The following is a 72,089-nucleotide window of genomic DNA, read 5'->3' on the forward strand; positions in this document are numbered from 1 at the left end:
AAGGCGTTCGATACAGTTCCGCACTGTCGCCTGATAAACAAAGTAAGAGCCTACGGAATATCAGACCAGCTGTGTGGCTGGATTGAAGAGTTTTTAGCAAACAGAACACAGCATGTTGTTATCAATGGAGAGACGTCTACCGACGTTAAAGTAACCTCTGGCGTGCCACAGGGGAGTGTTATGGGACCATTGCTTTTCACAATATATATAAATGACCTAGTAGATATTGTCGGAAGTTCCATGCGGTTTTTCGTGGATGATGCTGTAATATACAGAGAAGTTGCAGCATTAGAAAATTGTAGCGAAATGCAGGAAGATCTGCAGCGGATAGGCACTTGGTGCAGGGAGTGGCAACTGACCCTTAAAATAGACAAATGTAATGTATTGCGAATACATAGAAAGAAGGATCCTTTATTGTATGATTATATGATAGCGGAACAAACACTGGTAGCAGTTACATCTGTAAAATATCTGGGAGTATGCGTGCGGAACGATTTGAAGTGGAATGATCATATAAAATTAATTGTTGGTAAGGCTGGTACCAGGTTGAGATTCATTGGGAGAGTCCTTAGAAAATGTAGTCCATCAACAAAGGAGGTGGCTTACAAAACACTCGTTCGACCTATACTTGAGTATTGCTCATCAGTGTGGGATCCGTACCAGATCGGGTTGACGGAGGAGATAGAGAAGATCCAAAGGAGAGCGGCGCGTTTCGTCACAGGGTTATTTGGTAACCGTGATAGCGTTACGGAGATGTTTAACAAACTTAAGTGGCAGACTCTGCAAGAGAGGCGCTCTGCATCGCGGTGTAGCTTGCTTGCCAGGTTTCGAGAGGGTGCGTTTCTGGATGAGGTATCGAATATATTGCTTCCCCCTACTTATACCTCCCGAGGAGATCACGAATGTAAAATTAGAGAGATTAGAGCGCGCACGGAGGCTTTCAGACAGTCGTTTTTCCCGCGAACCATACGCGACTGGAACAGGAAAGGGAGGTAATGACAGTGGCACGTAAAGTGCCCTCCGCTACACACCGCTGGGTGGCTTGCGGAGTATAAATGTAGATGTAGATCTAGAAGTAGGTTACAGTACACTTGTTCGCCCACTGCTTGAATATCGCTCACCAATGTGGGGTCCGTACGAGATATGGTTGATAGAAGAGATAGAGAAGATCCAACGGAGAGCACTTCGCTTCGTTAAAGGATCATTTAGTAAGCGCGGAAGCGTTACGAAGATGATAGATAAACTCCAGTGGAAGACTCTTTAGGAGAGACGCTCATTAGCTCGGTTCGGGCTTTTGTTGAAGTTTCGAGAACATACCTTCACCGAGGAGTCAAGCAGTATATTGCTCCCTCCAACGTATATCTCGCGAAGAGACCATGAGGATAAAATCAGAGAGATTAGAGCCCACACAGAGGCATTCCGACAATATTTCTTTCTACAAACAATACGCAACTGGAATAGAAGGGAATACCGATAGAGGTACTCAAAGTACCCTCCGCCACACACCGTCAGGTGGCTTGTGGACTATGGATGTAGATGTAGAGATGCACACTGTACTGCAGTCTTAAATCGATCTGTCGCCTCATTACGATAAAAGGGTCATTTGTGATGACAGGATTGACACTCGCCTATACTCACACAACTTAGAGAGAGAGAGAGAGAGAGAGAGACAGAGAGAGAGAGAGAGAGAGAGAGAGAGAGAGAGAGAGAGTGGGAGAGGGAGAGAGAGAGAGAGAGAGAGAGAGAGAGAGGTAGAGGTATAGAGAGAGGTGGGGAGAGAGAGAGGGGGGAGAGGGAGGGGCAGAGAGAGGGGGGAGAGAGAGAGAGAGAGAGAGAGAAAGAGAGAAAGAGAGAGAGAGGGGGCAGAGGGGGAGAGGGGGGAGAGAGAGAGAGAGAGAGAGAGAGAGAGAGAGGGAGGGAGGAAGGGAGGAAGAAAGAGAGAGAAGGAGAGAGAGGGAGAGTGTGGGGGAAAGAGAGGGAGAGAGAGGAGAGAGAGGAGAGAAAGAGGGGGGAGAGAGAGGGAGACAGAGAGGGAGGTAGGGGAAGGGGAAGAGAGAGAGATGGTTGGGGAGGGAGATAGGGTTGGGGAGAGAGAGGGAGAGGGGAGATGGAGGGGGTGAGAGGGAGAGAGAGAGGGACGGAGAAAGAGAGAGGGAGAGGGAGGGGTAGAGAGGGGGGTGGAAGAGGGAGGGAGAGAGAGATAGAGAGAAGGAGAGAGAGAGACAGAGAGAGAGGGAGAGAGTGGCAGTGAGATAGAGAGGAGGGAGAGAGAGGGAGAGTGGGAGAGAGAGAGGTAGGGAGAGGGGGAGAGAGAGGGATGGGGGTAGAGAGAGGGAGGGGGAGATAGGGAGGGGGAGAGAGAGAGGGAGTGGGAAAGAGAGAGGGGGGATAGAGAGGGGAGGGGGGAGAGAGGGGGAGAGAGAGAGAGCGGGAGGAAAAAAAGAAAAAAATACGTTACCCTACATTACTGTTCTTATTTATAAAAAACACTCATCATTATATTTTTGCTAAAATATATCTGTGAGCATTCTGCAGTTGCATCTGCATTGCATGCGTGGTTACATGACATAGCGACTTTAACACAAACATTTTCAGAGGCTTCCCTGCAAGCACTGGTAGCGCTACTCCTCCGGTGACAGCGCTCAAAGGCTGTGGTAAGTGAGTCAGACAGTTCCAGTGGAATGCATGTACAGATGGAGGCAGGTATAGTATCAAGGATAAACTTACTTGCTAAGAACGTAGATTTCAAAAACAAAAATGTGTACAAGGATTGTTAGAGAAGAAAAATTATTCATTTCTCATCCAACTTAAAAGTAATTTTTTATTTTCATAATCAGATACAACAGCACTTTTTTTATACATGCTCTTGAGTCGTGGATACAGGGACAGCCACATGATTTTCTCCGTGCCTTTGACGTAAATAATTGTGTCTTTGCGGTCGAATTTCGAAGCGCTGTCACCAAGTCTTTATAGTGTATACCACGATCATCCCAGTTGATGCCACGATAGACACGTGTTAGCCACTTCACACTCATCCGTGTTTTATTGCACTTCACCTCTTTGAAAGGTCTCGGCGACACAACGCTGGCCGAAAATGTTTACGCTGAAAGTTCTGTGTGCGCTACAAACGCAACATCTTTAAATATGAACTGTCTACGCTCACCATCATAGAAACTCAGAAGTAAAGGAATAGGTCATTGAAGAAGTAACAGCATCTTGTAACCTTCCTGTATAAAAAAGTTTCCAGTACAAAATTGACTGAGAATTGAAACTGATAAATTTTGGACTTAAGCAGCGCTACGTCATGGCCCTGTAAAACCAACCTGAATAAACTGAAGAATTCTTACCTCATAATGGTGTCGCTGGAGAACGCTGTCTATGTATCTGCTCCTAAATGCCACAGTTGAGTGTAATACTGGCCTATCTACTACTACTGAACATTTGTCTGAGATATGGATTATTAGGAAAAAACTGACTTTCCTTGTTGACACAGCTGCATAGCTGGTTCTCTGATTATTAAACAACACATGGCTGTGATCTGGAAAAATTTATAAAATATTTACATTTAAGGAAGTGACCGGTAAAAAATTATGTTCTGAAAATCCCTATTATTCACAAAAATTCTGCAAACCATTACATCGAAAAATTGAACATTACAAGTCTGACTTAAGCAGTGCTGACAAATCACAAAATGATTGAAACAAATGTACATTATCATCTCAGACAACAAATTTAAGTACGCGCATGACGATGAAGAATAATAAAGTTTACCTTACACTAAATGGCAATGAACTGCGCTGCACCAGTGGCGACTGCTATTGCTCTTACATGGCTGGCAACTGTACTGTAGCGGTGAGCTCCTACGACTTCTCCGTAGCAGCGAGCTATTGCGACTGCTCCATAACAGCGGACTATTGCGACTGCTCCGTAGGAGCGAGCGATTATTACTGCTGCCGACAGTGCTCTGACCTGCGATTCTATTGCAGCAGAGATGTTTTACATAGCAGGCAGCGCGTGAGCAATACATCGGAATGACATTTGCTCCAGTAGGGTAGTGAACAGTAAATCTCTAACATAATGGACCCCTTACAATCTTACTGGCTGCAGAACATTATTATTACGGTACCAATCTGACCACGCTGGACTTGTCGGTGCCGGTCTGTGAGCACTGCCTGTGTCCAGATGGTTGTGGAATTTTTCCTGTAGCTACAGCTACGTATTTGTTTGTCGATGTCGGACGCTAACAATTATTTTAGAATTGCTGTTAGCGTGAAAGTATAGTTCAACGATTTCAAAGACATCATGATTTTTTGACGGTACATTTAGTAATTTCGCTGCTGTTACTAATTGCCTCTGTTTGAATGAATTCGAACCAAAGTAACTGTCTAGTTCTTTAAGTTCCTTACGTCAGCTAAATAATACTTAATATCTGCTATCCACCCATCCACATTCTGCTTCATAGTCACACCTCCCTCTTTTTATGAAAAAAATTAACCGCTACGCAACTCAGAAAACAGAGAATGACGTAACTGTAAAGCTTAAACTAAAGTGACATAAGGGACGCTGATGGCGGCCCATCAGTGTGGCATCGCACATTCGAGTCACAGCGCTTAAAGCGTGGCTCATACTTTGACAAACGTCAGGTGCAAGTGAAATATATATCACACAGTAATGGTACAAGTTGTGTAGGGAACATGTAATAATCAAAAGCGTTCACGTGGCGACGACTCTTTATCAGTTTCATATAAGTATCCAAGAGCACGTTACATGCATTTCTTGATTTCACCAGTTCAAACATGCTGTAAGCAGTAACCATTCTCTTTCCCCCTGAATCCGTAGTTCTCATTAAGAGAAGCAGAGTCACGCAGTCACTATCCCCCTTTAATAGTGATAACTAAAGCATGACCATACTTTCCACACTACACTCACTACCGCTCATCAGAACTACGGCATTATCTTATTCACGGACATCTAGGACACACTTGAAGTTGAATAACTGAATGACGATAGGATCACAGTGATTATTCAGTTAGATAAAGCTAGAGCACTGAAAGAGACAATCACAAGTCTATTGCACGCTTGTAATAAAGCATTATTTGCATTCGCATCTATAGGAGGTTTCTACATAAAATGATTTTCCTTTTTGAAAATTCAGCTCCCACACACACACACACACACACACACACACACACACACACACACACACACACTTTAAAGGATCTAAACAGGGCTGTATCAGCATTTTTCGAACTTGTAATAAACAAAGTATTTGTATGACGTTCTAACAGGCTGTTTTGTTTTTCGTAATAAACTCAATTTTTACCGGTTGAAACAACATTTCCGCCCCTTGGTGATCCTACTCCTGCTCCATAGCGTTAAATAGGTACGGTGCCTTGCAACATGAACTTAAAAATGCGCTTAGACTAAAACAGATTTGCCGTTTCTCCACCACCTGCTCCGCCGGTGAAAATTAACTCAGAATGAACGTACTATAGTGTATTTTGCACTCACAATGATTTCTTAGTCAGTGGGGAAATTGTGTGTGTGTGTGTGTGTGTGTGTGGTGGAAGCTACGCATGGAACGCACTGACATAAACCTCGACTTGGTTGACTGAATATATAAAAACGCCACTGTGTGGTGGCTGGATTTATAAGTATCGAAAATACCAAAAGGCTACGTGGAAGTGGTGAAATCGATAAACCGAAAATACTCTAGAGCTTTTTTAAATTGTAATGTCATCCTTTATTCATCGAAAAATACGTAATGGCGGGAGGCTCTTTTGCTGTGCAAAATCGACGCCTGCTGGTGCAAGTGTGGACGTATCATAAATTTTGTTATACACTTATAACTGATCGTCAGAAATGTTATGCTGCTGCTTGAACGTGAAGGTAAAGTGGCTTATGTTCCGACATACGTTTGTGGGAAGTAATAAAACTACTATTCACGTAAAAACAAAAAAAAGATTTCGTATGGCTACTTGTAATGGAAGGATTGATTGGACATGGTGAATTGTGATTTCAACGTACTGACAAGGGAACCTCCCCATCGCACCCCGCTCAGATTTAGTTATAAGTTGGCACAGTGGATAGGTCTTGAAAAACTGAACACAGATCAATCGAGAAAACAGGAAGAAGTTGTGTGGAATTATGAAAAAAATAAGCAAAATTTACAAACTGAGTAGTCCATGCATAAGATAAGCAACGTCAAGGAGAGAGAGAGCTCAGCAGCGCCGTGGTCCCGTGGTTAGCGTGAGCAGTTGCGGACCGATAGGTCCTTGGTTCAAGCCTTCCCGCGAGTGAAAATTTAGTCTTTTTATTTTTAGACAATTATTATCTGTCCGTCCGTCCGTCCGATGCGATCACTTTTTTGGGAGTGATTATCACATCTACAAGACAACCTAAATCGGGCAAGGTAGAAGAATCTATTTACCCTTCGCCGAGTGTACAAGTTTGGTGGGTCGACAACATATTCCTGTCATGTGACGCACATGCCGTCACCAGAATATATCAGACGTGTTTTCCTGTGGAGGAATCGGTTGACCTATGACCTTGCGATAAATGTTTTCGGTTCCCATTGGAGAGGCACGTCCTTTCGTCTACTAATCGCACAGTTTTGCGGTGCGGTCGCAAAACACAGACACTAAACTTATTGCAGTGAACAGAGACGTCAATGAACGAACGGGCAGATCATAACTTTGCGAAAATAAAGAAGGTAAGATTTTCACTCGCGGTAAGATTTGAACCAAGGGCTTCTCGTTCTGCAGCTGCCCATGGTAACCACGGAACCGCGGCGCTGCTGAGCTCTCATTATCCTTGATGTTACCTATCTTGCACAGGACTACTCAGTTTGTATATTTTGCTTATTTTTTTCGTAGTTCCACACAACTTTTTCCTGTTTTCTCGATTGATCTGTGTTCAGTATTTCAAGGTCTATCTACTGTGCCAACTTTATCTAAATCTGAGGGGGGTGCGATGGGGAGGTTCCCTTGTGAGAAGTATATCCGAACATAAGTGGTGATAGATTCATTTCGTAAACAGCAGCACAATATAGCAATGTAAGTGTTCAACTGGATCTGCTATAATGTAGAAACAGGACGGGGAGTACGGCTGTAACAATACGCCCTCTCATCGGCACCCCTAAGAGCACCCTAGCATTTTCCTTGCTGTTCTAATGATAGTAATGTTGATTACAGTACACCAACTCGCGTCGGTGATGCCTTTCCAAGCATTATGGCCGCGGGTGTGGTATTCATTATCTGAACACAGTCCCGGACGTCTGTCCTTCAGAAAACGTATTTGAGGGAATCTTGGCAACACCTTCCAGAAGCGCTGATTCTACGACTTTGTCAGATAATTCCCTAGGACTGAGGAGAATCGAGACTTATAGCATGTGTGAATTTATGTATACCATAATTTTTTCGGGCGCTGAACAGATATAAAAGATAACTGCACTGTTTATGTAAAATGTGTATATATCACCGTGTAATGTTACTGTGGCTTATGTTGTGGCATGACAGGAGAAAAGTAGTGTGTGTCCTATCGTGAGGGGTGTAAAGTTTAAGGACATAGATAACTGTGAGAGATTTTTTACGTGGAAAATAATGTGCGATGTAGATACTGAGATTCGTTCCAGAGGAAACATTACTTGTACATCGAACGGTGTCAGACAGGAGCAGCAATCGTAATATTTCGTTGTAGTTAGACTGTTAAATATTCTTGTCACTCTTGTATCTATTTAATGATCTATAGACAACTTTTGCGGGGTTTAACTGTCAGTGCAATGTAGAAATCTGCGCAAAATAACTCTGCCTCTGAAAGTCTTGTCTGCGGATAACAGTGGCGGATGGTGCTCCCAGATCGGTAGTTTTACGGGTAAATTCACTGACGGACAGGTTGTTCCCGCTAGGAATGTCCCCTGGGAAGCATTGTGAAGTCTCTAGGCTGTCGCAGCTATGCGTCATCGCACCAGCAACGGTACTTAGGTGTACACGTATTCCGATGGGAATTTCTCAAGTGCAAAGTATGAAAGAGATGTCGTCGCCTCATCCTTGCAAAGCCCATACTGTCGCGTCGCAGTTTCACTGGGATCGCTAGTGCATCCAGATTCCTGCATCAGCGTCGGGCGTCGAGTGGTGGGATGTGTTTTGTATTATTAGCGATCTTTTGTTTAAACTATTTTCCATCTACATCTACAAATATACTCTGCTAGCCACCAAGCGCTGTGTGGTGGAGGGCACTATTTGCACCAAAGTTATATTTCCCTCCTTCTGTTCCACTCGCGGTTCAAGCGAGTGAAAAACGATTGTCTGAACGCCTCAGTATGAGCTCCAGTTTCACTTATCTTTGAATGGTGACCATTGCGTGATAAGAAAGTTGGTGGTAATAATATATGCTCTACATCCCTGGCGAAGACAGGATTTTGGGATGCCGCTTCCGTTTAGCGCATCGTCTATCTGCAAGTGTGTCGCACTTCAAACTTTCCATGAGGTTTGTAATGCTCCTGCCAAGGTTAAATGTACCAGTCACGAATCTGCCGTTCTTCTTTGGACCTTCTCAATCTCTCGTATCAGACCCAACTGGTAAGCCCCCCCCCCCCATCCTCCATACAGACGAATAGTACTGTATGACAAATACGATGCCTCGAATCCAAAACATAACTATCCAGTACATGTGAAGAATATCGTTTTAATTAATTTGCATAAATTTTCTATATCAACGTAGTGTTAGGGGTACAATAGTGAAGGGGAGGCTGTGTGTGAGTGGGTGACATGGAGCAGAACAGCAGGTTAACCCTAAGTTAATTTGAATAATTTTTTATGTAATACAAGTACAATAGTATAAGGGTGTGGGTGATAAAGAAGAATGCGCCAGAAATGGTGTTCAAAAGCATGTGAAATTCGAAAAGAGTAACAGAAAATGGTGGGAGGATATAAGTTATTACACAATTTCGTATCAAATTGTAGTGACATGGAAAACCACTTAACAGAACAATAGGTTAAGTGCCAACGAAAGGCCAAACTTTAGGTTAAGACACCCAGAGTACAGTGTCGAACATTAGGTTGTATTCCATAGAAAGCAATCGATTTACCTCCAAATGACTGATGAACTGAGTCTTTTTCCCGCCATTTTCTGGGTGGGAAAAGAGGGTGGGAGGGGAGGGGGTTTACCAAAGGGGAGGGGAGGTTAATTAATTGACCAATTTAATAAAGTACTCAGTCAGCTGATAGTAGTGATAGGGTGTATTCCAATAACTCAGACATGAAAATGTACCTCTAGTAGTGAGGGGCGGAGGGTGATTTGGGGGCAGGGGGAGGAGGCAAGGGATCAATAGGTTAAGAGAGGTGATATGGAAAACCACTTAACAGGACAATAGGTTAAGTACCTGTGAATCAAAGGAGAACAATAGGTTCATCCCTGAGTGCATACCTGCCCCTGATGTAGGCAACCCACACTAACAAAATGTCCCAGCTCTCCCTTCCTGAAGGGGGAGGGGAGTGGATGGAGTGGGGGGAGGGACTACAGGTTAAGTACAGTGACATGGAAAACCACTTAACAGAATAATAGGCTAAGGACCCGCCACTCAAAGGAGAACAATAGTTTAAGTACGTGTCAATCAAAGGAGAACGTTAGGTTTGCCCCTGAGTACATACCTGCCTCTGATGTAGGCAACCCACACTAACAAAATGGCCCACAATTGGCCTTGTCCTCCTTCTACCATTATCTTCCACACATACTGCATTATGACAGTCTGCATTGTCACACTGATGGAATCACTGTCTCCAAACCATTCTTATATTGTATGCTCTACACAATACGATACTGTGTTCATATCCTTTCACGTTTATTATATTCTGAAGCACAGTAAGGTGACGACATTCCAACCACAGAATGCATCCCCATATGGTAATACCTGGCAGTTAACAATATACCGGCATTCGCCAATCCCAAACTTTTGAATCGGATGTGGTACAGTCTGTTCCATCAGTCCAAATCACTCCTTTCCAGTGTTTCACTGTCCTGTGCCATTACTCTTAAAGCACCTCAAGCGTCGCTTAGCATTAACTACAGAAATGTGTAACATATGAAGAACTGCTCGCTCACTACATCCTATTATTTTTAACTCCCCACGCACCTTCAATCTGCTAGCTCACTGTTGGTAGCACTTTGGCATTCACGAATGATTCATTCCACGGATTTAACGCGATGTTTTTACTAGTATCCTTCGCGGTGCTCACCACATGAAGTCGGCTTAGTCTTATTGCAGCTGTGGTTGTAGCTTCTTTTCTACGTCACAGTCACGTCATCAACAGTCTACTTGGGCAGCATCAGTATGGGCCCAGTGACTACTCCACGTTTGCAGTCACTGAGCTCTCCTGACGACGCTTTCTGCTGTTACCTCTTGTCTGCTAACATAATACTCCCACCTCCTTTCATACTGGCAGATATGCCTCTCGTGACACCTAGTGGTCAGTTCCGCATTACATGGAGCGTCCAGATACTTTTGCTCAGATAGTGTGAAGTTCAAGCACAGTCAGAAAGTGAGAATGGCGCAGTTATTCTCCAATTGTTCTTTCCAAGTACGCTCCTGATTTTTCTATTTTGTGTTAGGTGAAAACCTAAAGCTTACCAATCACACTCTCTGAGCAAGAGATCGGAGCATGGTAAGCAGATCGGGACCTGCCTTCTTGCTCTCATGCAAGGGTGGAGATAGCGCTTGTGTCGTCCATGAAACACCCTGCAGAAATTCTCAAAGGCGTTGCTTGCTGTAACACGTTGTACGTAACTTGCCTTCCCAGTCATGTGGTTTTTTTTGTTGTTGTTGGATGCATTCTAATCTCTGTGTTCCCCTACAATTTTTAAACTCTACAGCTCCCTGTAGAATGAAAAAAGGTATTCCCTGATGTCTTAACTGAGGTCCAATCATGTTGTCCCTTCTTTTTGTCAGTGTTTTGCATATATTCCAGTCTTGCCGATTCTGTGAAGAACCACCTCATTCCTTACCTTATCACTCCATCTAATTATCAACATTCCTCTGTAGTACCACTTTTTAAACTGATCGATTCTTTTCTGTTCCGATTTTTCCGTAGTGTATGACTTGCTACCATACAATGCTGTATTCCAAACGCAGATACTCTGAAATGTCTTCCTCAAATTAAGGCCTATGTTTGACACCAGTAGAATCTGCTAGGACAGGAATGCTCTCTTTTCCTATGCTAGTTTGCTTTTTATGTTCTCCTTGGTTCGACCTTCAGGGGTTACTTTTCTTTCAAGGCAACTGAATTCCTTAACTTCCTCTACTTCGTAATCACCAGTTCTGATGTCAAGTTTCTTGATTTTCTCGTTCCTGCTACTTCTCATTACTTTTCTCTTTTTTCGATTTATTTTCAGTCCATTCTGTGCTCATTAGACAGTCCATCCCGTTCAACAGGTAATACTTCTCACTGTCAGTGAGGATGACAATGTCATTAGCGAATCTTATTATTGAAATCCTTTCACATCGAATTTTAATCCCACACATGTAGCTTTCTTTTATTTCTGCCATTGATTCTTCCATGTATGGATCGAACTGTAGTGGTGAAAGAATACATCTCTGTCTTACAGTCTTTTTAACCCTAGGACGCCTATGGGGGGGGGGGGGGAGGGTTCGTTGAACCCACAATTTTTTTATGTCCCCTTCTTTTGCCCAAATAACTTTCATACTACATATTCCCTTTGAGTTATTGTTTATGGCTATTTTATGAAACGTTAGCGTCAATATATTTTATAGAAAATTCCTGCTTTGAAAGAAAAAATAAATAAACTTATTATGGGTCCAACAACCCCCCCCCCCCCCTCCTTAGGCTTCCATGCTATAGAAAATTTCCCTTACTAGGATTTCGTTATTCTCATCTCTACAACAATGCAAGTTAGTTTCTTGTTGGTTGGTATTCTTGATATTCACAACAATCGGTTTACTTTCAGAGGAAGTGATTGTTGATGTCAGTCAGCTGTTATTTAACTTGTAAACTTGCAGTGAGTTAGTGCTGTTCCCTACTGTTCACACTCAGAAATGACTAAAAGAATACGTGACTCGTCTTTAGAAAGAGTTCTGAATGAAATCTTAGATGAAGATTCTGACTCGGGGAGTGAAAGTGAATATGAGGATGGTGTTATGGAGTATGATTCAGATCGGGAAAGTGATGTGGATGTCAGAGAAGATGATGATAGCGCAGCTTCAGGCAGTGACCATCAGGATGTTATTGTGGCCAAGTCTGGAAGAAGGTACGTAACCACACAGCCTAGAATTCCTCGGAGGTCTGTCGTTAATATAGTAAGAGAGCAGGCAGGAGTAACTCCAGCTGGTGTTTGCCATTCACCTGGAGAAGCCTTGAAGTTACTTCTTACGCCTGACATCATGGATGTTATAGTAAAACATTCAAATGAAGAGGCAGTTAGGCGAAATGTTACTTTGACTAATGAGAAAGAATTGTATGCCTTTATAGGAATCCTGATACTTATGGGGGCAAATAAGGACAGTTCCGTCAGTGAACACGATCTTTGGTCAGACCTAATGGGTCGGCCAGTTTACAAGGGTATTATGGAAAGAGAACGTCTCAAGGAACTTTTTGCAATCATAAGGTTTGATGACAAAAGTACTCGACAGCTAAGAAGGGAAGCAGACAAGTTCACAGCAATCCGTGATGTTTGCAACAAAGTGGATGATAGGTTTCCACTACTGTATAAACCAGGGGTCCATCTCACCATTGATGAGATGCTCAGCTTGGTTAGAGGGCGCTGCCCCTTCAAAGTATTTATGAAGGATAAACCAGGCAAGTATGGCATCCTTATACGCATGATGTCCGGTGCAGTTGACAGATACGTCCTGAATACGGAAGCGTATGCAGGTAATGTTCAGAATTTGTCGAAAGAAGAACGAGGTTCAGCAGCTGGCGTCAAACGTCTGGTAGCACCTGTGAAAAATACTGGTCGAAATATTACTACAGACCGATACTACACATCGGTGGATTTGGCGGAAGAGTTATACCAAGACTACAAAGTTACTACAGTAGGAACTCTCCATTCAAACAGGAAGCATATACCAGACATAATGAAGAACACGTCAAATCGAGAGCTATATTCATCAATGTTCTTGTTCACAGACCCATCAACATGTAGGCCTCCAGTAACTTTGGTGTCCTACACAGCAAAAACGAAACCAAGTAAAAACTTACTGATGTTATCAACAATGCACCAAGACAAATGCACTGTTGGAGGAGAGAAGAATAAAACCGAGATAAATGCATATTATAATTCCACTAAAGGTGCAATTGATACCATTGATCAAATGGCGCATATGTACACCTGCAATAGGGAAACAAAGAGATGGTCTCTATCTGTATTTTACTCTCTCATCGATATTTGTGCTATCAATGCAACCACCATATTCATCCAGCAACATACAAGATGAAATGAAAAGAAACACAACAAACGGAAACCTTATCTTCTGCAAGCTGGGATGGAAATAGTCAAATTTCAGGTAGAAGAAACAAGTGCCAATGCAAGAGGCTTATCTAACCAAATTGTTCAATCAATGGAGACTATTCTACCAAAGAAAATCAAAGAAGTGACAACAGAATCACGTCAGCCTCCTGCAAGGAAAGGTCGGTGCCATATTTGTGTAAGAGAAGTTAAAACAAATAAGCATAAGTGCAACAATCTAAGTAAACCAAAACAGTATTGTGGACAGTGTCATAAATATGTGTGTAACACACATTCAGAAAAAATTGTGACGTATGTCTCTTGCCTTGAAGTTGAGGACTCGGAATAGTCTATTGTATATGAACACATCTGTATTTTGTATTGTGATATGTCAATTTTTTATTCACTCAATCCAATATTTATAACAATTAACAACATTTATAAACCGATGCCTTAGTTAAAATACATAACCATTTTGAAAGTTGTAATTTTCCGTCAGTAAACTTATTTAATACCTGTGGGCTCACCAACCCCCCCCCCCCCCCCCCCCCTTTGGCATCCAAGTTAAAAAATAAGGCTTGGGCGTCCTAGGGTTAATTCGAACACTTCGTTCTTGGTCTCCCAATCTTATTGTTTACTCTTGATACTTGTACATACTGTACATTACCCGCATTTTTCTATACCTTACTCATATATTTCTCATTATTTCAAACATCTTACATCATTCTACATTTTCCAATGCTTTTTCTAGGTCGAAAAATCCTGTTAGCTTTTTTTGATTTTCCTTCACTGTTGCTTCCGTCGTCAAGCGCAGCGTCAGAATTGCCTGTCTGATGCCTTTAAAGGAAAGGAAAGGAAAGCCTGAGATCAGGCCCTGAAGACCACGCGATAAGCGACCGTCATCCTGGGTAGCTTCAACTTTCCTAAAACCAAACTGATCGTCATCTAACAGATTCTCAATTTTCTTTTACATTCTCCTGTATGTTATCCACGTCAGCAGCTTGGATGCATGACCTGTTAATCTGATCGAGCAATAGTTATCACTATTACTATTTTCGGAATTGTGTGGATCATGTTTTTTCCGAAAATCTGCTGGTACATTGCCAGTCTCGTAGTTTCTACCCACCAGCTTCAGTAATCATTTGATTTCCAAATCCCCTACTGATTTTAAAAATTCCAGTGGAATACTGTTAACCTATTCTCCCGTATTTGATTTGAAGTCTTCCGGAGCTCTTTCAAATTCTGACTCTAATGCTGTTCTACATATCTTCCATATACACTAAAATTTCTTCTCTATCGCGACATTGGACAAGTCTTTCCCCTCAAGAGGCCTTCAATGTACTCTTTCTCCTATCTGCTCTCTCCTATGCGTTTAGCAGTGAAATTACCATTGCATTCTTATGTTACCAGCCTTGCTGTTAATTTCACTGACGGTTGTTTTCACTTTTCTGTGAGCTGAGTCAGTCCTCCTGACGATAATTTCTGTTTCGATTTCTTCCATTTTTCCTTCCACCACTTCCTATGTAATCGTTTTCTGAGTGGTTCATATTGATGTATTCCTCTTTCCCTGAACATTTTTATACTTCTTCCTTTCGTCGATCAGTTGAAGTATTTCTTCTGTTACCAAAGGTTTCTTCGGTGTTACTCTCATTGTGCCTATGTTTAACTGTCCAGCATCAATGATTTCCCTTTTTAAAGATGTCCACCTCTCTTCAAGTGATTTCACTATTGAGATATATCATTATCGCAGTACCCACATTCTTAGCGAACTTCAAACACGGTTCACCATTCCTCAGTACTTCAGTACCCCACTTCCTTTCTCACTAATTCTTCCGCATGATTCACTTAAACTCCAGTCTATCATTCATCATACTAAATAGTGATCTGTGTCTATTTCTGCACCTGGGTGCGGATTAGAATCGAATGTCTCATTTCGGAATCTCTGTCTGACCATGATGTAATCCAACCGGGACCTTTCCCAGTTTACCTCCTCCTCTTGTGACTCTTGAACGAGTGCTGTTATCTCCTGAAATTAATTGCAGAACTCATTTAGGCTTATTCCTCTCTCGCTCATGCTATCAAGCCCATATTCTCTCGTGAGCCTATTTTCTATTCCTTCGCTACAATCGAGTTCCAATCCGACATGATTATTACATTTACATCTCCCCTAAAATACTATATTAGCTGTTCAGTGTTCTGATATACATTCTCTATCTTCTCGGCTTGTGATGTCAGCATTTGTACCTAAACCATCGTTCTTAGCGTTGGTTTACTATCGACTCTGATGAGAGCAACCCTGACACTGGTCGGTACGCAGTAGTTCACGCTCTGCCCTAACATAGGCCTACTATACATAATGAATCACACAGCCGTACACCATTTTCTGCTGCTGTTGACGTTGCACTATATTCCTCTGAACAGAAATCAGTACCTTCTTTCCATTTTACTTCACTGGCCTCCACTATATCTAGATTGAGCCTTTGCATTTACCTTTTAAGATTTTCTGGCTTTTCTACTATGTTCAAACATCTGACATTCCAAGCTCTGACTCGTAGATGTTATCGCGTCGTTGGTTATTCCATATTTTTCTCTTGGTCACCTTGCTCTTGGCAGTGCACTCACGGAGGTCCAACTGGGGGACTAATTCTGATCTTTCGCCAATGGTAAGAGCAGCATGACACTCTTTCAATTACAGGGCACAAGCCCTGTGGATACACGTTGCATCTGTTAAATGCAGTGGTTTCCGTTGCTTTCTGCCGTTGATCATTGCTGTTTCTTCCGCCTTTCAAGGGCGGTTTCCCACGTTAAGGGCAAGAGAATTCCCTTTCCGCCCTCTTTGACAAGGTTGCTGGCAGACCTTCTTACGCCAGAAGTCTCTGGCCACAACTGCTACTTGTTTTTATTCTGAAGTAAAACAGTTCCCAGTGAGGCGTGGCGCCTTTATATCGCTCCTCTCTGGAGCCTGTGTATCGGGAGAATAGCTCATGTCTGCACAGTGAAGATAGTCTGAAGCGGGGTCAGTCGAGTACGTAGTTCTAATTTTCATCCACCAGAGTACAAAAACAGGTCAAGAGAAGGATTTTGTGAATTTTTCTATTTATTTCTTGAAGGATTTTTTGTTTAATTATGTTTGTATAGTTTTGCATATATTTTAGTATTGTGGCTGACGCGTGAATGTGGCCTAAAGTAAATACATAGATCATTGTTATACTGACAAAAGCTGTACGAACTAGCGGCAGAAAGTTTTAAGACAGCGTGAATGTAGACTGGGTGAATTTTGTATCATAATATGTTAAGTGAGTTTATGGTAAAAGGAAAGCTAATTCGAGTGCAAATGAAAATAGTTAATAACGGAAAGTATAAATAAAGTTCGGGAAAAAGTACAGTATGTTATTTGTCGATTGGTTAGTCACGAAAAGCGCGGACTAACGCCGGAGAATAATGTTTTTCTATTGGCCTTAAAGAAAACTGACCAATCAGAACGCAGTATTCTTCGCCCGTCTTTTATCTTGGACGTAGATAATGCTTACAGAAGTCTGAAGTAGTCGGAGCCCAGCTTTTCAATGGTACAGTCTTGTGTGATGATGATGATGTCCTACTCGCCGTGTCCGGCGACAGCGACTCCGTCAGTCTTCTCTGTCCTTGTTGTGGTAGGCTCGGATGTGGCTCGCGAATCCGAATTTCGCTTTGAATATCCTGTTGCATGAAGCACAGTGAAGTTGGCCGGCAGAGTTGTAAGTATACGTGTAGACAGGCTTGAGCTGAGATTTTCGGAGCTCTCTTTTAGCATCCAGGTTCATTAGACGCTTTTGCTCGAATTGTTCGATGCTCTTATGTACAGTTGATCGCCACTCCGATCGGCGCAATGCTAGCTCCTCCCAACGGTTGCTTTGAATGCCACAGGCTGCAAGGTGGCGTTTAATGGTGTCTTTATATCGCAGGTATTGACCACCTTTCCTCCTCTTCCCGCACGAGAGCTGCGAGTAGAACACCGCTTTAGGTAGCCTACTGTCATCCATGCGTACTATGTGACCACTCCATCTCAGTTGATGTTTCATTATTAAAGCTTCAATACCAGCCAGTTTCACACGGCGCAAAATCTCCGTGTTTGGGACACGGTCTTCCCATTTGATGCGCAGAATTGATCTCAGACATCGAAGATGAAATTTATCTAGCTTCTTAATGTCAGCTTTGTAACAGCACCAGGTTTCCGAGGCATAGAGTAAGGTGGATAATACTACTGCTTTGTAGACTGCAATTTTTGTTTGTAGTTTGAGATCATGTGATTTCCATACTCGGTCATTAAGCTTACCGAAGGCTGAGGCTGCGCTGGCTATAGGCGCTGCGATTTCCGTTGTCAGGCTGTTGTCACTTCTAATTTGGCTTCCCAGGTATTTGAAATTTGACACATTTTGCAAGGGTTTGTTATTTATCTCAATACTGGAGATATCTGCATTAAGACCTCTAAGTGGCTGTTTGAGAACTTGCGTCTTAGTGATGCTAATGGCTAAGCCAAATCTTCTGCAGGAGGCATTTATCAGATTTATGTAAGTCTGAAGAGTTTCGCAAGAATTAGCCGTCATGCATACATCATCCGCGTAGAGAATCTCTAAGATGGATAGTTTGGTTACGCGACTTTTTGTTCTGAGGCGAGAGATGTTGAAGACACTTTTATCTGTCCTTGTGTCGAGACTAATTTGATTCCTACAGGCTTTGGTCGCGTCTCTCATAACAACTGCGAAGTAAAGTGAGAAGAGTGTGGGAGCCAGAACACAGCCTTGTTTTACACCACATGTCACGGGAAACTGTTCTGAGTACTTGTCCTCATGGCGGATTTTTGCCATCATGTTTCCATGAAACTGCCGAATCAAACTGACAATTTTGTCAGGGCACCCAGTTTTCTTTAGTATGATCCAGAGAGCTTCCCGTGGGACACGATCAAAAGCTTTTTCCAGGTATACAAAGCACATGAACAAAGGCCGATGTTGCTCTAAGCTTTTCTCTTGCATTTGTTTGACAACAAATATGGCATCCACTGTGCCTCTGTTTGGGCGAAAGCCACACTGGGTCTCTGGTAGCAGTTTTTCTGCAAAGTGTGTTAACCGGGTGTTAATTATGTGGGCAAGGACTTTTCCCGCTGCTGAGAGAAGAGAAATGCCCCTGTGGGAGCTGCAGTCTGATATGTCACCCTTGCCTTTATAGATCTTGGAAATACAAGCATCTTTCCAGTCTTGTGGAATCATTTCATACTTCCAAATCCTTAAGATCAGAGCAAACAGTGGTTTCTTGATGTTTGGCCCCCCATATTTATATAGCTCTGATGGGAAGTTATCTAATCCTGCTGTTTTGTCATTTTTCAGCTTAGCCAGTGCTGAAATGAATTCATCGTAGGAAGGGGCATCCGCAAGTTGTTCCTCAACTGGCAGGTCTTCAAGTGCTTCTATGTATGGAATATCGGTTGTCTGATGGTCGGGATTAAGAACGTCATTAAAATGTTCCGCCCACCGAGACAGGATGTCACTCTGTTGCGTCAGCCGACAACTTTTATCTTTGTTATAGACTGGTGCTATCTTCCCAACTCTTGGACCAAAGATAGTTTTCAGGGACTCAAAGAATCTGCCCGTTTGGTGTGTGTCGGCATATAACTGTATTTCATTTGCTTTATTTGCCCACCAACTGTCTTTGAGAGCACGTACCTTCACTTTCAGATTGTAATGCGCTGCTCTACGCTTGTTATCATCAGGGGTGCGAAGAGAGGTTCTGAAATCATTAATTAGCTTTCTGATCTCTGGATCTGAGTCGTCAAACCAGTCCTGGTGCTTCTTCTGAGGCTTTCCCAAGACTTCTGAAGCACAGCCACGCAGTCTCCACTGTTCATCCACAGGGGCAGATTCAGATATCAAAAGGCCATCGACACCAAATTTTTCATCCAGTTTTGCTCTCATAGTCTGATCATTGGCCAAGATTTTGCAGGACAATTTTGTTGGTATTTTGTGTGAAGCTCGGCGTGGTGCCTTCAAAGTTATCTTTAATTTGGACCTCACGAGTCGATGGTCTGTCCATCCCTGAGCGCCTCTCATTGCACGTGTGACCAGTACGTCACCATGATCTTTTTTCCGTACTATCACATAATCCAGAAGGTGCCAGTGTTTAGATCGCGGATGCATCCATGTCGTTTTATATTTTTCAGGCAGACGAACATATGTATTTGTCAGACAGAGTTCAAACTCGGCACATAGAGTTAGAAGATCCAAACCATTCGAGTTGCATTTTCCAATCCCATGGCGACCGAGGACTCCATTCCAAGCATTGAAATCATTCCCAACACGAGCATTAAAATCACCAAGTAACAGAAGTTTATCTGCAGAAGGAATATCCCTAAGGACACGTCGGAGGTCTTGGTAGAACTTGTTCTTCTCTTCATCCGGAGATGGCAATGTAGGTGCGTATACATTGATCAAGTGAAGATATTTCTTGGATGCCAGGTGAAGTCTGAGTGTTATTATTCTGTCACTGCTACCTTTTGGGAGTTCTGTTAGTGAGCATGCCAATTTATTGCGTATGGCAAAGCCTACCCCACTTTCCGCCCTTTCAGTGGATGATTTTCCACTCCAGTAGTAGGTATAGCCTCCGAGCGGTTCACATAACTGTCCAGAGCCACTAAGATGTGTTTCACTTATGGCGGTAATGTCGATGTTATATCTAGCCAATTCCCTTGCGATAAGTCCTGTCTTTCTCTCTGGGCACTGATTATGGTCATTATCCTGTAAAGTACGGACGTTCCAGACTCCAATCATTAGATATTTAAGGTAACTGTTTATTTTATTATTTTTTTGACCGCATATGTTAGTGAACAAGTGACCGCAGTTTGCCACTTGTGCTGGGTTGAGACGGGCTATGTTTAGGCCACCTTTTCTAGGCCCCTCCCTGGATTAGGGAAAGCAGAGCGATCCTAAATAGGGCTGCTTTGTCGTCTGACGAGCTGCCGAACCAGTCCTCCCGTCTCTCACGAGTACCAGAACGACCATCACCGTCTGACCGCCTAACGTGCAGAGCACCAACTAAGGTTCAGGTACACCAAACCCTTGCCTCACCATCAGTACTCCATCGCCGCAGGACTTTCAAAGCTCATAGTCCATTGAAACTTTGCCGGAGTCATCTGCGCGTGAAGGTATTTAAAGTGGACAAGCAGTTGCGCAGATGCAGATCCACTCTCTCGTCCTCTGCCTCTGGTTGGCAGTGGATCGTAGGGCCGATACGACTGGCAAGAGGCAGGGGATGCAGTGAATAGCCATATGCCACTGGAAGTATCCTGACATGCGCCCTTAAGGCACATCACAGGTGCCTTGCTTCGTCGGTACAGAAGCCGTGAGTGTTTACCTATCGATATTACCCGCCTCCTACACCGATGAAGAGACTGACAGAAGGGAAGAAGGAAAGGGAAGGGACTGGAAGGGAAAGGGAGGAAAGGACGATAGGTCGTTGTGAGGCACACTTCGTCTGGCTCCTCTGCTGAGACCTGACCGGCTAGGTTGAACCTGCCAGTAGCTACGCTACCACCGGTATAGCTCTCAGCATCACAGGAACACGCAAACTCTCCCACCCGCACGACAGTGCTACGATAAGGTGGTGCCTCCAGGGAGGCAGTCTTGTGTAGTATGAGCTCCGAAGGAAATTATAGTTCGCCAGTTTTAGTTGTGTTACATGTCACAAAACTTCTTTAAAGTGGATGCGTATTTATTCTGGTGTTTTTTTTTTTTTTTTTTTTTTAGAAAGTACGGATTTTTTAAGTAAGTTTGTGTATCAGAAAAGACAGTAATTCCGAGTGGCATATTGAGCAGATTGGTGACTAAAAACTTGAGTGCTTTAGATACTGAAAAACTTAACAGTATGGGGAGCATTTTCATTTAAGAAAAATCCGTGTTTAGTAGCTGTTCAGATTTCGGGAAATGCGTTACTATAAACTTGCTAACGTGAATAATAGGGTTTGTGCATGACGTCGTTAGGATTATTGCGGGCTTGGCAGTGAACTTGTAATTCTCAGCTTCGGAATATACCGAAGTTTTGCCAGTATTTCCACCTTTCATTCAAAATTAAGACCTTTTCCCGATGTTTTAGAATAGTTACGCTGTATGGGTCTGGTGCGGGTCGCACTATGGTAGGTTTCTGCTCGCCTTTCCTACCGGCGATCTGCTGCGACGCGTTCACAGATAGGTGCTGGTAAAAAGGACGGAAAGGAACCGCACCGCCGCACCAGGTTCGAACCCCGGACGCAAGTCTTTATGGTTAATAGTTTAAGACGTTACCTTCTACATGTGGTCTACATCTATAAACTAGACTTGTTGGAATATGACAGTGGCTTACATTTTCGATTGGGGAAGTAAACATGACACACCTATTTAGGTAAGCTAGCTTAATGACTATGCGTCAGGGGACGGTCTGATGATGGTATCGAAACTGGTACTCAGTAAACGAAAGAAATGTGTTGCTATAGACTAAAGCAAATAATTTCTTTTTCGAAGGTAACTGGTTCTATGAGTAAACAGAATCATTACATTATACGAGGACATGCTGAGAAGAAATGCCTTCGAATTTTTAATGTGAAAAATTTTAAGGCTTCTTAAGTAAAACGAACGTTTTTAACATACTACACATTTATTCTTCATTTCGACCTATTTACAGCCCTCTGTTGCCCGAGGGCACTGAACTGTAGCATCTAACATGATAGTGCGTAACGTTAACTATGTCGGTGCGCGGGAAACAGCGTGTTTTAAACGAGATTACAATTGGGAGACTTTGTCCACACATGGAGCTCCATCTCCTTTAGCTTGAAAATGCCAAACCACACACAAGCGTTGCGAGATCTGCAACAATCCGACATCTGACATCGATCACCCTACGTAAAGTCCCCACTAGGCTCCATCCGATTTTCATCTGTTTACAGAACCTAAAGAACGTCTTCGAGGACTTGACGTTGGCAGTGATAAAGCGGAGCAAATGGAGGCGAGGTTGTGACTCCTCCAACAACGTTAACCATTTTACACTGACGGCACGAACAAACTTGTCTCTCGCTGGGAGAAATCTATTCGTGGCCAGGGTGAGTACGGTGAGAAATTAATATGTAGACATGAAGAATAAAGATGCAGATTGATCATAGCGTTTGATTTATTTAAAAAGCTTTAAGAGTTTTCACATAATACATTCGGGGGCATTACTTTTTAGCGCGACCTTGTATTCAATGTTGCAAAAAATTCGGTGTGGTAACCAACAGTTCGCAAAACTTGATTCTTGGGTGCAAATGGCTACGACTACTCCTATTTGTCTCTTAATATATCTTTATTGTTCCAGTATGAGTAGTGACACTTACTTGAGTGTTTTGGTTAGTTGCTGGTAAATATGTTTCCATTGTCCTGTTTCCGTGAGTTTACATCGCTGCGCTATCTGGTCTGACAGAGCAGTGTGTGTCTATTAAATTTTGTTTTAAAGATGGAAAAACCCCTTCATAAACACATCAAACGTTTTGGAGAGAATGATTTAGGTCAGACACAGGCTTCCAAAAACGGGCGGATATCCACAGATGGCAATGATTGTTCTGATTGGCCGTCTACCGGCATCGCGCCAGAAAGTGAGGAATCTGTTTCTGCAAAATGCCAGAGAGATCACCCAAGACAGCTGCAACATTTTGGGAATAACTTATGGTACATCAGAAAAGAGTTTAACGTCCCGTCGATAGGGTGGTCATTAGAAACCGACTACAAGCTCGAATTGTGAAAGTATTGGGTAGGAAAACGGCCATGCACTTTTCAAATGAACCATGCCAGCATTTGCCTTAAGGAATTTAGGGAAATAATGGAAAACATAAATCGGGATTTGAACCGTCGTCCTCTAGAATACGAGTTCATTGTGCTAAAGGTTATGGTACATTCGAATGTGTTGCCAGAAGAGCCGTACATGAATGGGATGGTGACGAATTTGTGGCACGGTTGCTTCAAGATGACTAGAAGTAAAGATTGTCATGAGGACGAAATTAAGCCGGCCGCGGTGGTCTAGCGGTTATGGCGCTGCAGTCCGGAACCGCGGGACTGCTACGGTCGCAGGTTCTCAAATGGCTCTGAGCACTATGGGACTTAACTTCTAAGGTCATCAGTCCCCTAGAACTTAGAACTACTTAAACCTAACTAACCTAAGGACATCACACACATCCATGCACGAGGCAGGATTCGAACCTGCGACCGTAGCGGCCGCGCGGTTCCAGACTGTAGCGCCTTTAACCGCTTGGCCACCACGGCCGGCGGTCGCAGGTTCGAATCCTGCCTCGGGCATGGGTGTATGTGATGTCCTTAGGTTAGTTAGGTTTAAGTAGTTCTAAGTTCTAGGGGACTTATGACCTAAGATGTTGAGTCCCATAGTGCTCAGAGCCATTTGAACCATTTGACGAAATTAAACAGTAATCGTAGCAATGGGAAACTTTGGACAGTCAAGAGTAACGTTAAGTTTCTTTGTTTCATTTCTTTCTTTCATCTCTTTCTTTTTTTATCCACTATCCAGTCACATTAATGCAAACACATGAAAGACCAACTTTACAGCTCTGGTCGCTGCGAGACGTGTTTGAAGAGAGTGGGTGAGGTTCTCGAAGGTACCGAAAGGGACGTGGAGCCATGTCGAATCCAGTGCCGTGTCCAGGTGCGCTAGGGTTCTCATTTGAAGATGCATAGCGCGTACAGCCTGATCGATGTGGTCCCACATATTCTCGATTGGGTTTAAATTCGGGGAGTCAGGCGGCTTATATACGGCTGTATATAAGAATGGCAGAAGAACGGATCCTCAAAATTACAGACCAATATCCTTAACATCGGTTTGATTAAAGATTCTCGAACATATTCTCAGTTCGAATATAATGAATTTCCTTGACACAGAGAAGTTGCTGTCAGCACGGCTTTAGAAAGCATCGCTCCTGCGAATCGCAACTTGCCCTTTTTTCACATGATACCTTGCGAACCATGGATGAAGGGTATCAGACGGATGCCATATTCCTTGACTTCCGGAAAGCGTTTGACTCGGTGCCCCACTGCAGACTCCTAAGTAAGGTACGAGCATATGGGATTGGTTCCCAAGTATGTGAGTGGCTCGAAGACTTCTTAAGTAATAGAACCCAGTACGTTGTCCTCGATGGTGAGTGTTCATCGGAGGTGAGAGTATCATCTGGAGTGCCCCAGGGAAGTGTGGTAGGTCCGATGTTGTTTTCTATCTACATAAATGATCTTTTGGATAGGGTGGATAACAATGTGCGGCTGTTTGCTGATGATGCTGTGGTGTACGGGAAGGTGTCGTCGTTGAGTGACTGTAGGAGGATACAAGATGACTTGGACAGGATTTGTGATTGGTGTAAAGAATGGCAGCTAACTCTAAATATAGATAAATCTAAATGAATACAGATGAATAGGGAAAAGAATCCTGTAACGTTTGAATACTCACTTAGTAGTGTAGCGCTTGACACAGTCACGTCGATTAAATATTTGGGCGCAACATTGCAGAGCGATATGAAGTGGGACAAGCATATAATGGCAGTTGTGGGGAAGACGGATAGTCGTCTTCGGTTCGTTGGTAGAATTTTGGAAAGATGTGGTTCATCTGTAAAGGAGACCGCTTATAAAACACTAATACGACCTATTCTTGAGTACTGCTCGAGCGTATGGGATCCCTATCAGGTCGGATTGAGGGAGGACATAGAAGCAATTCAGAGGCGGGCTGCTAGATTTGTTACTGGTAGGTTTGATCAGCACGCGAGTGTTACGGAAATGCTTCAGGATCTCGGGTGGGAGTCTCTGGAAGAAAGGCATTCTTTTCGTGAATCGCTACTGAGGAAATTTAGAGAACCAGCATTTGAGGCTGACTGCAGTACAATTTTACTGCCACTAACTTACATTTCGCGGAAAGACTACAAAGACAAGATAAGAGAGATAGGGCTCGTACAGACGCATATAGGCAGTCATTTATCCCTCGTTCTGTTTGGGAGTGGAACAGGGAGAGAAGATGCAAGTTGTGGAACGAGGTACCCTCCGCCACGCACCGTATGGTGGATTGCGGAGTATGTATGTAGATGTAGAATACGGTAAACTCATGCTAGCGCTCACCGAATATACTGGTATTTAAGTACTGACACCATAAGAGGGTGGGAATAATGTGGATTTTTTTCGAGATGTGCAGCAATTCACGCGTCTAAGCTCGCACCTCCACAGTCTCTTGCTGCGATTAGCCCTGTAACAGTCTAAATTCTCCTTTGGGCAGAGTGGAATTTACCTCTTCTTTCATGAAGAAGAAGAAGATGATGATGTAGCTTCCAGCTCCGTGATAAAGAATGCAGCCTAATACAGTCGTAAATAACGTCGTCGTGTGTTCGGAACTTTGGAGGCTACGGTGTATTTTAAGGATGAAACAATTTAGAAATGAAAGAAACTGCCTCGCTTTCCAGAAGATATATAGTAAAAATCTTTACACACACACACACACACACACACACACACACACACACACATACATATATATATATATATATATATATATATATAATTCTCTGACACACTCAGTACGTCCACCCAGAATCACGGACGGCTGGAGCTCGATGGATAAGGAGCGAAAAATTTGATATGGGCTTAAGGAAACATTAGAATACAGAATATGTTCATCTTTATTTTCCCACATGCATCTTTTTGGCGCAATCATATTTATATTGGATCTTTATCCCACACAGCCTTCCGATACTTATTAAATGACATATACTTTATGGCTGAACCACAATAAGATCTATCACACGAAGCACGACGTGCACTGCAAGCTGTATGACACGTCGCATTGTCGCGCTGGTTGATGCCATCGTGCCAAGGGGTGTACACAGTCCCCAAGGAAAGAAGAACATTTTTTCTGATAAATTGTGGCCGCGAATGCATTCCGCAGCCCATAAAGCTCCCTCCTCCGACTTGGTCCCTTCCAACGAATGTTGCAGGGACATACACGCCAGTGGACATCTGTCTGATTGAGCATAAGAGTGATTCATCTAAAAGGCCACTTCGTGGACGTCCAGTTGCTGTATCTGCGTGAAAACTCCAACCTTCAGCGCCGACCAAAAGCGTTCAGCATGGGTGCATGCACCAGGTGCTTCCTGCAGAGACTCATACGCTGCAACGTTCGCTGAATGGTCGTTGAAGAGACACTGTCGGTAGTCCCTGGGTTCGTCTGGGCGGTCAGTTGCTCAACAGGTTCCATCTCCGCAGTCGTCACTTATGGACAGTGATGTACCACACTTGCCTCGGAGCTGGTTTCGGATAGCGCGATTTTGCAATGCACAGCATACTTTAACCAAGCGAATAGTTCTGCCCTTGGCCAGAAAGTCAATCATTGTGCCCTTTTGCACGTCAGATAAATGCTCCGTTTCCGCATTACTGCAACAACAGCACGGCTTACCGCTTCCTCCCTTGACCCCTCCCTTTCCCCTTCACCCCCCCCCCCCCCGGGCACGTTTCATATACCCTACACTGCTAGTGTTGCCATTTGCCGCCTGTGTGTGGTTACTGCACGTTGACATCGAACATAGGCGGTGGTTGCATTAATATCGACCATGTACATGTTCCACGACGTTTGAGAGAGTAATTGAGAAAATACCACAGAAGTTACGAACGACCACGTACTCGCTCATAACAACGCACGGCCCTATGCACCATGCGTTATTCAGGCGTTTTTGTCTAAATATAAGATAGTTGTCTCCCACTCGCAATACTCACTAGTATTCGCGTGATCCCTTCGTTTTGTGCAAGATGAAAAACAAGTTTGTGGGGTGTAGATATGAATCAGCAGAGGAGATTTTAAGAGAACTTCAAGTTACACCACTCACCTAATGCAAGGGGAATACTTTCAAGGCGATGTCATAGAATATGATCTAGATAAGAATTTTTTTTTTTTTTTTTTGACTGGTTTCGTTCAGCCCGCCATGAACTCCTCTCCTGTGCCAGTCTATTCATCTCAGATTAGCACTTGCAACCTACGTCCCCAATTATTTTCTGGATGTATTCCAATATTTATTTTTCTCTACAGTTTTTAGCATCTACAGCTCCCTCCCCTAGCATGGAAATTGTTCCCCTATGTCTTAACACAGGTTCTATCATTCTGTTCCTTCTTGTTGTCAGTGTTTTCCGTATATTACTTCCCTCGCCGATTCTGCGGAGGCTCTCCTCACTCCTTACCTTATCAGGCCACATCACTTTCAATGTTCTTCTGCAGCACCACATCTCAAATGCTTCAATTCTGTTGTGGTTTTTCCACAGTCCATGTTTCACTACCATAGAATGCTGAGCTCCAGAAGTATGTCCTCAGAAATATCTTCCTCATATTACTGCCTGCGTTTGATACTAGTAGACTTCTCTTGACCAGGAATGCCGTTTTTTTCTTTTGGTGATCTACGTTTTATGTCCACCTTGCTCCGGCCGCCATGTGTTACTTCGCTGCCACAGTAGCAGAATACCTTAGCTTCATATACATCGTCATCACCAGTTTTGATGTTTCAGGTATTCTCATTCTGCTACTTCTCATTACTTTCGTCTTTCTTCGATTTACTCTCAAACAGTATTCAGTTGTCGTTGGATTTTTCATTCCATTCAACATATCCTGTAATTCATCTTCACTTTCTCTGCGGATTGCGGTGTCGTCAGCTAATCTTATCACTGTTCTCCTTTCACCTCAAATTTTATCCCGCTCCTGAACTTTCTTTTATTTTCATCATTGCATCCTATATACAGACTCAACAGTAGGGGCGAAAGACTGCATCCCTGTCTTACTTCCTTTTTAATCCGAGCTCTTCATTCTTGATCTTCCACTCTTATTTTTCCCTCTTGGTTATTATACATATTGTATATCATCCCTCTTTTCCTGTAGCCTGTTTTTCTCAGTATTTCGAATATCTTGCGCCATTTGACATCGTCTAAAGCTTTTTCCAGGTCGACGATTCCTATGTATGTGTCTTTATTATTCTTCAGTCTTGCTTCCATTGTCAGCCGCAACTTCAGAACTTCGCCCTGGTGCCTTTCAAGCAAACTGATCATCGTCTAACAGATCCTCCATTTTCTTTTCCATTCTTCAGTATATTATTCTTATTTTCAATCAACTGTTAAGCTGGTTGTGCTATAATTTTCGCACTTGTCAGCTCTTGCAGTCTTCTGAATTATGTGGATGATATTCTTTCGAAAGTCAGAAGGTATAACACCAGTCTACACACCTAATCAGTAATCGTTTTGTTGCCACTTCCCCAATGATTTTAGAAATTCCCATAGAATATTATCTATCTCTTCTGACTTGTCTCATATTATGTCTTCCACAGCTCTTTTAAATTCTGATTCTAATACTGTATATTCTGTCTCTACCCTATCCACTCCTGTTTCTTCTTCTATCACGTTGCCATACCAGTCCTCCCCCTTATAGACTTCGAAGTATTCTTCCCATTTATCTGATTTGCATTTAACAAAGGAATTCCTGTTGCTTTCTTGATGTTACCGACCTTGCTTTTAATTTTGCCGAAGGCTGTTTTGATTTTTCTACAAGCTGAGTCAGTCCTTCCGAGAATCATTTCTATGTCAATTTTTTCACATTTTTCGTTCAGCCATTTCACCTTAGCTCCCCACCACTTGCTATTTATTTCATTCCTAAGTGACCCATTATCTCTGTATTCTTGTATTTTCCTGAATCTCTTTGTTCTTTCTTGCTCTCGTTTGTTAGTCCATCGTTTTCTCATGGTTTCCTTCGACTTGGCAGTTCTTTGCCGAAGCTCTACTGGGGGCTAGTCCTGAATCTTTTGCCAATGGAGAGATTATCATGACACTTTTTCAGTTACAGGCCACATGTCCTGTGGAGACACATCATGTGTGCTTAACGCAGTAGTTTCCATTGCTTTGTGCGTCCTCATGTCGCTGATCATTGCTCCACCCTCTTCGACAAGGCTGTTGGAAGAATGATGGTGAATTGTTACGACGAAAGTGTTCGGGCGTCATTGCTAATGACTTTTATTCATAATTTAAGCAGTGCCCTGGATCAAACCTGGGAATGAAAGTGCTTTGATTGCTAGTCAAAGACACTACTGCCATCCCACGGTTGCTACTGTAATAAGATGTGATAATTTTAATTAGCGTATTTCGATTTTTTATACCACCTCGTACGTGAAGCGCATCACTCTCCATATCGGTCCAAAGTGTGAGCTTGGACCGCCTGTTGGAATTATATCTACACTCCTGGAAATGGAAAAAAGAACACATTGACACCGGTGTGTCAGACCCACCATACTTGCTCCGGACACTGCGAGAGGGCTGTACAAGCAATGATCACACGCACGGCACAGCGGACACACCAGGAACCGCGGTGTTGGCCGTCGAATGGCGCTAGCTGCGCAGCATTTGTGCACCGCCGCCGTCAGTGTCAGCCAGTTTGCCGTGGCATACGGAGCTCCATCGCAGTCTTTAACACTGGTAGCATGCCGCGACAGCGTGGACGTGAACCGTATGTGCAGTTGACGGACTTTGAGCAAGGGCGTATAGTGGGCATGCGGGAGGCCGGGTGGACGTACCGCCGAATTACTCAACACGTGGGGCGTGAGGTCTCCACAGTACATCGATGTTGTCGCCAGTGGTCGACGGAAGGTGAACGTGCCCGTCGACCTGGGACCGGACCGCAGCGACGCACGGATGCACGCCAAGACCGTAGGATCCTACGCAGTGCCGTAGGGGACCGCACCGCCACTTCCCAGCAAATTAGGGACACTGTTGCTCCTGGGGTATCGGCGAGGACCATTCGCAACCGTCTCCATGAAGCTGGGCTACGGTCCCGCACACCGTTAGGCCGTCTTCCGCTCACGCCCCAACATCGTGCAGCCCGCCTCCAGTGGTGTCGCGACAGGCGTGAATGGAGGGACGAATGGAGACGTGTCGTCTTCAGCGATGAGAGTCGCTTCTGCCTTGGTGCCAATGATGGTCGTATGCGTGTATGGCGCCGTGCAGGTGAGCGCCACAATCAGGACTGCATACGACCGAGGCACACAGGGCCAACACCCGGCATCATGGTGTGGGGAGCGATCTCCTACACTGGCCGTACACCACTGGTGATCGTCGAGGGGACACTGAATAGTGCACGGTACATCCAAACCATCATCGAACCCATCGTTCTACCATTCCTAGACCGGCAAGGGAACTTGCTGTTCCAACAGGACAATGCACGTCCGCATGTATCCCGTGCCACCCAACGTGCTCTATAAGGTGTAAGTCAACTACCCTGGCCAGCAAGATCTCCGGATCTGTCCCCCATTGAGCATGTTTGGGACTGGATGAAGCGTCGTCTCACGTGGTCTGCACGTCCAGCACGAACGCTGGTCCAACTGAGGCGCCAGGTGGAAATGGCATGGCAAGCCGTTCCACAGGACTACATCCAGCATCTCTACGATCGTCTCCATGGGAGAATAGCAGCCTGCATTGCTGCGAATGGTGGATATACACTGTACTAGTGCCGACATTGTGCATGCTCTGTTGCCTGTGTCTATGTGCCTGTGATTCTGTCAGTGTGATCATGTGATGTATCTGACCCCAGGAATGTGTCAATAAAGTTTCCCCTTCCTGGGACAATGAATTCACGGTGTTCTTATTTCAATTTCCAGGAGTGTATTTGACATCATTTGTAGTGGACTGCTGTGGACAGGGACCGCCGACATGCTGCCGACGAATAGGGATGTGAGTCGGTCATGGAACGGCGACAAGGGATGCAGCCCTACCACCCCCGTAGCTTTACAAAAGCACGAAGCACGCCTCTCATGTCTGGCGTGGAAGGCGCAGCTGGCCAGTAGCCAGGGAGGGCCAGGGACGTCATTAGGCGGCCGCCTCTGTGTGCCGGCCAGCTGCCTCCCTCAGCCTCCTGCTCCCAGCAGCACTGTAACTGCCGAGCGGCTCTAGGCACTACAGTCTGGAACCGCGCGATCACTACGGTCGCAGGGTCGAATCCTGTCTCGGGCATGGATGTATGTGATGTCCTTAGGTTAGTTAGGTTTAAGTAGTTCTAAGTTATAGGGGACTTATAGACCTCAGAAGTTAAGTCCCATAGTGATCAGAGCCATTTGAACCACCCAAACCTCCGAATAAAAACAAAAGGTATCAAAACAGCGGGTATCAAGACATCAGTATTTACATCATTATTATAATCTTCTGGTCGTTGGTATTCCTTGACCCCATGGTTCGCGCAGAAGATTCCTTTACGGTTCTACTTATCTTGCGCGTAATGATGCCAAGTGCAGATCTAGTGTTATTGGGACGGCACAGAGCTCATGCGAAGACGAAAATAATAAAACATACGAAACAAGACTTGGTCTTTAATAAATCCTATTGCATACATGTAGTAATTAAACTTTCAGGTTCTAGAGGTTTGTTTCCGGATAGCAAACAAACATATCTTATGCCAATAAAGTTGTTCTTTTATATTCAAAACTGGTACGAGATTTTACCCTCAATCAACGAAATTATTTTTTTCAAAAAACGTTGACTCTCGCACCCTCACAACTTGTCAAGCAGAAATGATTTCAGCTTGTATTTGACGTTAACTGTTAAATTTACATCTGTGAGTAGATAGTAAAAGATTATCATGTTTGACTACTTCACATACAGCACTGTAAATCATTCCTTCTAGCGTTGTACAGGGTTATTCATAAGTAGCTCCGGGGTTTCAGAAGACGACTGCGTGAAAACTACGAGGGGAATTACTTAAGTTGCCTTGTTGTTTCCACGGTAAGATCTTTGTGTGACAATAGTGGCGCACTGTCAGGAGAGGGTATACGTTCTAGGTTTACTGCAGAGACAATTTTACAGTGTTACGGCTAACAACAGCTGCGTCCAACTGTTCGAGTCGAACCATAGCGAAATGGTACCGATAATTTGACCAACGTCGCACAGGCCTAGGTGGCGCCGATTGGTAAGGAACGCCATCGACATCGGAACTGACCACAGACGGCAATGTCCAGGCAATCGAGGAACTTGCTCGTAGCGACCCCAGTTTTTTCGATGATGAGGACGTTCAGACAGGGGTTCTCGAATAGCTCTGTGACTGCGGAGCGGATTTTTATCATCGAGGAGTAGAACGATTGGCAGAACCTTCCAACAGTTGTTCACAGAGACTGGTGACTGTGTTGAAGAATAGTGTAATGTGTGTGTGCCACATCGAAGCGTAGTGCAACATTGATTTAAAGTTTCTTTGGCCTATGTAACATATTTTTTGTAGTTCCCTAGTATTGGAGTCGCGCAGTATCGGCCGGCTTAGGTGTCTTTTCGTACTGCGTAAATCTGGTGGTCAATCGGAATACTGATACATCGGTACTATTATCATACCTGAAGATGTACTTTATGTACTGCACAGTGATATGATTTTTATTTCTTGTTTATACTACTAAATTCCATATGAAAGTAAATGTAAGTAAAAGAACTACTATTACAAGGCTTGTAGAAAAAGTGTTTTGCAGTATCGGTCATTTTCTTCGATAATATCGATTGTTAATGATACTTATTGAATAGTAACAGAAGACACAAGCATGAACGTATTATTTCTATGGAGGCTGGATTTCTTAGAGAGCTCAGGATATCCCAAATGAAATAACAGTAAAATTGCTTTTCCACAACATTATTGTGCTTGTTGAATTGATGAGAGATCTTCAGATGTTCAACCAAAGCAAATGCAAGTTGCAAGAATTCCTTTCTGTTGAGGCGCATGAACTTATTATCTAAATCTTTCATATAATACATTTGTTGTTTTCCCATTTCTTCATCAAATGTACTTTTGAATCTGACCATCTGAGGAGTTAATGCTGAGGAATTACTTTGCTTAATTTCTCCTGTCTTGTCTCCAAGTGTTCTTGAGGTACAAAAAACGCTTCAGCGGCCTCCCGCCCGCTCATTTCCGTAGACACAACCTTGCTTATAGCTATTTTCGTGTTCCCTTCGTTCCTTTATCGTCTCAATTTTTTTCTCATTTTCCACCACGTCAGTCTGAAACGAAGTAAGAAGACAAAAAATGTAATTTAAAAATTGAAATTACTTCCGGCTGACACTGAAAGACAATCAGGTGCCCGATAATACGATACAAATAGGCCGCAGGATCTATTCGTATTGTACTTTCTTTTAAAGATACTACCATGAAATGTTTCTTAGATGTTGCTTCTCACATAACATAAGTAATCGGTAAACAGAAGCGAAATTAATCATTTAACTTAAAAACGGATACCACAGGCAAAAATTATCTTCCGTGGGCTAAGAGTATCAGCAACAACCACCAAGCTCTCAGAGTAGGCAAAGCACTGAAGAGAGGAAGAAGATTAATAGGATTTTAATAGGATTTTTGTGGGCGGAAGTTATGATTCGTGACGTAGGTATAAGGTGGAAGGAACCGTAGTAGCCAAGTCTTTGTTTGGTGGTAATTATTGGTGTATTTGACTGTATGGGAAGTTATCAGAATTTTATCCGTATCATACTTTTTTGTTGATAGGACTCCCAGAGGTAGTGTGGTTGTTGCTCTCATGTTGTGAAGAACTGAAGGGTTTTGCGATGCCCCGAGTGAGGTATTGACTCGAGTGCGTATTGTTGGACGTACAGGCACTATCAGATTAGATAGGAATTACTCGTCTTGTTAATATTGATTTAGCCCACAATTATTTGAGCTGATCGGACCCTTGAACGTTGTTTAAAGTTAATTCCAGTAAAGAGGAACTATTGAACAAACAGCACGTAGTGAAAATGAGAGTTGTTTGATTATTATAGACAAAAGGCCAATTTTCATTTAAGCAATTGTAGGGGACCGCGAATCGCCAACGCCTGGGAGGAGACATAGCTTGCTGTTTAACTTTCAAGGAGCAAAGAGGCGGTGGCTATTAGGATTTTTGCTGTCCGTTTTTTTGTGTGTATCCTTAGCGTTCGTGGAAGAAAGATTAGTTTTGTTCCTGGCTCTTGCATATGAGCGGTGTTTGACTGTATTGAAACGTCTAAAGTTGAATACAGAAAAAAGCTACGTGCGTTAGCAAATGTGTACATCAAAACAAAAGAGCTTGTGACTTTCGGACGGACATGGGATTCAACGTCTTGTCTTCATACAATAGAATACATATATATACATAAAGACAAGACGTTGTTTAACTTTATTACCAAAAATCTCGAAATTTGTTGATGGATTTTCCTCAGATTTTTACATCATACTCTAATAAATGTTCAAATGGACAAAGGATACATTTAAAAAAATATATATGGTATGTACACTGAAGAACCAAAGAAACTGGTACCCCTGCCTAATATCGTATAAGGTGCCCGCGAGCACGCAGAAGTGCTGCAACACGACGTAGCATGGACTCGACTAATGTCTGAAGTAGTTCAATATGGTTGAAATGGCTCTGAGCACTATGGGACTTAACATCTGAGGTCATCAGTCCCCTAGAACTTAGAACTACTTAAACCTAACTAACCTAAGAACATCACACACATCCATGCCCGAGGCAGGATTTGAACCTGCGACCGTAGCGGTCGCGCGGTTCCAGACTGAAGCGCCTAGAACCGCTCGGCCACACTGGCCGGCTCTGAAGTAGTGCTTGAGGGAATTGACACTATGAACTCTGCAGGGCTGTCCATAAATACGTAAGAGTATGAGGGGGTGGAGCTCTCTTCCGAGTAGCACGTTGCAAGGCTTCCCACATATGCTCAATAATGTTCATGTCTGGAGAGTTTGGAGGCCAGCGGAAGTGTTTAAACTTAGAAGAGTGTTCCTGGAGCCAATCTGTAGCAATTCTGGACGTGTGAGGTGTCACATTGTCTTGCTGGAATTGCCCAAGTACTTCGGAATGCGCAATGGACATGAATGGTTGTAGGTGATGAGACAGGATGCTTACGTACGTGTCATCCGTCAGAGTCGTATTTAGACGTATCAGGGATGCCATATCACTCCAACTGCACACGCCCCATACCATTACGGAGACTCCACCAGCTCGAACACTCCCCTGCTGACTGCAGGGTTCATGGATTCATGAAGTTGTCCCCATACCCGTACACGTCCATCCGCTCGATACAACTCGTCCGACCATGCAACATGTTTCCAGTCATCAAAAGTCCAATGTCGGTGTTGACGGTCCCAGACGAGGCGTAAAGCTTTGTATCGTGCAGTCATCAAGGGTACGCGAGTGGGTCTCTGGTTCCGAAAGCCGATATCGATGATGTTTCGTTGAATCGTTCTCATGCCGAACTTACTGATGGCCCAGTATTAAAATCTGCAGAAATTTGCGGAAGGATTGCACTTCTGTCACGTTGAAAGATTATCTTCAGTCGTTGTTGGCCCCGTTCTTGCAGGATCTTTTTCGGCAGCAGCAATGTCAGAGATTTGATGTTTTACCGGATTCCTGATATTGGCGGCATACTCGTGAAATGGTCGTACAGGGAAATCCCCACTTCATCGCTACCTCACCGATGCTGTTCCCATCGCTCGTGCGCCAACTATAACACCACGTTCCAACTTCCTTAAATCTTGATAACCTGCCACTGTAGCAGCGGTTACCCATCTAAGAACAGCGCCAGACACTTATTGTCTTATATAGGTGTTGCTGACCACAGCGCCGTATTCTGCTTGTATCATATCTCTATATCTGAATGCGCATGTCTATGCCAGTTTCCTTGGCTTTTCAGAGTAAATATCTGTGTGCTATAAAAAGGGAAAATGTTACCACCAAAAATCTCAATAAGTTCTTACCAATGACTGATACTCTAATAAACAGGTGGACAGACGCAGGTTTCACGTTCTTTTGTGTATATAACATAGAGAGTAAAATTAAACAATGGAAAAGTCAAGCTGGGTAATGAAAATATTATGAGAAGGACAGTTTGCTACTCAGCGTATAGTGGACGTATTGAGTCGCAGTCAGGCACAACAAAAAGACTGCTAAACTAGTAAACTTTTGATCAAAAGGACTTCTTCTGGAGTAGACAACACACATACCTATTCATGGAAACACAGCTCACACATGCACGTGACCGTTGTCTTTGGCTGCTGAAGCCAGACTGTGAGAAACTGTGCATGATGGGAGAAGCAACCTGGGTGGTGGGGATAGAGAGAAAGCTGGGGTGAGGAAAATGTGTGGATAGTAGAGTAGGGTTGGAAGACAGTAAATTGCTACTTGTGGGAGCACGTGGGGATGAGTTGGGAAGAAGGTAGGGCAGCTAAGTGCAGTCAGGAGGTTAGACAGAGGTTGAGGGGGGAGGAGGGGGGAAGGGAGCAGGAAAAGAGAAAAGTAAAACTATTGTGGGTGTGTTGGTGGAATAGAAGGCTGTGTAGTCCAGGAGTGGGAACAGGAAAGAGGACTGGTCAGTGAGGGACAGTGACTAACGAAGGTTGAGTCCGGAGGGGTTATAGGAACATAGGGTATATTGTAGGGAGAGTTCCTAACTGTGCATTTGAGAAAATGGTGGTTGTTTTGGTAGGAAAAATCCAGATGGCACATGTAGTGAAGCAGTCGCTGAACTGAAGAACGCTGTGTTGGGCAGTGTGCTCAGCAGATGGATGATACAGCTATCTAGCTGTTTCTTGGCCACCGTTTGTGTTTGGCCATTCATGCAGACAGACAGGTTATTGGTTGTCATACCCACACAGTATGCAGCACAGTGGTTGCAGCTTAGTTTGTTGATCACATGACCAGTTTTACAGATAGCCCTGCCTTTGATGGAATAGGTGATACTTGTGACCAGGTTGGAGAAGGGGGTGATGGGACAAGGCTTGCATATAGATGTGAGCACTGAGGTAAGGAGTTGAGAGCAAGTGCTCAGTAGGGATGGGCAAGGATATTGTGTAGGTTCAGTGTGTGGTGGAATACCGCTTTGGGAGGGGTGGGTAGGACAGTTGCTAGGACATTCCTTATTTCAGTGCATGATAAGAGGTAGTCAGAACCCTGGCAGAGAACGTGGTTCAGTGGGTCCACTCCTGTTTTGTACTGAGTCATATGTTGAATGCGCTCTTTAGCTAGAGAATGGGACGTAGGGAGGTGATTGGTGATTGGATAGATATGGCATGGAAGATCTGTTTCTGTACAGGATTAGATGAGTAATTTAGGTTTGTGATCATTGAGACCATTGGCATATTTCGAGAAGGACTACTCATCACTATAGATATGACAGCCACAGGTGGCTAGGCGGCATGGAAGGGACTTCTTGGTATGAAATGGGTGCCATCTGTCAAAGTGGGAGTATTGCTGGTGTCTGGTGGGTTTTATGTGGACATGGGCACTGATGTAGCAGTCCTTAAGGTGGTGGTCAACATCGCAGAAGGTGGCTTGTTGGGTTGACGAGACCAAGTGAAGCGAATGGGGGAGAAGGTGTTGAAGTTTCCAGATCACAAAAATGTCATCAATGAATCTGAGCCAGGTGAGGGTTTTGGGATGGGATTCTCGGTGTTTATGAAGGATACCTCTAGATGGCCCATCAATAGGTTGACATAGGATGATGCCATATGGGCAACCTTTGCCATATTGCAGATTTCTTTGTACACAATGCCTTCAAAGGTGAAATAGTTGTGGATGAGGATATAGTTGGTCCTGGTGAACAGAAAGGACTTAGTAGGTGTGGAAACCATCAGGCATTGACAAATTTGCTGTTCAGTATTGGCAAGCTCATGGGCATTAGTGACGTTTGTGTAAAGGGAGATGGCATGAGTAGTGATGAGCAGGGCACCCTGTTGTAAAGGTAATTGTGAGGAGTCAGTGGAGGGAATGGATGGTGTCTTCCACAGAGGAGGGCAGGTTGTGGGTAATAGATTGGAGGTGTTGGTCTATGAGAGCAGAGATTCTTTCAGTGGGAGTGCAGTAACCAGCCACAGTCAGGCACCCTGGGTAGTCAGGGATATAGGCTTTAGGAAGCATGTAGAAGACAGGAGTGCAGTGAGTGATAGGGGTGAGGAGAGAGGTAGATTCTGGGGAGAGGTTATAGTATCGGCCTAAGGATTTGAGAAGAGACAGGAGACCCTGTTGGATTTGCAGAATGGGGTCACTGTCACAGAGTTTGTAGGTGGACGAGTCTGACAGCTGGTGGAGGCGTTCCATTAGGTAATTCTTACAGTTAGAAACTACAGTGGTGGAGCTTTTGTCAGCAGGCAGGATTTAAGGTCAGGATCAGTTTTTAAGGAGTGGATTGTAGTTCTTTCTGCGAATGTAAGGTTACCTTGCATGTAGAGGGATTTGGGAAATGACGTTGAGGCAAGGTACGAGGTTACGAAATTCTGGAAGGTTAAAACGGGGTGATTTGGAGGCAGTGAAGGTTGATCACGACTGGGTGGAGGAGTGAACTGAGTCATGCAGGTTCAAAATTGGTTTTAGGTTGAGTCTGATTGATAGAGTTGGTGTTTCCACTGTAGGGATTGGGAGAACGATAGAAGATAATTAACAAGTCCAGCATGATTGAATTTGGGAGTAGGGGAACAGGTAAGACCTTTGGAAAGGTCTGTGTGCCTAACGGGTTAGGAGTAAGGTTCGGGAGGGAGTTTTTGAGGGCGTTGTTCAATATAATAGGTCTGCGAAGGAGGTTTGTCAGTTGTGAGGGCACGTGGAGCAGGTCTAGAGGCTGTTGGAGAGGTGGTGGATAGTGGTAGTCCAAGGTGGGAGTAGGAGGTGAGTAGGTTGGAGAGTTTTTTGAGATAGTGTTTTCATGTTGCTGTAGTTCCTTCAGGGCAAGAGTTCCATATGAGATATGGGATAGAGGAATTTGGGAAAGCACAGCAGGAGAATTTTACAGATGGAGAGAAGGTATTGCAAAGAGTTTGGGTTCTGATTTACATGGTCTTGCAGGACTATGTTGATGAGGATTAGGGACTGATAGAAGCTAAAGGGATGCAGGTGGATAGAGGGATTCTAGCTGGAGATTAGGCACCTCTTGGTCCGAAACTACCATCCTCACAGTTCCAGCAGCTGGACAGGTCTTTCTCATATCTCTTCAACTCTCCATCGAGGTATCGTTTGCTATAACAATCAACAAGGCTCAGGGTCAGAGAGAGGGGAAGAGAGGAGATGGACAGAGAGAGGGGGGACGGGGAGGAAGAAGACATAGTGTGTAGGAAGGAAGAGATGGCCATAGCAATTACGAAGCGTTGCTGGGTTCGCTAGTATATTTAGAAGAGCCTCAGTTTTCCTATGTTTCAAGCTACAGTATATATCTGAAGAGTATACGATTGCGAAGTATGTTCTTTGCTCTGGTAATTAATATGTTCACTTATTCCGCAACTCTTATTCAGAAACCATTAGGACGCTGAACAACCTTACATTGTAATGTGAAGTTAGGCATGGCAGATAACAATACTATCTATTACATTCACTGTACATATAAATAAGTTTTGTCCTGTGCTGGACAGCAGGTGTACCTGAGTGATAGTGCAACATGAAACTAGTTAAACACAGTGTGACGTCTTGTACAGTGGCTCACTCAGTTGTAATATCTCAGACGTAAATAGAACTCTGGTTCACAAGCCACCACATTACATACTACAATGGACGACAGGGCTGAATTCATAGTAGCATTCAGGTATTACATTGACAACGTTCTGGAGATGAGGACGGGACTTGAAACCACCTTTGCAAACACAAGCTGCATTTCGACAACAGTTGAAATAAAAATTTTATAACTGAGTGATTGGGCACTCATTTCAATGTATAAATATGGGAAAAACACATGAGTATGAGATATAATTATAGAGCAGCATGCCAGTGTTATGTTTAAGATTAAATGTTCACTTGGTATTTCATGATGCTACAAAAATCAAATCAGGCTGCACTGCATCCATACGCACACAGGCAGAAGTCCAAGAGGACGTATTTGCAGCCACCTGTATGAGGGACCTTCTGGTACAGCCGCAGCCGCCCCCAGCAGCGCCTCCAGCAGTGGTCCGGAGTTGCATACAGCCTGTGTTGAACTGATGCAAATGGACACTACACCTCCCGCCTCTGACTAGCGTATAAACGTAGAAATGGCAAATGCTTGACGGACACTGTGGTTTCGCGTGGGTTTCCAACAGTGCCTTTGGAGCAAGGAACATACATCCACCTAATACACGTGCTGGCAAACAAGGGAGCAGGAGGTTCTTGATGCCAGCTAGCTTCATTAGCTCCTCCTCACAGGAAAGGGATACTGTGAATGAAGAAAGACATATGCCAAGAATATGGAGAGAGGCCGTCACCACCTAGGCGCAACCACTCGCCTGGTCCCTCTCAGTCGTGTGTTGCAGCCTCCAGATGGCACTCAGAGACCTCTTCCTGCTTCTGCGCCACTTCCCGCAGAGCATCGTGTACTTAATAAGTTAGATGGCAATCTTCAGAATACTATACTGAGCTGGCGCTGGACTGAACTGTGTAACAGCTGGATCATGACTGAGTGGCCACAGCATGGAAACTGAAATCCTTCCGCCGACAGACACCATTGGGAGTGCTGTCAATTGGACACCTGTCACGGACGTATTCCGTTACTACATTCATAACATGACTGGGAGTGAGAGGGACATTGTCTAGTGATGGCAAATGAGTAGGTTATGACAGCGATTTAAATTTTTAAGTTCATTCAATAAGTATATGAGGTACAAAAAAAACAAATTTTTGTTACTCCTGGAAGCCATTAGATAGGCAACCTGAAAATTTGGTAGTGCATTACGAACCATGAAAGAGGTTAGCCTTTTAGTTATAAATGTTTCTACCACTTATGCTACTTGGCGAATGTTTATGGATGGTTCCTCTCTGAATAATTCAAAAACGTCTTTTTCGAAGTCACCCATTTGAGCTGAGTGTGAATGGTCGGAATCTGCCCGGGAATGCCGAACAACTGTTATAGTATTCAGAAGGCCAAACATACATACAATAAATTTCTCAATACTACACAGTACTACTGCAGGTGCAGGAAAGTGTAACAAGCATCCAAAACGCACTTTGCTACGCGCCACTGTTTTGGATAAAGACCAGGCAGAAAATATGGTACCTACTTACAATTTTCCTGTCTCCCATAATACTCTCCGGATTGCTATGAACGTTAAATGATGCGAAGTGATTCTGTCAGAAAATATTTCTGCATGCCGTCGTACAGCAACTCTACTGTTGTTATTAACTTCTTACCTCGAAATTGGTTGACCTTGAAATTTCATTAGTAATCAAATTGGAATAAATATCCACGAATGGGCCGGTAATCTGCCTACTGCGAAAAATAGACCTAGATGTAGATTAATAGCTATAAATCAAGATTTTTGTATGTTATAGCGTCGCACAGTGGTAACAAAATGCCAGTCAGTTTTAAAAATGAGATGTAAAACGACAACAAAATGTAGTGTTTGAAAAGCCCTCTAACATATACGTATTTGGTTGGAACCAGATGCTTCTAAAGCAACTCTGCATGTGAACACTGTCATCAAATAGTACATCTTAGATACTGAATATCATAATCATTAAACATAAAAAAGTGATGGACGGTGCTACATACAGTCTCTTGAATCTGTACCACAACAAATGTGAATACAAAACAGACTTTAAATTTTAGCATTATTCTTGCGAGGAAATAAGAAATGAAGTGATGTATTATTTACGAATGGACATATCTGTGCATGAAAAGAACAGACAGTTATTATTGACAAAGCTCAGTTAGATGGGACTCACATATACGACTTTGAAAAATGTGAGATATAAATCAGTACTGGTTATTTATTGGAGAACTTTGAGGAGTGAAATCCGTCACGACTTACGACCTGTCCACAGACTGAAATATGACTAGCACTGTCAGTCTTTAAAAAAATCAGTACTTGCAAATGGATGCGGTTTAAATAACGTTTTGTGTGGTATCATTATCGTCAACATGGTCAATTACGTGGCATCCACTGCTGGATAAACGCCTCCTCTAGAAATTTCCTTGCTTCGACTGCTACGAAACGTTCTTTTTCTTTACCGATTCTTCATCCCTCGTTATGGGCGCGGGCTCAAGGCTACCATTATATTACTCTACAACGTACCTGCTCTTAAAACATCTATTATTTTTTGAGAGAGCCATCGAGAATGTTTTATAGGGAAAACTATGCAATATAATAAACTATCGAGAATAACCTTTACATTTGTTACAGGGTGCACTGAACTATTATTGAAAACTTACAAAATTCTTAAATTTTCCACAATTCTTTGGACAAAATATGATGGAAAATAGCCACTTAAAATTATGTTAGCTCCAGCTTCGGAAACGTGTGTTCAGGATTATATTGGTACAAGATATTTGTAAATAATAGTGAACCTTTAAGACGAAAAAGCACTAGAATTATATCAAATCACTTTTATTCATAAAATTAAATGAACATAAACTCACGTAATTACCAAAACCAAAATAAACTGAAGAGCATTCCGTATCTTTTTACCGTTTTTATAGGAAATACTAAAACCTACATAAACAACCAATTAATTTATAAAGAATACAGAGAATAACAGTTGGTAATGCTAGAGTACCTAATATTCGGTAATATAACTACTCTTACCGTCAACAATGTTGTGACATTTTGAAGAACTTTTGATCAAACTATAAATCGGCTACACTTTTACACTTGACTTGAAACTTATAAGTTACATCTAGAGCATCCTCCACCAGCAGTAGTCTGCCAGAGTAATAGCAGTCCATTTGGTAACGGAACAGAAGCCTCCCTAACTTGAGTTTCACCATTTAGAATAGAAATGACCATGTTAATACAAAAAAATTTACTAATAAAAATTGATCTTTCATACTGAAGCATAATTTAACTAATAATATATTAAAAGCGGAGGAAACCTGATATGTTTCTAATGAACTGTGTACAAAACCTTATGAGCGTAGTTTTGGAGTAGCTAAAGAAATAAAATTTTACTTTCCCCAGAATTAACTGAATATTAGGCTCATTTAAACTGAAACAACAAGGGATATTCGTTAAATAAACAAGTAAGCACCCACATCGGCTCTAGAATACTATAGTATGACGAATTCTGATACATAAATGGACTCCATACAACATACATATTTAAGATTTAAGGTTTTTAATCTGTCTAAATCCTTCACAAATGAGAATCCCCCATCAGGCAGTAGTATCCGACCGAGACAGACGCAGCAACAGGGAAGTAACCGCTTTTGTGTTCCTAACCAGGAGTGGATTTTATTATAGCATCTGTGTACTTTAATAGTTTAGTTTCTTGAATTTATGCGTGTAAATTTAATATCTGATAGCTGCTGTTCTGGTCTTTCTGTATGGGTCGGAAAGTAAACCGATTTTGTGACATATTACAAGATCCTAATCAGGGGCGAATTATTTAGTTTCACCTGAGTGCTTCGGTAGCTAAGTTTTTGAATATCTGCGTATTATTAGATACAGTTCCTGCGTTTTCGTCAGAGTCTACAGTAGCGTTGCACAGCACGTGCCGATAGTCCGTTTAACATCTTGGACCTACTGATAACAGACAGACCCAAACTTTTCGACTCTGTAAGCGCAGGACAGGGAATCAGTGACCATAAGGCCGTTGTAGCATCCCTGAATATGGAAGTAAATAGGAATATAAAAAAAGGGAGGAAGGTTTATCTGTTAAGCAAGAGTAATAGAAGGCAGATTTCAGACTACCTAACAGATCAAAACGAAAATTTTTATTCCGACACTGACAATGATGAGTGTTTATGGAAAAAGTTCAAGGCAATCGTAAAATGCGTTTTAGAAAGGTACGTGCCGAGTAAAACTGTGAGGGACGGGAAAAACCCAACGTGGTTCAACAACAAAGTTAGGAAACTACTGCGAAAGCAGAGAGAGCTTCACTGCAAGTTTAAACGCAGCCAAAACTTCTCGGACACACAGAAGCTAAACGATGTCAAAGTTAGCGTAAGGAGGGCTGAGCGTGAAGCGTTCATGAATTCGAAAGTAAAATTCTATGTACCGACTTGACAGAAAATCCTAGGAAGTTCTGGTCTTACGTTAAATCAGTAAGTGGCTCGAAACAGCATATCCAGACACTCTGGGATGATTATGGCATTGAAACAGAGAATGACACGCGTAAAGCTGAAATACTAAACACCTTTTTCCAAAGCTGTTTCACAGAGGAAGACCGCACTCCAGTTCCTTCTCTAAATCCTCGCACAAACGAAAAAATGGCTGACATCGAAATAAGTGTCCAAGGAATAGAAAAGCAACTGAAATCACTCAACAGAGGAAGGTCCACTGGACCTGAGGGGATACCAATTCGATTCTGCATAGAGTACGCGAAAGAACTTGCCCCTCATTCTAACAGCCGTGTACCGCAAGTCTCTAGAGGAACGGAAGGTTCCATATGACTGGAAAAGAGCACAGGTAGTCCCAGTCTTCAAGAAGGGTCGTCGAGCAGATGCGCAAAACTATATACCTATATCTCTGACATCGATCTTTTGTAGAATTTTAGAACATGTTTTTTGCTCGCGTATCATGTCATTTCTGGAAACCCAGAATCTACTTTGTAGGAATCAACATGGATTTCGGAAACAGTGATCGTTTGAGACCCAACTCGCTTTATTTGTTCATGAGACCCAGAAAATATTAGATACAGGCTCCCAGGTAGATGCCATTTTTCTTGACTTCCGGAAGGCGTTCGATACAGTTCCGCACTGTCGCCTGATAAAGAAAGTAAGAGCCTACAGAATATCAGAGAAGCTGCGTGGCTGGATTGAAGAGTTTTTAGCAAACAGAACACAGCATATTGTTCTCAATGGAGAGACGTCTACAGACGTTAAAGTAACCTCTGGCGTGGCACAGGGGAGCTTTATGGGACCATTGCTTTTCACAATATATATAAATGACCTAGTAGGTAGTGTCGGAAGTTCCATGCGGCTTTTCGCGGATGACGCTGTAGTATACAGAGAAGTTGAAGCATTAGAAAATTGCAGCGAAATGCAGGAAGATATGCAGCAGATAGGCACTTGGTGCAGGGAGTGGCAACTGACCCTTAACATAGACAAATGTAATGTATTGCGAATACATAGAAAGAAGTATCCTTTATTATATGATTGCGGAACAAACACTGGTAGCAGTTACTTCTGTAAAATATCTGGGAGTATGCGTACGGAACGTTTTGAAGTGGAATGATCATATAAAATTAATTGTTGGTAAGGCGGGTACCAGGTTGAGATTCATTGGGAGATTCCTTAGAAAATGTAGTCCAACAACAAAGGAGGTGCCTTACAAAACACTCGTTCGACCTATACTTGAGTATTGCTCATCAGTGTGGGATCCGTACCAGGTCGGGTTGACAGAGGAGATAGAGAAGATCCAAAGAAGAGCGGCGCGTTTCGTCACAGGGTTATTTGGAAAGCGTGATAGCGTTACGGAGATGTTTAGCAAACTAAAGTGGCAGACTCTGCAAGAGAGGCGCTCTGCATCGCGGTGTAGCTTGCTATCCAGGTTTTGAGAGGATGCGTTTCTGAATGAGGTATCGAATATATTGCTTCCCCCTACTTATACCTCCCGAGGAGATCACGAATGTAAAATTGGAGAGATTCGAGTTCGCACGGAGGCTTTCCGGCAATCGTTCTTCCCGCGAACCGTACGCGACTGGAACAGGAAAGGAAGGTAATGACAGTGGCACGTAAAGTGCCATCCGCCACACACAATTGGGTGGCTTGCGGAGTATAAATGTAGATGTAGATGTATCTGCATAGTTTAGTTTTCCACGCTTTCTATTATGGACTGGGACTGCGATTGTTGTGTGCGGATGCGAACCGAGTTGGTGACACTTCGCTCGCAGCTTCAGGCTGTGATGGCTTGGGTTACACAGATTGAGGCTGCAGTGGATGGGCGCCACTATTGTGGGCCGGCCGAGGGGATCCAACGGACGTCCAGCAGGTCAGAGTCCTCCGATCGGTCATCACCGGTGGCCAACCCAGTTACTGCTCGCACTGATGATGACCCCTCATTTGAGGTCGAGTAGGAGGTCGCCCCGGGGCGAAGCAGGCGGCGAAAGATTTCCCAGGCAGCTGCACGTAAGGCCTCCCCGGTTAGTCTGATAAACAGGTTCCAGATGCTGTCTGTGTGGCAGACACTGTCGCTGAGCCAGATGCTGTCGCCTGTCCTGTTTCAGAGGAAACCACTCAGCCTGCAAGATCCGGGCAATCACAGAGGGTGGGAATATTGGTAGTTGGGAGCTCCAAGCCGGCCTGGGTGGCCGAGCGGTTCTAGGCGCTACAGTCTGGAACCACGCGACCGCTACGGTCGCAGGTTCGAATCCTGCCTCGTACATGGATGTGTGTGATGTCCTTAGGTTAGTTAGGTTTAAGTAGTTCTAAGTTCTAGGGTACTGATGATCTCAGAAGTTAAGTCCCACAGTGCTCAGAGCCATTTGAACCATTTTTTGGGAGCTCCAACGTTAGGCTCGTTATGGGGCCCCTTGGAGACTTGGCTGACAAAGAAGGGTAAGAAAACCAATGCGCACTCCGTGTGCATACCGGGTGGAGTCATTCCAGATGTGGAAAGGGTCCTCCTGGATGCCATGAAGAGCATAGGGTGCAGCCAACTGCAGGTGGTTGCTCACGTCAGTACCAATGATGTGTGTCGCTAAGGATCAGAAGAGATTCTCTCTGGTTTCGAGCGGCTAACAGAAGTGGTAAAAGCTCCAGTCTTGCTTGGAAGAAGAAATCAGAGTTGACCATTTGCAGCATAGTCGACAGGACCGATTGCGGACCTCTGGTACAGAGCCGAGTGGAGGGTCTGAATCAGAGGCTCAGACGGTTCTGCGACCGTGTAGGCTGCAGATTCCTCGACTTGCGCCAAAGGGTGTTTGGGTTTCGGGTTCTGCTGAATAGGTCAGGTGTCCACTAAAAGCAAGACGCGGCTACACGGTTAGCAGGGGCTGTGTGGCGTGGACTGGGCGTTTTTTTAGATTAGAGGGTCTCGGGAAAACACAAGATGGGCTTCAGTCACAAAGGGTGCAGGCTGAACACAAGAAGAACGTAGATACAGAAACCATTAGTATAACAGTTGTAAATTGTCGTGGCTGTGTTGGGAAAATACCAGAGCTCCAAGCGCTGATAGAAAGCACTGATGCTCAAATCGTTATAGGCATTGAAAACCGGATATAAGTTCAGCCGAAATGTTTGCAAAGAATCTAACGGTGTTCCGAAAGGATAGGCTAAACACGGTTGGCGGTGGCGTGTTTGTGCTGTTAGAAGTAGTTTAACTTGTCGCGAAATTGATGTAGATACTGCCTGTGTGTTAGTATGGGCAGAGGTCATTGTTGGCAACCGGAATAAAATAATAATTGGAGCCTTTTACCGACCTCCCAATTCAGATGATACAGATGCTGAAAGGTTCAAAGAAAACTTGAGTTTTACTTCAAACACGTACCCAACTCATACGATAATAGTTGGTGGTGACTTTAATTTACCCTCTATATGTTGGCGAAAACACATGTTTAATTCCGGGAGGTATACATAAAATATTATCCGAAATTGTGCTAAACGCATTCTCTGAAAATTATTTTGAGCAGTTAGTTCATGAGCCCACGCGAATAGTAAACGGTTGTGAAAACACACTTGACATCTTAGCAACAAATAATCCTGGGTTATTAACGGGCATCAAAACCCATTCAGGGATTAGTAAACTCAGGGACGTCGTAGCGAGACTGAATATTGAAATCCCCAAATACTCGAAAAATGAGCGAAAAATATAGCTATTCAAAAAAGCAGATAAAAATTCACTTGACGCCTTCCTGAGAGACAATCTCCACTAATTCGAAATTAATAATATAAGTGTTGACCAGACGTGGTTAAAAAAAAGGTTCAAATGGCTCTAAGCACTATGGGACTTAATATCTGAGGTCATCAGTTCCCTAGAATTAGAACTACTTGAACTTAACTAACATAAGGACATCATATACATCCGTGACAGAGGCAGGATTCCAACCTGCGACCGCAGCAGCAGCGCGGTTCCGGACTGAAGAGCCTAGAATCGCTCGGCCACATCTGCTGGCTTAACCAGATGCGCCTTGAATTCAAAGAAATAATATCGGCAGCAATTGAGAGATTTATACCAAATAAATTAACAAACGACGGAGTTGGTCGTCCTTGGTACACAATAGGGGTTATAACTGTGATGTCACTGCCAGACACCACTCTTGCTAGGTGGTAGCCTTTAAATCAGCCGCGGTCCGTTAGTATACGTCGGACCGACGTCTCGCCACTATCAGTGATTGCAGACCGAGCGCCGCCACACGGCAGGTCTAGAGAAACTCCCTAGCACTCGCCCCAGTTGTACAGCCGACTTTGCTAGCGATGGTTCACTGACTGCATACGCTCTCATTTGCCGAGACGACAGTTTAGCATAGCCTTCAGCTACGTCATTTGCTACGACCTAGGAAGGTGCCATATTCAGTTACAATTGATATTGATATTGTGAATCATGTACCGTCAAGAGCGACGTTCATCATTGATGGATTGAAGTTAAGTATCCAACTAATTACGTCCGCTTTCTGAATTCTAATTCCTTGTTATGTTCCAGACCTCACGTCAGTTACCGAGCGAGGTGGCGCAGTGGTTAGCACACTGGACTCGCATTCGGGAGGACGACGGTTCAATCCCGTCTCCAGCCATCCTGATTTAGGTTTTCCGTGATTTCCCTAAATCGCTTCAGGCAAATGCCGGGATGGTTCCTTTGAAAGGGCACGGCCGATTTCCTTCCCCATCCTTCCCTCACCCGAGCTTGCGCTCCGTCTCTAATGACCTCGTTGTCGACGGGACGTTAAACACTAATCTCCTTCTCCTCCTCCTCACGTCAGTATAGTCATTCCCTCCTCACGCCAGCCTGCGTGAGCTAAAACGCGTGCATTTCGGCCTCCTCTAGTAACACGGTGTTGGCTCTTCAGCCAACCCAACAATAACACTGTTGCAGAAACAACGAAACAAACATGCCAAAGTTAAACAGACGCAAAATCCCCAAGACTGGCGATCTTTTATAGTTTTCACAACGAAACTTTGTCTCGAAACATGGCAGAAAATCCAAAGAGATTCTGGTCGTATGTGAAATATGTCAGCGGCAAGAAACAATTAATACCTTGTCTGCGCGATGACAATGGAGATACTATCGAAGACAGTGCTGCCAAAGCAGAGTTACTAAACACAGCCTTTCGAAATGCCTTCACAAAAGAAGACGAAATAAATATTCCAGAATTCGAATCGATAACAACTGCCAACATGAGTAACGCAGAAGTAAATATCCTCGGAGAAGTGAAGCAACTTAAATCACTTAATAGAAGCTAGTCTTCTGGTCTAGACTTTTTACCAATTAGGTTCCTTTTGGAGTATGCTGATGCATTAGCTCCATAAGTAACGATCATATACAACCGTTTGCTCGACGAAAGTTCCGTAACCAAAGACTGGAAAGTTGCACAGGTCACACCAATATTCAAGAAAGGTAGTAGGAGTTATCCAAAAATTACAGGCCTATATCGTTAACGTCGATATGCAGCAGGATTTTGGAACATATATTGTGTTCGAACATTATGAATTACCTCGAAGAAAACGGTCTATTGACACAGTCAACTTGGGTTTAGAAAACATCGTTCCTGTGAAACACAACTAGCGATTCCGTATTTCTGGATTTCCGGAAGGTTTTTGATACTGTACCACACAAGCGGCTCGTAGTGAAATTGCGTGCTTATGGAATATCGTCTCAGTTATGTGACTGGATTTGTGATTTCCTGTCAGTAATTGACGGAAAGTCATCGAGTAAAACAGAAGTGATTTCTGGCGTTACCCAAGGTAGTGTTATAGGCCCTTTGCTGTTCGCGGCCGCTACGATCGCAGGTTCAAATCCTGCCTCGGGCATGGATGTGTGTGATGTCCTTAGGTTAGTTAGGTTTAAGTAGTTCTAAGTTCTAGGGGACTGATGACCTCAGAAGTAAAGTCCCATAGTGATCAGAGCCTTTTGAACCATTTTTTTGCAGTTCCTTATCTATATAAATGATTTTGGAGACAATCTGAGCAGCCGTCTTCGGTTGTTTGCAGATGGCACTGTCGTTTATCGACTAATAAAGTCATCAGAAGATCAAAACAAACTGTAAAATGATTTAGTAAAGATATCTGAATGATGCGTAAAGTGGCAGTTGAGCCTAAATAACGAAAAGTGTGAGGTCATCCACATGAGTGCTAAAAGGAACTCGTTAAACTTCGGTTACACGATAAATCAGTCTAATCTAAAAGCCGTAAATTCAACTAAATACCTAGATATTACAATTAGGAACAACTTAAATTTGAAGGAACTCACAGAAAATGTTGTGGGGAAGGCTAACCAAAGACTGCGTTTCATTGTCAGGACACTTAGAAAATGTAACAGACCTACTAAGGAGACCGCCTACACTACACTTGTCCGTCCTCTTTTAGAATACTGCTGGGCGGTGTGGGATCCTTAGCAGATAGGACTGACGGAGTACATCGAAAAAGTTCAAAGAAAGGCAGCACGATTTGTATTATCGCGAAATATGGGAGAGAGTGTCACAGAAATGATACAGGATTTGGGATGGACATCATTAAAAGAAAGGCGTTTTTCATTGCGACGGAATCTTCTCACGAAATTCTAATCACCAACCTTCTCCTCCGAATGCGAAAATGTTTTGTTGACAACGACCTACATAGGGAGGAACGATCACCACGAGAAAATAAGGGAAATCAGAGATCGTACTGAAAAATATAGGTGTTCCTTCATAATAGAGAATTATGAAGGTGTTTCGATGAACCCTCTTCCAGGCACTTAAATGTCGTTTGCAGATTATCCATGTAGATATAGATGTATTTTTTAACGAGTGGTCACAGCCAAGTATCTTAATGGTGGAGATTATCTGACACACGTATCGTACGGGGACATTGCACATAACAGCACCAAATTCGACTTGCACTTTGGACAAACATGCAAAAAATTGGAGTATAACACACAAGCACAGCAGTCACCGATTTATATGTAACAAAAGATGAGGCAATATAAAATAACAAATCTATAAGAATGAAGGCATTTTTTAAAAAATTAACTATGTAGTTACACGCGCAGCAGTCTGGATGATTGACTGATCCGGCCTTGTAACACTAACCAAAATGGCCTTGCTCTGCTGGTACTGCCAACGGCTGAAAGCAAGGAGAAACTACAGCCGTAATTTTTCTTGAGGGCATACAGCTTTACTGTATGGTTAAATGATGATGGCTTCCTCTTGGGTAAAATATTCCGGAGGTAAAATAGTCCCCCATTCGGATCTCCGGGCGGGGACTACTCAAGAGGACGTCGTTATCAGGAGAAAGAAAACTGGCGTTCTACGGATCGGAGCGTGGAATGTCAGATCCCTTAATCGGGCAGGTAGGTTAGATAATTCAAAAAGGGAAATGGATAGGTTAACGTTAGATTTAGTGGGAATTAGTGAAGTTCGGTGGCAGGAGGAACAAGACTTTTGGTCAGGTGAATACAGGGTTACAAATACGCGGAGTAGGTTTAATAATGAATAGGAAAATAGGAATGCGGATAAGCTACTACAAACAGCATAGTGAACGCATTATTGTGGCCAAGATAGATACGAAGCCCACGCCTACCACAGTATTACAAGTTTATATGCCAACTAGCTCCGCAGAAGACGAAGAGATAGATGAAAGGTGAGATGAGATACAAGAAATTATTCAGATAGTGAAGGGAGACAAAAATTTAATAGTCATGGGTGACTGGAACTCAAGAGTAGGAAAAGGAAGAGAAGGAAACGCAGTAGATGAATATGGAATAGAAGTAAGGAATGAAAGAGGAACCCGGCAGGTAGAATTTTGCACAGAGCATAACTTAATCATAGCTAACATTTGGTTCAAGAATCATAAAAGAAGGTTGTATACATGGGAGAAGCCTGGAGATACTGGAAGGTCTCAGATAGATTATATAACGGTAAGACAGAGATTCAGGAACCAGATTTTAAATTGTAAGACATTTCCAGGGGCAGATATTTAGTCTGACCACAATCTATTGGTTATGAATTGTAGATTAAAACTGAAGAAACTGCAAAAAGGTAGGAATTTGAGGAGATGGGACCTGGATAAACTGAAAGAACCAGAGGTTGTAGAGAGCTTCAGGGAGAGCATTATAGAACGATTGACAAGAAGGAGGGAAAGAAATGAAGTAGAAGAAGAATGGGTAGCTTTGGGAGATGAAATGGTGAAGGTAGCAGAGGATCAAGTAGGTAAAAAGACGAGGGCTAATAGAAATCCTTGTGTAACAGAAGAGATATTGAATTTAATTGATGAAAGGAGAAAATATAAAAATGCAGTAAATGAAGCAGGCAAAAAGGAATACAAACGTCTCAAAAATGAGATCGACACGAAGTGCAAAATGGCGAAGCAGGGATGGCTAGAGGACAGATGTAAGGGTTGTAGAGGCGCATATTACTAGGGGTAAGATAAATACTGCCTAAAGGAAAATTAAAGAGACCTTTGGAGAAGAGAGAACCAGTTGCATCAATATTAAGAGCTCAGATGGAAATCCAGTTCTAATCAAAGAAGTGAAAGCAGAAAGGTGGAAGGAGTGTATAGTGGGTCTGTACAAGGGCGATGTTCATGAGGACAATATTATAGAAATGGAAGAGAATGTAAATGAAGATAAAATAGAAGATATGATACTACGTGAAGAGTTTGACAGAGCACTGAAAGACCTAAGTCGAAACAAGGCCCTGGGAGTAGACAACATTCAATTAGAACTACTGACAGCCTTGGGAGAGCCAGGCCTAACAAACCTCTACCATCTGGTGACCAAGATGTATGAGACAGGCGAAATACCCTCAGAATTGAAGAAGAATGTAATAATTCCAATCCCAAAGAAAGCAGGTGTTGACGGATGTGAAAATTACCAAACTATCAGTTTAATAAGCCACCGCTGCAAAACACTAACACGAATTCTTTACAGATGAATGGAAAAACTGGTAGAAGCCGACCTCGGGGAAGATCAGTTTGGATTCCGTAGAAATTTTGGAACACGTGAGGCAATACCGACCCTACGACTTATCTTAGAAAATAGATTAAGGAAAGGCAAACCTACGTTTCTAGCCTTTGTAGACTTTGAGATAGCTTTCGACACTATTGACTGGAATATTATCTTTCAAATACTGAAGGTGGCAGGGGTAAAATGCAGGGAGCGAAAGGCTATTTACAATTTGTACAGAAAGCAGATGGGAGTTATAAGAGTCGAGGGGCATGAAAGGGGAGCAGTTGTTGGGAAGGGAGTGAGACAGGGTTGCAACCTATCCCCGATGTTATTCAATCTGTATATTGAGCAAGCAGTAAAGGAAACAAAAGAAAAATTCGGAGTAGGAATTAAAATACATGGAGAAGAAATAAAAACTTTGAGGTCCGCCGATGACATTGTAATTCTGTCAGTGACAGAAAAGGACCTGGAAGAGAAGATGAACGGAATGGACAGTGTCTTGAAAGGAGGGTATAAGATAAACATCAACAAAAGCAAAACGAGGATAATGGAGTGTAATCGAATTAAATCTGGTGATGCTGAGAGAGATTAGGAAATGAGACGCTTAAGGTAGTAAAGGAGTTTTGCTATTTGGGGAGCAAAATAACTGATGATGGTCGAAGTAGAGAGGATATAACATGTAGACTGGCAATGGCAAGGAAAGCGTTTCTGAAGAAGAGAAATTTGTTAACATCGAGTATATATTTAAATGTCAGGAAGTCGTTTCTGAAAGCATTTGTATGGAATGTAGCCATGCATAGAAGTGGAACGAGGACGATAAATAGTTTAGACAAGAAGAGAATAGAAGCTTTCGAAATGTGGTGCTACAGATGAATGCTGAAGATTAGATGGGTAGATCACATAACTAATGTGGAGGTATTGAATAGAATTGGAGAGAAGAGAAATGTGGCACAACTTGTGTAGAAGCAGGGATGGGTTGGTAGGGCATATTCTGAGACATAAAGGGATCACCAATTTAGTATTGGACGGCAGCGTGGAGGGTAAAAATCGTGGAGGGAGTCCATGAGATGAATAAACTAAACAGATTCAGAAGGAAGTAGGTTGCAGTAGGTACTGGGAGATGAAGAAGCTTGCACAGGATAGAGTAGCATGGAGAGCTGCATCGAACCAGTCTCTGGACTGAAGACCACAACAACCACAATGCGGAATCTGGAAGTGCTCAGCGATCGTACTTCTTTCAGTCGGTAAAAGAAGTTACAACTCAGTCGCTACTTGAATTTATTATAGCAGATCTACATTTCGGTCGCTGTGTGGTCATCGTCAATGCAACAGATATGGTTTACATATTTCTGCCGTCATTTGCAAGGTCTCGTTTGAACTATACACGTCAAGAGATAAAACTGAACTCACGGTAGTTTGAACGCTTGGTGTGTGTACTCCAAGAGCTATTACGCCAAATAGCGGCTGAAATGTATTGACTTTATCTGTTGCACTGAAGATGGTCACTCAGTGACTAAAATCTAGATCTGCTACAATAAACACAAGTTGCGACTAAGCTGTACCTTATTGCACCAATTGAAAAATGAAAGCGTCATCAGAAGAGAAAACATTCGTAAACCAAAATTTCTTACTACGAAACCATATTTAATGAAAGAAATTTATTTCAGTTTAACCTCTTTATTACTGAAAGTATTCTTTAAACTGTCTGGGATTTAAGATTTGTGAGATACGTAACAACAATGAAAAATCGTAAAAGTAACTCCTACAGAAAATTGTATGTTGTGACATAAGCCCTAGTACGTCGCTAATCTACGAGAAAAGAGCTGCCTGTCAGTCATAATGTACGATGAACAAAGACTTAGCTGTGAGGAAAGGCGTGTCTCCACGCCACTTTGGCGGCCCATAAGCTATATTAGTATAATCCTTATGAAGGAATGACGTTGGAAATGTCCTCTCCAGAGCGGTACTTATACTACGTAGACGCCTTAGAAACATCGTTTCAACATTTCCAGGATCCTCATTCGCTGAAGCATCTGTAGTCCGCGATATAGACCAAACGTGCTTCGCCCACAAAAACATGATGTTCATCGACGTCACTGCGTTTATTAATCGTTTCTATACTGTGTTCAGATGCTACAGCTTTTATATTACTTTCTCAGGTATCACTTTATGGCAAGAAGCACATCAGTACATTTATATTCCACAGTCCGCGATAAGTGTAGAACATCGTAGTTTTTAGATTATTATTTTTGTGGAATATTAGTCCATAACAAGAAGCATATTCGTAACGTCACAGTCCGCGAAATGCTCTGAAAGCATTTCACTTGGTAAATCTGTTTCTTCACTGTGTCGATTCTCTAGCTTTCATATTACTATTTTCTGTTACAACAGAATCACTTTGATCTGTACACCTATTAAGTTCACGGTGCACGTTACACTTGAAGCCAGTTCAATTAGTAAACACGTAACTTCACTGCCAGCGAACCGTATTTCTCACGTTTTATTTAGTGAAATGATAGTCCTCAATAAGAATCAAGAATGTTTATCTTTTAGCTTCACAGTCCGCGATACGTATCGTAGGCGTCCGCCTTACTCGTCGAAAACACAGTTTACATCCGCTGCTACGAACCCGCCATTGGCTCGCTCACGCAAGATACGACAGTAATCACCTCTGCACTATCGTGAAATACAGGTAGAAACAGCCTAACCACACTGATTCAGTGACATAAACTGCAACTAATTCATGAAGAAGTACTTTAGAATATGTTTATATTTGCAGCTTATTCCCCTGTGCCGCCGAAAGCAGGAGAATATAAATATATTTCTTGTGTGAGAAGCATATATTTTTGTTTCTGTCTGTTGTCGTTACCATAGGCACTTTCCTCGACATTGAAATTTTTTTTTTTATGGAATCTAATGATTCGCACTTTCTTACACTTCACTCTACTTTATAATATACGAATATTTTTGTAAATGCAATGACTTTTGCTTCAAAAGCAAATGTGTTGAAGATTCCTAGTGTCTGTGGCTCAGATTTAGCAGCAATTGTGGAATTGGTATCTCCTGTGTTGGGAAACAGTTTTATTGCTTTTGACGAGTTATTATCACGTTTGTGTGGTTTTGCCTTAAGCTACAGTTGTGGTGGCTCATTAGATACGTTAAATAATGTAGATATTACATCCCATATAGGTTTCCTGCGTTCCACATCCTCTAATTTGACAGAAAATATAGCGAACCAAATTATACTTTTTAGATAGATATATGACGTGTTTCTGTATAAGGTCAGGTCTTCTGGTGTTTACTATTTTTTTTCTTTATTGTTATTTTAAACACCTTGAACAAAGGTGGGCTGTCAGCAGCATAGTACGCTGCTCTTCAGCCGCGAGTGGTACAATAAATGACTGAAAGTAGTGACAGATAATACAGTAAAAATGGCAGGTAAAAACTGTAGACACAAAAACAAGAGACATGCAGCCGTTCACGCTGGACAAGAAAATACACTAAAACCTGTTGACACGGCGCACAGAACGTGGATGACGGCGACGGCACACGTGAACAGTGGTGGCGTGACGGCGAATGAGCACTAAACACAAATGAAGGCACACACACGAGACACTGATGGCGATGATGTCTGGCGCGCTAATGTTCACTGAGTGTGTGCGAGTCCGGGGACCTGCCAAGAGAGGAGGAGGAGGAAGGGGAGTGGGAGAGGGGACAGCAGAGAAGCCATGGGCAGAGGAGAGAGGGGGAGGGAGGAAAGGGGAGGGGAAGCCCGGGGGAAGAGGGGCGGAGGAAGGGGGACGGGGGAAAAGGAAAGAGAAGGACACCATCAGGGAGGGGGAGCTGGCGGAAGCCACCTTGGGAGGGGTAAGGAGGGTGGAGAGATGGAGACCAGGTGAGACGTGGGAATACAGGTGCGGCAGCGGGTGGGGGTGGGAGAGGATGGGTGAGACAAGCGGGTGAGGAGGATCGAGTTTGCGGGAGGTGTACAGGATCCGTATCCTTTCAAGGAAAAGGAGGAGGTGGGGGAAGGGGATGAAATTGTACAGGATCCGCGTGGGGGAAGGGAGACTGATGCAATAGGCGAGGCGGAGAGCGTGGCGTTCAAGGATTTGGAGGGATTTATAAAAGTTAGGGGGGGCGGAGATCCAAGCCGGATGGGCGTAACAAAGGATAGGGCGGATGAGGGATTTATAGGTGTGGAGGATGGTGGAGGGGTCTAGACCCCATGTATGGCCGGAAAGGAGCTTGAGGAGACGGAGTCAGGAGCGTGCCTTGGCTTGGATTGTCCGGAGATGGGGAGTCCAGGAGAGGCGACGGTCGAGGGTGACACCAAGGTACTTAAGGGTGGGAGTGAGGGCGATAGGACGGCCATAGATGGTTAGATAGAAATCAAGGAGGCGGAAGTAAGGGGTGGTTTTGCCTACAATGATCACCTGGGTTTTGGAGGGATTGACCTTGAGCAACCACTGGTTGCACCAAGTGGTGAACCGGTCAAGATGGGATTGGAGAAGGTGTCGGGAGCGCTGCAGGGTGGGGGCAAGGGCAAGGAAGGCGGTGTCATCGGCAAACTGGAGAAGGTGAACGGGGGGTGACGGTGGCGGCATGTCCGCCGTATACAAAAGGTACAGAAGGGGGGAGAGGACGGAGCCTTGGGGCACACCGGCGGAGGGGAAAAAGGTGTAGGAATCTGTGTTATGGATGGTGACATAGGAAGGACGGTGGGAGAGAAAGGAGCCGATCAGACAGACGTAGTTAATGGGAAGGGCGAAGGTTTGGAGCTTTAAGAGGAGGGTGTTTACTAGGATTATTAAAGAAATACGACAACATTCAGTAAATGTCTGTACATAAGAAGAGCATCGTAAATAAACTGCTCCACAAATGTGGAGTAATTTTTTAGTTATTGACGATTTTTGTGGCACTACATACACTTCCTATTGTAAAAACTACGTTACAAATCAGCATAAACGTTAGTATTCGCGCTCATCTGATACCATATTCAAAAGTGTCATTTGCTGGCAACGTGGAGCGCTGCTGTCAATGGGGATAACAAAAATGAGACGCAGTGTCGTGACTGTTTTGTTAGACTGTAGTTTTGCCTAGCGACATCTCGATACCTTCCAGAGCTTACCTACCACAGAATATTACACAGAGTAGAATATTTTAAGCTCCGATGCGAAATTACAGTTTTCCGTTAGTATACAATTTTGTTCACACATAAAGATTTTAAGCTCACAACAGTAGAAAATGAAAACTACCAATCCCACAGATAGGAGTTGGTTAGAGTTACCTTTGGCACGTTGTAGAAGTATGGAAGTGAAGATAGGGAGGTATGTATTACTACACGAGAGGCTGCAGGCCAAGTTAGACAAAGAGTGTTGTACAAAAGGGGCAAGGGACATAGAAGTATGGGATATCCGGTGGTTGTTTAGGAATTTGGTTTGGGTGAGGGTTACTTAATGAGCTGGTATGACATGTTAGAAGGAAGTTGAGGCAAATGCGATTAAGAGTGAATCCTGTTGTATGCTGATACTGCGAAGAGCTGAAAGCAAACAGAAACTATGAAAGGCAACCCTGTGAGGACTGTTTAAATGATTGATTGTGTTGTCATAATTTTTGTGTTCAGACAACATTTATTTTTTCTAAAAAAACAGACATGAATTATTATGCTAAACAAGCTATTGATTGAATACTGTGAACAACCAGCAGATAGTTTTAGACCACACTGGACAAGGATCCTGGGTTTGCAAAGACAGTTTAACTCTGGCCTTAAAAATGTGGATAACGCAATGTGTATTGATCTGAAGCTGAGCAGACTTTGATTGATCAAATCTACTGAAGTTTTTCTATGTAGGTGCAGCTGAGAACGAGTGGCGACTGAGATCTGTACACCCTCACAATGCCGGAGCGGCAGTATGTTACGCTGTTTGTTTCGTGCGGCGATGTAAATTGCAGCTGGCGAGATCTGTGCGGTGAAGGTGAGACGATCGCGGCCATGAAAGGAATGCAAAAATTTCACGGTCTTGGCTTTTTTAAGTTTTCACAGAGGGAGAAGATGATTTTCACTGAAGTCATGTCGCTTCCCATGGCAACAAGTGAACAGATACAATCTTAAAGATCTTTATCTAAATCACCTGAGCCTTAGAGCTTGTTAGTGCTGGCTATGAGGTGTAATAAAGACTGTATCTCTAAACATTTCTCAGACACCAGAGTTTCTTATACAACCGAGGCGGCCGACAGAAGTGGTTCACAGGCCTTTTTGCAGTATCGGCGAACACGAAAACATGTGAATTTTCATTACGTGTGGCTCTGCACACAATGCCTGGTTTAGAACTTCACTGTGTCGACACGTTCCTTCAGACCATCGCCCCTAAGAAATGGTTCAAATGGCTCTGAGCACTATGGGACTTAACTTCTGAGGTCATTAGTCCCCTAGAACGTAGAACTAATTAAACCTAACTAACCTAAGAACATCACACACATCCATGCCCGAGGCAGGATTCGAACCTGTGACCGTAGCGGTGCTGCGGTTCCAGACTGTAGCGTCTAGAACCGCACGGCCCCCCCGGCCGGCAGGCATCGCCCCTAGCCCAGGCCTCTGCTGGCGCCGCAGCAGGTAGCTCGGCATTATTCCGCTGGAGATTAGTCTCGACGAGGGGCTGCCCTGTCTGTCTTCTACGGCTGTTGACCTGTCCGGCAAGATTTACTATGGGACTGGCTCACAGCCAATTGCTTTCAACTCCCAATATGCCGTTTCTATGAGCTAAGAAGCAAAAAAATACTTCATGCTTTTAGCGCCCTACCAGGCTCTATCAACGCATGCTTAGACTGTTAACTTTCTAGAGTCTCGCTCAAGGTGTGTCAGGTTGTAACGAAATTTTTAATAATTTTCCATATACAGAAAATAGGTAGAAAATAGGTGAGACAGTAACTTGTCCTCTCTTACTGACCTCTACCTGCTGTTGATTTCTGCATCGGTAGTGTCTCAATTCAGTATTGTTTAGTGTGACACGAATCAGAGGAAACCATTGAAAATAGCAGGAGAAACTTATCCTGGTAACAAATATATATATGAAAAAGGTAACTTTGTCAATCGGGATTGCCCATGGCTAAAACACATCTTAGCTTGACCTCATTTATTCCAGGGGTCATTCACTCACATGAAGCTGGAAGCCAGCAATAGTACATGTAAACATTGCTGTGAGTAGTATGAATTATGTTGGACCCAGGGGTCATTGCTACATCACAGACTCCCGTTAAACATTTGATAGGTGGTTAAAAGGCCTTCCAGGAAATAAATATACCCATTCACACCACATCCTGGAGGTCAGAGTTGTCTAATGTCCCTAATCATTTACAATGTCCTGGAGTATGAACTGTTCTCTGATCATTGATTTACTCCTGATCTATCACTAATTTGGTCTCAATAATTAAACACATCCATTCTCAAAAACTCAATGAACAAGGAACTCACATGCGTATCTGTTTGTCTTAATACCTAAGTTGTGTAAATCTGTGTATTTTTTTCTACAACATGAAAACAAATACAGGCACGTAATCACAACATTAACAAATGTGCAGAAAATCATGTAACTCATATCAATACAGTTCAATTGATACATAGAAAAACACAAAAAGATACTACATAATGACATTACAGACAGGTATCCTATCGCTCCCTCCACAAGGGTCCCTGGGGAGCCACGTTTTACAATTGAAAATGTCACATGAATTGATAACATGACACTTAAGCAACCGCACAAACCATGACTGGAAGGACTGAAGGAAAGCAATTTGCGCCAGAGTGGAATGGCCTCTCACTCAGTGCATGACGTGGCAGAAGTGACTGCAGACATCTCTGGCGTTCCCTCTCGTTTTGCAACATCTGGTGTCTGTGCAGCAACTGGCATCTTGTACAGCTTATGGACCCCCTGGTGTAGAAATCCATTCAGCATCAGCAGGATGTGCGATAGACCTGCTCTTCCTGTTCACCTCTGCATCAGAACGGATTAGCTCGACCTTTGTCGACTGGACACGTCACTCTTGGCACCCCACTGAGTTGGTTAGGCTCAGCACGTGTGTCGACTGTGGCCCCACATGACTAGCTTGTCCCTCGATTAGCAGCCTGGCGGATTGTTGGCCGCTAGGGGTTGCTGTCCGTGCGTGGTGGTATCCCACTGTCTGCTGCCTCCACTGAGGCTGCATGACGTAGGCGCATCAGCTGGCAGGCCGGTTCACTCGCAGTGGGATTACAATTACAAATAACCTAAATTGGAACGATCACATAGATAATATTGTGGGTAGAGCAAACCAAAGACTGCGATTGATTGGCAGAACACTTGGAAGGTGCAACAGGTCTACCAAAGAGACCGCTTACACTACGCCTGTCCGCCCTACTCTGGAGTACCGCTGTGCGGTGTGGGATCCGCATCAGGTGAGACTGACGGATGACATCGAAAAAGTACAAAGAAGGGCAGCTCGCCTTGTATTATCGCGAAATAGGGGAGATAGTGTCACAGAATGATACGTGAATTGGAGTGGCAATCATTAAAACAAAGGCGTTTTTCGTTGCGACGGGATCTTCTCATGAAATTTCAAACACCAGTTTTCTCCTCCGATTGCGAAAACATTCTGTTGGCACCCACCTACATAGGGAGAAATTATCATCACGATAAGATAAGAGAAATCAGGGCTCGCACGGAAAAATTTTAGTGCTCGTTTCTCCGCGTGCCGTTGGAGAGTGGAACGGTAGAGAGACAACTTGAGGGTGGTTCATTGAACCCTCTGCCAGGTACTTTGTTGTGAACAGCAGAGTAATCACGTAGATGTAAATGTAGATGGGTGGTCCCCCACACCTGGGCCTCTAGAGCTGACTCATTACAGCAACCCACTCCTGTGGCCCCTCGCTGGCTGGTATGGGCTGTGACGTCCAGTCTGCCATGTTGTTTCTGGAGTTTGCACAATCCTCAAGTGTAGTCATGTGCCATATTCTCTCACAAATATCATTACATCGATATAATCCATTTACAGAAAAGAAATTAATGATGAGCACAAACTTTTTTACTTAATATACACTCCTGGAAATTGAAATAAGAACACCGTGAATTCATTGTCCCAGGAAGGGGAAACTTTATTGACACATTCCTGGGGTCAGATACATCACATGATCACACTGACTGAACCACAGGCACATAGACACAGGCAACAGAGCATGCACAATGTCGGCACTAGTACAGTGTATATCCACCTTTCGCAGCAATGCAGGCTGCTATTCTCCCATGGAGACGATCGTAGAGATGCTGGATGTAGTCCTGTGGAACGGCTTGCTATGCCATTTCCACCTGGCGCCTCAGTTGGACCAACGTTCGTGCTGGACGTGCAGACCGCGTGAGACGACGCTTCATCCAGTCCCAAACATGCTCAATGGGGGACAGATCCGGAGATCTTGCTGGCCAGGGTAGTTGACTTACACCTTCTAGAGCACGTTGGGTGGCACGGGATACATGCGGACGTGCATTGTCCTGTTGGAACAGCAAGTTCCCTTGCCGGTCTAGGAATGGTAGAACGATGGGTTCGATGACGGTTTGGATGTACCGTGCACTATTCAGTGTTCCCTCGACGATCACCAGTGGTGTACGGCCAGTGTAGGAGATTGCTCCCCACACCATGATGCCAGGTGTTGGCCCTGTGTGCCTCGGTCGTATGCAGTCCTGATTGTGGCGCTCACCTGCACGGCGCCAAACACGCATACGACCATCATTGGCACCAAGGCAGAAGCGACTCTCATCGCTGAAGACGACACGTCTCCATTCGTCCCTCCATTCACGCCTGTCGCGACACCACTGGAGGCGGGCTGCACGATGTTGGGGCGTGAGCGGAAGACGGCCTAACGGTGTGCGGGACCGTAGCCCAGCTTCATGGAGACGGTTGCGAATGGTCCTCGCCGATACCCCAGGAGCAACAGTGTCCCTAATTTGCTGGGAAGTGGCGGTGCGGTCCCCTACGGCACTGCGTAGGATCCTACGGTCTTGGCGTGCATCCGTGCGTCGCTGCGGTCCGGTCCCAGGTCGACGGGCACGTGCACCTTCCGCCGACCACTGGCGACAACATCGATGTACTGTGGAGACCTCACGCCCCACGTGTTGAGCAATTCGCCGGTACGTCCACCCGGCCTCCCGCATGCCCACTATACGCCCTCGCTCAAAGTCCGTCAACTGCACATACGGTTCACGTCCACGCTGTCGCGGCATGCTACCAGTGTTAAAGACTGCGATGGAGCTCCGTATGCCACGGCAAACTGGCTGACACTGACGGCGGCGGTGCACAAATGCTGCGCAGCTAGCGCCATTCGACGGCCAACACCGCGGTTCCTGGTGTGTCCGCTGTGCCGTGCGTGTGATCATTGCTTGTACAGCCCTCTCGCAGTGTCCGGAGCAAGTATGGTGGGTCTGACACACCGGTGTCAATGTGTTCTTTTTTCCATTTCCCGGAGTGTATTTATTTATTTATTTTATTACTAAGGACGCAAGTCTAAAAATAAATTTAATGACTGCAGTGCCCTGTTAACGTTGCATGGACGTAAATTATGTGGTGTGAGGTGACTTTGTTTGTGTGTGCAGGTGTTTTTGTTAGTTTTTGATTAGTTCTACTCCTGTCATGCACTCTAATTTTACGCTGGCGCTAGCTCTATACCTCAGTCAAACGTGCAGACTTCTCCCAATACTAAGTACTAACTTATTGTGCCTTTGCTAATACTGCTGAAGCGAAATTTCATGCACTTTATTCCTTGTATACTCTTCTTTTATTTTTCGATATCCGGCGGTGTTGTCTGCTGACGCTGAAGTGGTTAGGAAGCGCGTCTACTCACTCAGGTGCCGGAGATTTGCCTGAAATCTTTGTACTGGCATTTTATGATTGTGTACGCGTAATTTTACATAGTAAAAGGATGCCTCCTGTATCCTCTATCAGCATCGCTGCTGCCGAAATGAAACACAGGCATACTGAATTATATATATACTTTCTAACATAAGTCTCATCCATGGTCCATCATTTCGTTTTTGCTTCCTGTTACTGGGTCTGGGGTTCGACACTCTACCGTGACTTACACCTGTCCATGCTAATTACCCATGCATAATATATCGCTGACGACGCTCACATGGCGCCGGCAAAATTCCACCATGAGACAGGCTACATCGCATGACAGGCGATGGCCCATAACACACCGAGTCTTAGCGTCGACACGGGCCCAAAGCGTGGACTGCTAACACCATACGAAACACATCCGAAAATCGAGACACACATGCTATATGGCTTGATGTACCGTCTAGACACCACTAAAAACATAAAGTGACGTACATCCGTTCCTTGGGCAGTTTACAAGAAACCACGGAAAGTAAACAGAAACAATTTCGGTGGCCATGGTAATACTTGTGGAGATTCTTCTACGAGAATGCTATGACAGAGTTCGATGCTCAATTGCGGTCAACTTACGACAGATCTCCTTGCTCTTCTGCGAGCGGAAATCGGACAACAATTGTGAGGTCCAAACAAATAATAATAGTACTCAGTTGTTTCGAGTACTCATTGTTGCAACGTTCCTGATTTAGTATGTCACAAAAAGTGCCAATTGTTGATGAGATATAATTGCAACGGAATTTGAATGCAATCTGCCACCTGCCAGTGAATGTTGGCCTGAAAAATTATCAGTTCATGACACTAATGTTGGTGTGCCAACTGTAAAAATTGTTAGTTCACCTAAACAGGTCATTCCAAAGGATTTAAGTATGCTAAGTCTCATGTTAGTACATTGACGAAGCGCCTGTGGCAAGATCCCCGAGTTACTCTCCGAAATAAACAGTAGCAATGCCAATATTGAATTAGGTACAGAAAGCTGGTTGAAACCAGACATAAATAGCAGTGAAATTTTGAACTCGGATTGGACAATGTTTAGGAAGGATAAGACTGGGAGGTGCTGTGTTTATTGCTGTTAAAAGCTGTTTAAACGCAGTTGAGGTCAATACTGGGTCGGACTGTGAAATAGTCTGGATAAATCTGTCAATTAGACAAGGAGTGATGATTGTATTAGGATGTTTTTATAGACCACCAGCATCGGCAACAAACGTCGCAGGACGTTTCAGGGAAAGTCTTGAGTAGATACGAAATAAATGTCCAAATTATCCATTAGTTATAGGTGGAGACTTTAATCTAGCGTCCATTGACTGGGAAAATTACACGTTTATTACAGGGGGCAGAACAAAGACTCGTATTAAGTTATTCTAGGAGCGCTCTCAACATACAACCTTGGGCAATTGGTTAGAAAACCAACTCGAGATGGGAGCATATTAGATATCTTAGCGACAAACAAACCTGATCTTTTTCAGGAAGTTAATCTAGAAGAAGGTGTTAGCGACCATAATGTCGTTGTGGCTTCAATGTCAGTGGAAGTTGCAAAAAATCCAAATAAACAGGGAAGACTTTTCTTGTTTGTGAATGCAAATAAAAGTGTCATTTATGAATATCTTCATAGTCAGCTCCAGACAGTCATCGCGGGACACAAAGATATTGAGCATGTTTGGTCGGAACTTAAAGGTATTGTCCACCACGTGCTAGAGAAATATGTGCCTAGCGAAAATATAGCGGAGGGAAAGGATCCACTTTAGTTCAACAAACATATTAGGAAGTTTCTGAGAAAGCAGAGAATTTTGCAGAGTCGTTTTAAACATAGTCACTGCACCGCTGACAAACAGAAATTATGCGAAATGAAGGCAGCTGTCAAAAGGTCAATGCGAGATTCTTTTAACGAATTTGAAAGCAATATATTATCTGCAGATTCTAAAAGTAACTCCAAAAAATTTTGGTCGTACGTAAAATCTATGAACGCTACAAATAATTCAATACCTTCTCTTGCTGACAGTACAGGTAATGTAACAGATGATGATAAACAGAAAGCCGAAATTCTAAACCTAGCTTTCAAAAACTCGTTTACGGTAGAGGACTGCAGCAACATTCACCCTTTCAATTATCGAACAAACGCAAGGATGGCTGACATAGAGTTTCGTATATCTGGGATTGTAAAACAGTTAAGATCCTTAGACGCTAGGAAGGCATCTGGCCCAGACGGTATCCCCGTAAGATTTTATGTTGACTATGCTACTAATATAGCACCTTTCTTATGCATCATCTATCAGAGACCATTGGAACAGCGGGAAGTTCCACGGGACTGGAAGAAAGCCCAGGTCATAGCAATCCATAAAAAGGCTAGAGAATCGGATGCACATAATTACCGGCCAATTTCACTGACATCGATTTGTTGTAGAATCATGCAAAAATTTTGTGTTCAGACATAATGACCTTTCTAGACTCTGAGAAGCTCATCTGCCAAACCCAGCGCGGTTTTAGGAAACGGCGGTCATGTGAGGCACAGCTGGCCCTCTTAGTGCATAATATACAACATGCTCTAGATACCGGCTCCCAGGTTGATGCCATATTTCTCGACTTTCTAAAGGCGTTCGACTCAGTTCCGCACTGTCACTTGCTCCAAAAAGTGCGCGCTTACGGTCTATCCGATGACATATGCGGTTGGATAGAAAGTTTTCTAACAGACAGAGCAGTATGTCGTCCTGAATGGGGAGACTTCAGCAGAAACAAGCGTAACATCAGGTGTGCCCAGGGCAGCGTAAGAGGTCCGCTGCTTTTTACGATTTACATAAACGATCAGGTTGATGGTACTGACAGCGGCGTTAGACTGTTTGGCGGTGATGCTATAGTCTACGGGAAAGTAGTATCACACGAAAGTTGTGAACAAATCAATGAGAATTTGCAGAAAATAAATGTGTGGTGTAATGACTGGCAGTTATCTCTCAATATTAGTAAGTGTAACCTACTGCGTATAACAAAGCGAAAATCCCAATTAATGTACGAGTACAAAATAAATGCCCAGTTTTTGGAAGCGGTAACATCCGTCGTGTATTTGGGTGTGACTATTCGAAATTATCTCAAAAGGAACGATCAGATTACACAAGTAACGGGTAAGGCGCACTCTAGATTGCGGTTTATTGCGGTAAAATCCTGAAGCGATGCAGTCCTTTAATAAAGGAAATTGCTTACAATACTTTAGTTCGTCCAGTCTTAGAGTATTGTCCGTCTGTATGGGACCCCTACCAATTGGGTCTGATTCAAGAGATTGGGAGGGTCCAAAGAAGAGCGGCAAGATTCGTGACTGGTACATTTATCCATCGCGAGAGCGTTACAAATCTCATAGAAAGTTTGAAGTGGGATACACTTGCAGACAGACGACGCGCTGAACGGAAGGGGTTGCTCGCTAAATTCCAAAATCCAATCTTCGCCGAGGATGTATAAGCGTATATTATTACCACCAATTTTCAAATCGCGCCATGATCACCATTCAAAGATAAGGAAAATTAGAGCTCATACTGAGGCGTTCAGACAGTCGTTTTTCCCTCGCGCTATCCGCGAGTGGAACAGAGGGGTGGGGTGAGAGAGAAATATGACTTTGGCGCGAATAGTACCCTCCACCACACACCGCTTTGTGGTTGGCGCAATATATGTGTAGATGTATGTAGACATGTAGATGTAGAAGATGTCACAAATACGCAACTCATTTGACCACGTTCAACAAGGACTCATGCAGACAACTAATGGAAATGACAAACGAAATAAGAACGAAATAGAACAAATGGAAAATTACGCTAAGCAACACAATATCAACATCAGATTACGTTAAACAGTTCATTCATGGATACTGTTTACATACTGCACCTTCTCTGATCTATGAATATACTATGTATACTTATTCTACGAATGGCTTGACATGACAGACGTGGTGGATACCAAAAGATTTCTTTGATTTCAAGGTCTCTATCTCCAGGGAGTTCAAGAGAGCGATTCTCCGGACACGGACAGGTCCATAATAGATGGATTAGAATTTGTGGCACAACTGTTTCTGTTTGTTAGATAGACGGAAACATCTAACGAACACTTTTTGGCCAATTCCGTACTCTCTCTCGCGTCATTTTCTATCCCAATTCTCTTTCTGTTTCTCTCCAGCCTCGCGCAATCTCCTGAGCGCAAGGTCAACAACTTGTTCGTGTTGTTTTCAAGCTCGCGGGAGAAAATTTACAACTTCACAGATGAGATTTGTGGATTGCCTGTTCTTGAGAACTATTGTTGCTATTTGGTGACACCGTGTGGCAACTCGTTCATTACGTACTGGACGTCATGTAGAAAAATATCCCAGGTGGCGTGGGGTTTCGAACAGTAGATACGGCAGAGGTTTCCCTGACTTATCATCACTCTCTCTGCTGGCGACGATTGTGGATGTCATATGGAAGCGAATATGGGTTTGATTCTGTGTTTCCGCAACATTTCTTTCCACTTCTCTGACCGGAACTGAGGTCCATTGTCGGAGATGATCCTGTCGACATGGCCGACTTGCGTGAGGAAATCCTTGCAGAATGCTCTACGTACTGACTGCGCAGTTGCTTTCTTGAGCGGCGTTAAAGTGACATACTTGGATGTCAGCTCTGGTACCACAAGGATGTAGCAGTATCCTCTATATGTTCGCACTGGTGGGCCCATTAAATCTGTTGCTGCAAGCTGGTTCATCTTTGGTGGGATGATGGGATATAGAGGTACTTGCGTTGCCACAGTGAGGTGTTTTGACTTCTGACACGCTTTGCAGACAGCCAAAACCCTCCTGAATCTTCTGCCCATCTTCTTGAAATAGCACATTGTGCGTAATTTTAAGTAGCACTTCCTGGGTCCAAAATGTGCGTAACTCAGTTGCATGTGCCAGATGATCTTGTTCAACATTTCATCTGGAATGCAAGCGCGCTAGGGTTCTCCTTCTCCCTCACTTCGAAAGAACAGAATGCCTTTTCGTTCTAAGTAAAACTGCCTCAGTTTTGATTCCCTCTTGTCTTTCACCCTCTGTTTTAGATCAAATAGACCTGGATCCTTGTCCTGCTCCCTGCTGATGTCCTTGAGGCTCGAGGTTACATAGTTATCAAATGCAACTTTCTTCATATAGAACAAGCTGTAGTGTTTGCGTTCCAGTGGGTTGGCATCACTTGTTTCTAGCTCACAGGTGAACGTGACAGCGCATTCGCACTGATGTTCTCCTGGTATGTGTGTGATCGGAAAGTCATACTCCTGGAGCAAGAGTGCCTATCTCGTTAGACGTTTGTTTCGGAGTTTCGCTATGAGTAGGAATTCCAAGGCTTTGTGGTCGGTGTGTACTCTTGTTATTCTCCCATACAAGGGAAAACGAAATTTCTCTAAGCCGAAAGCAACCGCCAAAGCTTCTAAATCAGTAACCGAATAATTTCTTTCACACTTGCCAAGGACTCGGCTTCCAAAAGCAATGGTCTTGTGCACCATGTTTCCCCCTTGCTGATATCGTTGGAAAATCACTACAGCAATCCCAGAGTGGGAACTGTCTGACGCCATGCAAAAGTCCTGCTCCAGGTTGGGGTGCGAAGGAATTAGCGCATTAATCAGCGCGGTTTTGAGGCCTTTGCATACATCTTACGTCACGTCGTCCCATTCCCACGGCATCTTTTTTCCTGTGAGCTGGCATTGCCGCGGTGTCGCTAATTTCTTCACATGGACGAATCGTTTATAGAAATTTGCAATGCCAAGGAAGCCACGTAGTTATTTCTTGGTTTCGCAGTTTCCTCTGTTATGTCCGTGTGTGGTGTGATTCCTTCTGCGGTAATGATATGTCCGGGGAATTTAACTCTTGAGGTTGCTGTGCATGACTTAGTGTTATAATTAATATAAATGACGTGCACTCTACCAACCAATTTTATGCGACGTAGCATGTGGAAGTTGCTGGATTTGGACGGGTTACTCCTGTAACTGAAATATCATGTACGTTCTGGTACATTTGATGTTGATTAGATAGGATGAAAAAGATTTGCTTCCGTGAAATACTAAATTAGTATCATTATTTTTACAGATCTGAAGATGGTTCTGAATGAACCGAAAGCGGTCATATGAATAAAAAAATTTGCAATCAAGACGGATTTTAAGTAACATTATAAAATCACTGATTGCTGTTATCCCATAAGACATTATGTCTGTTTTTGCAAAGTTTGTGCCACGTCAGGCTTCGGGATACTTTACGAAGTTCTTACATATTAGGACAAAGATAATGAAAGAAAACTTGAAAATAAAATTTAACAAAACATGCTTAGACGCAGGGATTACTCCTAATTATGCAAAAGTAACAATCAGGAATATGTCAAACATAGCACAAATAGCAAAAGTAAAGTATTATGGGTTAAAACTCAAATTCGAGAAGCATATAAAATGAAAGACAAGTTAAATAGAGAAGCTTTTAATCTTCACTTGATTTTAGGTGACATTTTATCTCCATTACAGTTCACATACGTAAGCAGAGAGATTGAAAATAGAATTGACACGGGGCGAGAATTAACTCTAAACAGACATCAGAAGAAGCTTTTTAACCTAGGTGTAGATTTTAATACTGATAACGAAACGGCGTATAAAAAGTTGCGTTCTTTTTGTGAGAGGGTCGTGAATTTAACAGAGATAGAATTAACAAAGGATGAGCAGAACCTTTTAAATAAAGGGCTGCAATATAACGTAAATCCCGCAATTAACTCAAATACAATAAAAAAGACTGTCGCAGATGTGAAAATTGCCTGTGATATCGCAAATATGAATAGATACGAACAGACCAACACGGCAGTTAAAGTAAAGAAGTCGATTATAGATGAAATGCACTCTGCTCACAAGAACAGAAAAGAACTAATAACTCTTAAGGGTTTAAATAAGAAGTTAGAATCACGTAAGGCTATCGTCACAAAGGCAGATAAGGGCGTGCGACCGAACCGCTGAATCGTTCCATCAGTAAATGGGGTATGTTCTCCACTGACTCGGTTGTTTTAACCCCCTCCACTGACGGAATGACCCACTTCCCAATTCCGTATGTATAAAACCAATACGGACTTGTAGCTGTCACGCCTTTGCGCTTACTGCTACGTATTTTAACTGTAAATAGCTCAGTCCCAATGGTAAGAGGCAGTAGTGAATTCACGTAGTTAATATTTGAATCCAGCACAGCTGCCACAAGCTCAGCTCACTTTTACTCCATTCCTACCCTCGCTATTGCACCACATTAACTAGGTGCTACGTGGACCTTGCTAAATTCACTTGCGTATACATTTTTGACCGTTACTCGCCAGTATTTACCTAATGAATAGTACACTCCTAACCGGACTATTTCCCTAAGAGCTGTGATGATTGAATGGGTTCGATCCACGGCCTACAGTGCCCTACAGTTCACACGGTAACACTGCCTACCTGACCCACTTAACTTGGTAGTGAGCTTATGTATCCAATCACCACTGCTAGCAGCAGTGGATAATCCTATCAGCACGACGAGAGCAGCAGACTTACCGTCGAATCCTCCTGAAAATACTTATAACTACGGTCGCCAGCTCTGAAGGAGCAAAAGAATAAGTCAATTTTTGGGCTCGTTTCAAAGTGAAATGGCTTGAGTTGAATTTAAACTTAATTCTGAATATTACTATTTCTGATCATTCTAGATGATTCTACAAAGCAAATACTCTCTCAATTTCTGTGAGGTGGCT

This window comes from Schistocerca cancellata, chromosome 3, assembly GCF_023864275.1.
Source record: "Schistocerca cancellata isolate TAMUIC-IGC-003103 chromosome 3, iqSchCanc2.1, whole genome shotgun sequence".
Taxonomy (NCBI): domain Eukaryota; kingdom Metazoa; phylum Arthropoda; class Insecta; order Orthoptera; family Acrididae; genus Schistocerca; species Schistocerca cancellata.